The sequence below is a fragment of the Polypterus senegalus genome, chromosome 6 (assembly GCF_016835505.1).
Source record: "Polypterus senegalus isolate Bchr_013 chromosome 6, ASM1683550v1, whole genome shotgun sequence".
Lineage (NCBI taxonomy): Eukaryota > Metazoa > Chordata > Cladistia > Polypteriformes > Polypteridae > Polypterus > Polypterus senegalus.
The window spans coordinates 113,396,116-113,468,204 of record NC_053159.1 but is presented as its reverse complement, the minus strand read 5'-3'; the positions used below and the strand labels follow the sequence as shown (position 1 = coordinate 113,468,204).

At 37.8% G+C, this 72,089-nt stretch overlaps 2 protein-coding genes across 2 annotated transcripts in view; one reads left to right on the top strand and one right to left on the bottom strand.

Annotated features, from left to right (window-relative positions):
• Window positions 1-23,283: 23,283 nt before the first annotated feature.
• hsf5 (heat shock transcription factor family member 5) lies at window positions 23,284-49,724 on the bottom strand. The gene is made up of 8 exons (XM_039755077.1): window positions 49,649-49,724; window positions 40,041-40,346; window positions 39,714-39,935; window positions 36,306-36,635; window positions 32,402-32,496; window positions 27,442-27,912; window positions 26,801-26,924; window positions 23,284-23,384 (listed from the first exon to the last, which is right to left on the bottom strand). The coding sequence occupies exons 1-8, from the start codon at window positions 49,722-49,724 to the stop codon at window positions 23,284-23,286; spliced, it is 1,725 nt and encodes a 574-aa protein (XP_039611011.1).
• Window positions 49,725-66,426: 16,702 nt separating this feature from the next.
• supt4h1 (SPT4 homolog, DSIF elongation factor subunit) overlaps window positions 66,427-72,089 on the top strand; it is a 7,518-nt gene continuing 1,855 nt past the window's right edge. The window contains exons 1-4 of the mRNA XM_039756812.1: window positions 66,427-66,622; window positions 67,024-67,130; window positions 67,502-67,557; window positions 69,239-69,292. Of these exons, the coding sequence (XP_039612746.1) occupies window positions 66,554-66,622; window positions 67,024-67,130; window positions 67,502-67,557; window positions 69,239-69,292 (286 nt within the window). The 5' untranslated portion in view covers window positions 66,427-66,553. The remainder of the gene's footprint in view (window positions 66,623-67,023; window positions 67,131-67,501; window positions 67,558-69,238; window positions 69,293-72,089) is intronic.

The following is a 72,089-nucleotide window of genomic DNA, read 5'->3' as shown; positions in this document are numbered from 1 at the left end:
CTGTCTTTCTCACTTCCCTACAGACCTTTCCCGGGAAATCCTGCAAGGTTCTGGCACCTCAGAAGACATCACTTCCGGCACCAACCTCTTTGCTGACGTCACTTTCGGACCAGAACACATCACTTCTGAATCAGGGCCTTTTGATGACGTCACTTCCTTTACGGCACTTTAAAGCTTCCATCTTTGTCTGTAATGATCAGTTCTGTTTTGGACTCTGTTCTATGCACATTGTGCTTCTAAAATTCTACTTTTGCAGCCGGAAAACAATATACGGGTGGCTGCCCCAAATCTTTATGATGTCTGTGTTGCTTTATTGTCATAATATATATATATATATATATATATATATATATATATATATATATATATATTGTGGGAAGCAGCCCGGACACAGATAGGTAGACATTGTTTAAGCACTCAACACATGTTTATTTACAATATTCACACAGATGACGCACACACAACCCAGTGCCGGAGCACCAATCACCCCAAAGTCCAGGCCTCTTCAAAATGCCTTTGCCTCTTCTGGTCCACCTCCTCTCCTCTCCTCCAAGACTCTGTCCACTTCCACCCGACTCCAGCTATCGAATGGAGGGAGGCGGCCCTTTTTATGTGCACCCAGACGAGCTCCAGGTGCCTCCCGATAACCTTCTGCTGGCCCTCCCAGGTGTGGCGGAAGTGCTGGGTGTGCACCCGGAAGCAGTCCGGGTGTCCCTGCTCTTCTTCCCCCCAGTACTTCTGGGTGTGGCAGACGTGCTGAGGGCCAGGGCTTTTCAGACATCCTATAGGATTGAGCTTCCAAGCTCTGTTCCCATGGTCCCCATACAATCCAGGGCGGCTGCCCTCTCGTGGTCCGGAGGAGGCGCAGTCCCTCTTCTGGTCCTTCTGGGCGTCCCAGGTGGGTACCGCCCCCAGCTGCTTGCCACTATATATATATATATATATATATATATATATATATATATATATATATATATATATACCACTTTGTATTTTGAAAAACAGAATATTGCAATGGCATACCACTCAATCAAACAAATATTAATAATATAGCAGATTTGTTTCAAAATCAACACAAGTAAACAAAACAAAAAAAGAAATACCAAGGAAAAAATAAAATAAGATTCAGCTGCCAACTAAGTGAAAGAAAAAAAATAGAGACATGAGCAAAAAAAAAAACATTTTGAATATAATGGTACAATTAATTATTTTTTATTAAAATAATTATAATGAATTCTTGCCATGTTTTATTAAAGTCTTACCCATATCCTCAAAGAGAGAATTCAGTTTTTTCTAACCTGAGATAATATAGATCACTACTTACCCACTGAGTTCTAGAAGGTGGGTTGCAATTCTTCCAGCTGAGTGAGATAGGCCTACGTGCCAGTAGTGACAATCGATATCTCCCAATGCACTTTGATGCCATCCAGGAGTCCACCAGATATCACCTTTAATGGATTAGGAGTGACTATGACACCAAGGCTGTCATAGTAGTATGTAAAGATTTTGTACAGTACATTCCCAGAACATATTGCCTAGTGATGCTGGAGCTTGCCAGTTGGATTGTGTCCTGGGTACATTTCAGGCAATTTTAAATTAGGTAAATGTAATCGATTGAAAATCTATAAATGAATTATGGAATGCTTGCTGCATTTAGGACTAGAGTGTAAAGTGTATGGCTGAGTTCCTCTCCTGCTGACTACCCTATATAGCCTCTGGGATACATGTAGGTGTGAGATACAGGAAGTTGGGTAGGTCTTGTTTAACAAAGTTTGTAATTTGTATATAGGAAAAAAAATGGTTTAGCTGGAAAATTAAATTTGGAGAGTAATTGTTCATAAGATACACAAGTACGTTGTCTATATAAAGATCTCTAAGTGTTTTAATCCCTGGCATTTTCCATTACTTAAACACTGACAAGGTCTGAAAAGGTTGAAACGGTGATTATCACGTATAGGAGCAACAGTTATGAGCTTCACTGTCTTGAAATGTGTCCAGTATTGGTTCCATATTTTGAGTAATTAGTGGATGACTGGATTGCTGGTAAAGCGACAATAATTATTATTGATTGTAGCACAGAGCAGCATCAAAAGCAGATTTAGAGCAAGATTTTTTTCCATTGTAAGCCAGATACAGTATATAAACTCATGATTTTCGGCATATTTCGGCACTAGTAAAGCTGAAAGTTAGGAAGTGTGCCACCTTCTGCTTTACATGTTCGTGGAATTGCCTTTTGAATGCACAACCATTTTGATTTCAAGATGAGTGATGTTATAATTGAGTCTAATGTTTAAATGAAAGGTAGTGGTATTAGTATTTTATCAGAAAACTATACACATGGTATCTGCTTTACAGTGAGAAGAATATAAGGACTTATTGTACTCATTAAATGTGTCAGTTATCTCTTTAAGCTCCCTAATTTTATTTCTAATTGCATTGGTAATTTTTTATTATTGCATTGTGAATTTCCGGTTTATGAATTTGGTGAGGAAAATTTTGACTAGACCGCTCTCTGTGTCTCTCTAGTTTGGTTTTATGAGATAGCTATGAAATAATTTCTCCCTTTAAAACTGCCTTTTTGGTTTTCCTGAGTGTTTCTGCTGACACCTCTATGTGTCTGTTGGTTTCTAAAAATAACCAATTTGTTTGGAGATGATTTCTGCGAAGTTTTTGTCTGCTAATGACAGGGGGTTAAGATGCCAGTTGTAAGTAAGCAGGGCATCGGGTTGCAAGCACCAAAATAAGAGTAGCAAGGTTGGAAATGACAGTATTGTCATACTTACAAAATTTGATATTGAACAAGAAATTATCAGTGAGGATGTACGGGTGAGAAGAAGGGATATTCTCTCAAATTTGGGTATACAAGTTTCCATGAGTCTGAGTCAGATTTAGGTCCCTACTGTCCATGGCTATTAGGGATCCTCAGCGGAGCCTTGGCAACTCCTTGGCAAAGCTGGCAATGTCACATATTTGTTTCACCTGCTCTTGAACAGGCTTTTTATACTGAGTGAGACAGTTAAGGAATTAGGATCATTCATTGTTTATAGTGGTTTTGTAAGTATCGCTTTTTTTGTTTGGATTTACTGCTTTTTTTGTTATTGTTGGAGGGATCATTTTGGTCTGAAATGGAACAAAATAGGTAAGGCCTGTAAAAGAAGGGTGCAGGCCAGAATCCTACCTTGTCTACCCAGTAAGGGCTTACCAGATTTCAGCCAGGCTTCCAAAGCAACTGATGGCTTCAGCTGGAGCAAAACCCAAAAACGTGAAGATGGCAAAACAACTAGTAATGCCCAAAAATATAACACAAGCTCCCCAAGGAGAAGGACAGCCATTAACCTTCAGCTTGTAAAAACAAGGCCAACAAAGAATCCATATAAATATATGATTCATTTAACTAAAAACAAAAAAGCTCCACAGAGAAAAAAAAAAAGGCACAAAAAGAAATGTCTAAAAGGTAATCTACAGCAAACAGATCTCAATACACCATCCAGAGGCAGAATCCAAGGAAACAAAACGAAAAAAGTATATCCAAACATCAAAAGCAATACTTACAAGACTCTTGAGTGAAAACTCTAAGTGACGAATGATCCCCACTGCCGAGCTGTCTAACTCAGTATAAATAACCTGAGGGAGGGATCAGGAGAGGTGATGTCATGGTGGCCACAGCTCCTGGGGCTCCAGCCATAAAGAATGAGGAGCACAACCACATTTAAAGCGTAAACATCACATATGAAATCAACAGAAAAAACATAAAGATGTGAAAAATAGTAATTCAAAATTAACAAAAATAGCAAATGTACTAGGTTGTTGTACCGTGTTAGCCGTTATGAATGTTGTGAGAAGTCAAGCAAAATGACCCCTTTTATTGGCTAGATGAAGAAGGGGCCTGAGTTTCCTCGAAAGCTTGCATTTTGTACTCTTTTAGTTAGCCAATAAAAGGGGTCATTTTGCTTGACTTCTCACTACAAAAAGAGCAATAAAACATTATGAGCATACTTACTTTTGGTAATTTTTCAGACATTTTATGTCAATATTTGGAATCATTTATTATTTTGGGGCTGTTTTGACCATTACTTAGGGACAAATATTTTTGTCAACATTCTGAGTGACTGTCATTAAGGCACGTGTAATTGTTATGGGCGTGTCCTTGAAGGTCATGACCCTGATTTTGCTCTGATGGCATAAAAGTTTTTCCGGGGCAAACCTTCTCTAGCTGAGCTATGGATAAAACCCTTTTTGAATCAGGCTGCAGAAAACAGTTTGTGTATAGGAAGTCTTTTGAGTTAGACTTTCATTATGGCTTGTTGCACAGCTTTTTCTGATCTTGCCAGTTTTTGTACATTTCTCTCCTGGTCACTCTCAAAATACTTTGCAGTCATAACAAATAAAATACGTAGAAATTTAACCCAGTACACAGCAGACATCTTGGATTTTCACAGGCACTACCATCTGTTGTATGGTTACTATCAACATTTCCTCTAATTTTTTTTTCCAGTGTGCGCGGAACACCTACATGCCTGAGCAGTAACACAAGGGAGATGTGTGAGTTAAGAAACTCATTTTTATTTATACACTAGCTGGAGTACTCGGCATTGCCCTGGAATCTATAACTGGTGAATTTACCAAATGAAAGAAACAGAACATAGAAATAGAACAAACCGTTTTGTGATTGAAATTTTATTGTGATAGTTAATATTAGGGGCAGCACGGTGGCGCAGTGGTAGCGCTGCTGCCTCGCAGTTAGGAGACCCGGGTTCGCTTCCCGGGTCCTCCCTGCGTGGAGTTTGCATGTTCTCCCGTGTCTGCGTGGGTTTCCTCCGGGCGCTCCGGTTTCCTCCCACAGTCCAAAGACATGCAGGTTAGGTGGATTGGCGATTCTAAATTGGCCGTAGTGTGTGCTTGGTGTGTGGGTGTGTTTGTGTGTGTCCTGCGGTGGGTTGGCACCCTGCCCGGGATTGGTTCCTGCCTTGTGCCCTGTGTTGGCTGGGATTGGCTCCAGCAGACCCCCGTGACCCTGTATTCGGATTCAGCGGGTTAGAAAATGGTTGGTTGGTTGGTTGGTAGTTAATATTAGTAGTTATTCCAGAGCCTTTGGATACAGTATATTTTTTGTTTTGCCTTGTAGTCTGAGGATTGCCCACTCTAGAACATAATACAGTACATAGAGTTGTGCGTGTGAAAAGCATGGATTTTAACTTGCAGTGAATGGCCTTGAGCACTATTAATTGACACAGCAAAAGCCAAATGAACAGGAAATTGTATTAGTTTGAAATCAAAGGGTAAATATTTCGGAATTAGCGTAATTGTTGGTATGAAAACATCGTCACATCATGCGCAACGCTTCAGACTCCCTTGAAATAGACTTTTTTCTGGCAGCGGAAGTTTACTTTCTAATTCTACGTCATTTTTTCGGTAGCATGGGTATAAATAGCGAAAAGCAGGACAATTATAATGTGTTACATGGTATTACGTACGAAATAAGCACCACAGTGAGATGAATGCACGTTATTCACAATATGTCGCAAAGCGAACAAATAGGACTAGTCAGTCAGAAAGACCAAGACTGAAATCGTACTGTGAGTCAGAAAGGAGCAAATAGCACCACAAATACGGAAAGCCAGTCACGCGCAGTGGGTCGGTCATGTTTTACATCCATAGTTCTCCTTCACCCGATGAAAGCAGTCGGCCTTCTCATACTTGGACGCTTCCGCCATCTGTTGGCAATTTAAAGAAACATGGGTAAAGAGCGACGCACAGGGACCAAACCTGCCGCTAGATGGCGCCGCCGTTAACCTGTGCCAAACGTTGTGGCGCTGAAAAGTTGCCCTGCGCTTCACCACGAACATTTGTCCGAACTAAACATACCCCATGACCTCCTCCTGGTCACAAAGGAGCCCCATCCCCAGTTTGGTGGCGATCTGACGCCCGGTGCAGATTTGTATAAAGGACAAACAAACATACACACATACATTAAATCTGCTTTATATATTAGATGGCGCTGTGCTTTCCATTCATGTCATTTTTAACATTGAGAAAAACACTGAAAATGTAACGTTTTTCACACACACATAGCTCTATATTAGGCTAGATTAATTGACATTCAAATTTCAGATATGGACAGTTAACAAGTTACAACTTATTCCGTTACAGTTTTTGATGCCTGTCCTTATGCGCACACCAACACTGATAAACTTGATCTAAATTGACTGTTCGTCCAGAGTTGTGATACAACTTTATGTGCATCAGCATGTCCAAATGTTCTGCTTCGAGGCTGTTACGAGATTTTGTCTTGATGACGTTCATGAGACTGAAACTGCATTCACAACCAGCACACAATCAGATGCTCGAAACGGTGCAGATATCCGCGAGGCAAGCCACTACATATTGAACTGTATTGGCAAATATCTGAAGCAATGTCACATGTTTGTTTCACCTTGGCCGTCCACCACACCATTGTAAAAGAAACAAAAATCCATAAAAAGGCATGTAAACAATTGAAGGGTATGTGGGACAACAGTGTCATCCAAACATACAACCCATGCATAACACCGAACTTTCACAAGGCATACTAGAATGACAAATCTGCCTGGCACTGTGAGGTGGGTCACAAGAATACTGGCAAATGTGTGGGTGGCAGATAAATATTTGCTTCATCTTCATGGACACTGGAATGATGCCATAGTTTATATTGATTTGGTCAGGCAGGCTAACATGTATGAATCATGATTTCTGTGTGTGGACCAGTGTTTGTTCATTTTTTGCTTTCATAAAAATTCTAAATTGCATTGAAAAGTTCGACAGTGGCGTTTGCTTTTTTGCACAGCGCACTGAACTGGGTAAGCCAGCAGCCATACCACAAGCACTTCAAAAGAGGTCATCTACCTGCAGCTAAGCCAAACTTAAAAGAAATGATGAGGTGGCCTTTTGTTTTTATGCACCTAATATTTGGAATATCTTACAGATATAAATTCGTCAGGCTGATACTGTGGAACTGCTAAAAACCCATTATTTTAATTTGGATTTCACGTAACTACTTTTTAGTTGTATTCCTAACAGACTATAAGGGCATAGAATGATCATATTTTTCAGGGATCCGCAACTTTTTTTAATCTCTACTATCCTCTGCTGTGCTTTCTGGTTCTTCTGAGGTGGCGATCTGCGCCACCACCACCTGATCACGGCACCGTGCAGCCATCTGTGATGATGGAATGAAGGCGGATGTCTCTGCCTCCTCAAATCCTGTCATGTGAAGCCTGAAAACAAAGAGGACTGATTTAAGAACTACTAGGGTAGGTAAAATGTCCAGTCGGGCTGGGTGGTTTTTTGCCCTTAGAACCCCTGCAGATTTTGTTTTCTCTCCATCCTAACTGGAGTTTTTTTTTTTCTGTCCTCCCGACCATCTGAAATGACCTTCTTTTGTTGTTACTTGATCTTTAACATTCTTTCCTAAGTTTAATTGTTTTTCTATTTTTGTAACGTTCTCTTTGTTATCTTGTATAGCACTTTGAGCTACATTGTTTTATGAAACTGGGCTATCTAAATAAATATTGTTGTTGTTGTAAGCATAGTAAGTTCGGGCCTGGCCACTACTTGGATGGGAGACCATCTAGGAAAAGCCTTGGTTGCTGCTGGAAGAGGTGCTGGTAAGGCCAGAAGGGAGCACTTCCCCCCTGATCTGAATGTGGATCCCAGTGCCCCGTGCTGTGAAAATGGCGCCATCCTTCAGATGAGATGTAAAACCAAGGTTCTGACTCTCTGTGGTCACAAAAGTTCCCTGGGCATCCTTTGTAAAGAGCAGGGTGTATCCCGATGTCCTGGCTAAATTGCCCACCATGGCCTAGTCATTCTGGCCCCCTAATCATCCCCAGTTTCTAATTGGCTAACCATCTCTCACCACTTCACCACCAACAGCTAATGTGTGGTGAGTGTACTGGTGCAAAAACGGCTGCCTTATGAATCATCCAGGTGGATGCTGCACCTTAGTGGTGGTTGAAGTGGCTCCCTGGTACCCTGAAAAGCGCTATATAAATGTAATGATTTAATACTTTAGTGCTTCCCCGGATGGATACACATCACAGATCTTCAAACAAGACCTAGTGCTATAGCCTCACTGGTCAAGTGTTTTGAAAATCCCATCGAAATCCTGCACTCAGTCATCGTCCACCTGCAGTTTGTACATTCTCCCCATATTTGTGTTCATCTTCCTCCAGGTGCTCCTGTTTTCCTCCCTCGTCCCCCAAAATGTGAGAGTTAAGTTGAACTTCAACTCTGTATTGGCCATGGGTTCACGAGTGGTCCTTATGGTGTTCCATCAAGGGCTATTTCTTGCCTTGCTGCCTCATGGAGTGCTGCTGGGAAAATCTTTGGTCCTTTGGATCAGATGAGCTTAACACTGTTATGTTTTAAGTGGCCAAGCCTTCATTTTTGAAACAGCTCTGTGGAACGGTAGCTAAGTGGTTAGTGTGTCTGCTTTACAACTCCAAGTAGCTGGGTTAATTTGTAACATCTTAAACTCGCATGTTCTCCCCATGCTTCATGAGGTGCTCAAGTTCTCCTCCCAACTTGTTGTTGTTCTGCATTGGCATTGTGTGTGTGAAGATGTAAATGTTCCTTGCTGGTGCTTCCAGGGTCGGTATCCAAGGTGCTCCCAAAAACTTTAGAATTAGGGTATGAATGAATTAAATATGAAAAGAATTATAATGATGGAGTGACTATCACACAGTTCTAGGGTTCTGGGTTTAAAATTCAGATTGTTCGTGTGCAGTCTGCATGTTTTCCCCATCTTTGAATGGAATTTTCTGCAACTACTCTGGTTTCTTCTTACATCCTAAAGACATACAGCTTAGGCGGTCAAATGTAAACTGGCAAATTGGTGAGGGTGTCCTGTCATTGAGCGGCATCTTTATCAGGGCTGCTTTCTGTCATCTCCCACTCCCTCTGCCGCATGAAGTAAGTTAAGACATTGCAAAGATTGGAATTTGTTAACTCATTTTTCAGTAAACTTTATTAATCCCAGAAGGGAAATTGTCAGCCATTGTACAGCACCTTTCGAACAACTTTCAGGAGAAGGGCCCTTCTGGCAATAACAGGATTTGAACCAGCAGGCTTCACAGTCTCATTCCTATCAGACAATCTACATGACATTTACTTGAACTTTTCAGTTTGAAGCAATTGTTGTTCACAAGACATTAAGCCCACTTTTACACAAGTCGTCCCAGCGCCTGCTCCACACTACAATGGAGGAGGACACAGTTTCTTTATACATCAAGTGGTACAACTTGGACACATCATCAGTGATGAACCGAGGTTCAGAAGGTGTTTTGGGTTTTTGATCATCGGACGTCCTCATCCGGGCGCCCCAGCTGGGGATGATCAGTTACCAGCTTGTGTCCAAGTAGCGTGCCACACCACGGATCGCTCCTCTTGATCCACAACCACCTTGATGCTTTTCCTCCAGTGTTGCTGATGTTCTTGGTGGTTTTTCTTTCCTGCAACACTCTAATGCCAAGGAGACGGAGTGCCCGATGTAGAGACCACCCTGCAGCCCTCCTCACTGGGCTTGCATTGGGCCTTCAACCCATGCCTTCTACATTCCTCTAATTTTGCCTTCTTGCACTCATGGGCCTCCTCTATTCGGTCTTCCCAGCGAACAGTTAGTTCCATCATGATCACTTGCTTAGAATGGTCTGATGTTAACAACAACAACAACATTTATTTATATAGCACATTTTCATACAAAAAGTAGCTCAAAGTGCTTTACATACTGAAGAAAAGAAAAATGAAAGACAAAATAAGAAATTAAAATAAGACATTAGTTAACATAGAAAAGGAGTAAGGTCCGATGGCCAGGGTGGACAGAAAAAACAAAAAAATCTCCATACGGCTGGAGAAAAAAAATAAAATCTGCAGGGGTTCCAGGCCACGGGACCACCCAGTCCCCTCTGGGCATTCTACCTAACATAAATGAAACCGTCCTCTTTGTAGTTAAGGTTCTTACGGAGTCACTTGATGTTGATGGTCACACAGACTTCTGGCTTTTAATCTATCCATCATTGTTGGAACATCACGGTGCTTTAAGTAGATGGGATACCGGAAAAGGAAACAGAAGAGAGAGTAAGGCCTTAATGTCATCCTTGTTATGTGTTCTGGAAACGTCAGCTGCCAGTCCCAGGTGGAGGCTAACAGCCCACTTGGGGCCATGCACTCCATCTGTGGTTTTTCCCTCTGCCTTAACAAAGGCAATGTTTTATGCTCTATTGGGAGCTGGTGTTTGCTCTGTTGAATTCCCGTTCAGATAGTATCAGGTACTGCCTTCAGCACTTGGGTCATGGCACCACCTATAACTCCCCTCTCTCAAGGCTTTTGGGCAACAGCTCAAGATGTGCTCCAAAGAACCTCTTGCCCTGGACAGCCGGCACATTGGGGTATTAGCTAGACCCCAGCAATGCAGGTTGGACGGGCTTGGAAGGACATCAGACACTGACAGAATCAGAAACTTCACTCTCGCTGGTTCTGATTTCCAAACTTCTGCCCCAGTGATCTTTCGGACGGTTAAATGTTTCCAGTTAATCCGAGCTCCTTGCTGGGCCATAACGACTGCCCTGTTACGCCTTTCCTCTTTCACCTCTGCATGGATCTCCTCCTGGATCAGTTGACGTCACTCGCTCCCGTGGGCTTTTTATCATATCGGGGTGTTGCAATGCTACCAAACCCAGCGCGTCCAAGTACCACCGAGCATCCCAGCATGCCGTGTCTCAGCCTTGCTTCTGCCTGCTCCACATATCTTGGGTTAGTGAGGAGGTCCTGAGGACCACACAGGAGATTGGGGACCCTGAATGAGGAGGGCTTTAACTGCATGGGGCTCTGTAGTTTTCTTGGGGTGGATATTAGGTTACTGGGATTTTGCATTTTTATTCGAAGCACAAATACTAAAAATTGTAAACTTTTATTTATTTTAGATTTTATGGATGAACTTTTAGATTACTACACTTACATTGCTTTAACCAAAAAAAAGAGAAAACAACTTTGTTTTGTGTTCATGATATTGCTCATTATATTTTTAAAGGATTATTTCCTAATGCTGTCATTACAGATGACTCACCATATGCCTTTTTCGGGACATTAATCCCTTTCCAATTTTTTTTTCCGCTTTGTGTGTTTCCAGCTCTGTCTCTGCCTTCACCCTCTAAGGCCCATCTTTCCCACTTCAAGGGCATGAAGGCTGCGTTTGATAACATGCATGTTTTTCTGCCTGGCTCTTAAACATCTCAGTAGTTTTTTGCAAATTTACATACATGCGAGATTCACGATGGCTGAAAAATGATTTTCTACAGAAATTATAAAAGCAAGAAATATATTTTTTAAAAGGCTAATCGAGAAGTACTGTAACAGGTTCTAGGCAAGAACAAGCTGCCAGCACAAGTCAGTCATAAATGTTACACAAACCCAGAATCCAATGCTGCAGCAGGTTTGCTTCGAGTTGCCAGTTAGTCTAACAGTAATGTGGCTAAACTGGGGCACAGCCCATTCAACACAAACTGTAATAATGGAAAAACGTTTCAAGACCACCCACCTCCTTTTAAGATTGTTAGGGTCAGCTACATAGGCACACTAGTCTGTCAAATACAGTGGAACCTCGGTCTGCGAGCATAATTCGTTCCAGAAACGTGCTTGCAGTCCAAAGCACTCGTATATCAAAGTGAATTTCCCCATAAGAAAAAATGAAAGCTCAGATGATTTGTTCCACAACCCAAAACTATCAATATAAAAATGACTAGCAGAATACCCGCGCTTCGCAGAGGAGAAGTAGTGTGTTAAAGAAGGTACAAAAAAGAAAAGGAAAAATTTTAAAAATAACGTAACATGGTTGTTAATGTAATTGTTTTGTCATTGATATAAGTGTTGTTCTCATATCTATCTATCTATCTATCTATCTATCTATCTATCTATATATATATATATATATATATATATACAGTATATATATACACTGCTCACAAAAATTAAAGGAACACTTTAAAGAAACACATTAGATACATCAGATCTCAATATGAAGTTGGATATCTATACAAATAACGACAGGGCAATGTCTTAGGATCAAAAGGATGCCAAGTCTTTTAATGGAAATAAAAGTTTTCTGCCTACAGAGGGCTCAATTGTGTAGACACCCTAAAATCAGAGTGAAATGAAGATGTGGCAGGCTAGTCCATTTTTCAAAAACTTAATTTCTGCTACTCAAAATGCTTTTCAGTATCTTGTGTGGCCCCCACCAGCTTGTATGCATGCTTGAGAACGTCGGGGCATGCTCCTAATGAGACGACGGATGGTGTCTTGTGGCATTTCCTCCCAGATCTGTATGAGGGCATCCCTGAGCTGTTGTACAGTCTGAGGAGCAACCTGGCGCTACTAATGGACCGAAACATAATGTCCCACAGATGTTCTATTGGGTTTAAGTCAGGGGATTGTGAAGGCCATTCAATTGTTTCAATTCCTTCATCCTTCAGGTACTGCCTGCATACTCTTGCCACATGAGGCCGGGCATTGTCGTGCATTAGGAGGAAACCAGGACCTACTGCACCAGCGTAGGGTCTAACAATGGGTCCAAGGATTTCATCCTAATATCTAATGGCAGTCAAGATGCCGTTGTCTAGCCTGTAGAGGTCTGTGAGTCGCTCCATGGATATGCCTCCAAGATCATCACTGACCCACCACCAAACCAGTCATGCTAAACGATGTTACAGGCAGCATAATATTCTCCAAGGCTTCTCCTGACCCTTTCACGTGTTTCACATATACTCAGGGTGAACCTGCTCTCATCTGTGAAAAGCACAGGACGCCAGTGGTGGACCTGCCAATTCTGGTGTTCTTGAGCAAATGCCAATTGAGCTCCCCGGTGCTGTGGAGTGAGCACAGGGCGCAGTAGACTTTTGGGCCCTCAGGCAACCCTCATGAAGTCTGTTTCTGATTGTTTGGTCAGAGACATTCACACCAGTGGCCTGCTGGAGGTCATTTTGTAGGGCTCTGGCAGTGCTCATCCTGTTCCTCCTTGCCCAAAGGAGCAGATACTGGTCCTGCTGATGGGTTATGGACCTTCTATGGCCCTCTCCAGCTCTCCTAGAGTAACTGCTTGTCTCCTAGAATCTCCTCCATGCCCTTGAGACTGTGCAGGGAGACACAGCAAACCTTCTGGCAATGACACGTATTGATGTGCCATCCTGGAGAAGTTGGACTACCTGTGCAACCTCTGTAGGGTCCAGGTATCGCCTCATGCTACCAGTAGTGACACTGACTGTAGCCAAATGCAAAACTAGTGAAGAAACAGTCAGAAAAGATGAGGAGGGAAAATGGCAGTGGCCTCCACCTGTTAAACCATTCCTGTTTTGGGGGTCATCTCATTGTTGCCCCTCTAGTGCATCTGTTGTTAATTTCATTAACAACACAGCAGCTGAAACTGATTAACAACCCCCTCTGCTACTTAACTGACCATATTAATATCCCATAAGTTTCATTGACTTTATACTATACTCTGATTAAAAAGTGTTCCTTTAATTCTTTTGACAGTATATATATATATATATATATATATATATATATATATATATATATATATATATATATATATATATATATATATATATATACCTGCACTTGGCAGCGAGAAGTAGTGTGTTAAAGAAGGAAAGAGAAAGAAAAGGAAACATTTTGAAAATAACGTAACATGATTGTCAATGTAATTGTTTTGTCACTGTTATGAGTGTCGCTGTGATATATATATATATATATATATATATATATATATATATATAGTAAAATACCAGCTTCAGCGATGTCATGTGTTAAAGAAGTTATGAAAAAGAAAAGGAAACATTTTAAAAATAATGTAACATGATTGTCAAAGTAATTGTTTTGTGTATTTGGTGGCAGCATCACGAAGTTGTTTTCGGTAGCTGCATCAGAAAATGTACTACGACGTCTGACACGCCTCCTTTTAACTGTTTTCTCACAGCTTGGATTGCTGCTGTCATATATACACACACACACACACACACACACACACATACATATATATATATATACACACATACATATCTTCATATCTACATATCTATATACATATCTACATATACACACATATATATATATATATATACATACATACCTATCTACATCATATATACAACACATACATACATACACACACAAGTTATATATATGTGTGTATGTATGTATGTATGTATGTGTGTGTATATATATACACATACATATACTTGTGTGTATGTTTGTATGTGTCTATATGTGTGTGTATAGGTTTGGTCACTGAGTGCAAGGGAAAAATAATAAATTATAGTCTATAAGTTATTAAACAGTAAAACATTAACGTTTTAAGAAGTACAGGTACATTGAAATTACATTTTCTATGTGAACATTCAAATTTGTGCCTCTGGTAATGTGCCTTACCGGCATTTAAAGAAAATTAGTTTTGTGTCCTCTGCAGTGTTAAGAGAGAAAGGCTTTGGTTTGGGATAAAAGGAAAAAAGGTGTAAAGAAAGGAAAGTTGCCTTTTTCTTTTATATAGTATAGAGAGATGTGTTCGCTGACGTTATGATCGCCTTTTGGGACAGTCGCGTGGGTCTTGTGTAGACTGGTGAGGCGTCCCGCCATTAATCGGCTGTGATGGCACTGTCAGTCCTCCACTCGTGTGCGTGTCTTCATAATCCGAGCTGAGGACCTCATAATCGTATACGTGCAAGAGAAAGTGTGAATCGCCTTAATATTATTTTGCCGTGGTGTAGAAAAGGGGTCCCGTGTTTGCACTTGTCTGGGCTATAGCGCAGGGGAGGATGAAAAAATTAAAAGTGCTCACTTTGACTTAAGGCAGAAGCGCAGTCAGCGTCTCAAAGGCCGGCACAGCTATGCGCGCGCGCTGGCTGCTCGACTTTTGCAGGGCAGGAGACCACAGTTTTTGTACACACATTCATGATATCAAAAGTCTCAGCGCTCTTTGGAGGTCATTCATATATATATATATATATATATCAAAATACCCCCTCGCAGTGGAGAAGTAGTGTGTTAAAGAAGTAATGAAAAGAAAAGGAAACATTTTAATAATAACGTAACATGATTGACATTGTCATGAGTGTTGCTGTCATATATATGCCTGCCTAAATAAGTCACCCTCGCTTTGCTCTTACTTTTTACCGTTCATTTAATCATGGCTAGTGGCGGAAAAATTATAAAATGGAAGGAGGATGGCTTTACCAAAACAATTATTGATGGCGAATCGATTATTCATAAAGCTTGAATTGGTGATCTGTTTTTCTGTGTTAACCTCATATTTTTTTATACTTCTTCTCAAACTAAGGTGGTGCGAGGGTAAAATGAATCTGGATGCGCTGATCAATGTAATCGGTGTACAGTACCAGGAAATCATGCATTGACAAAAGCTCCCTTTGCTTGTAATGCAAAGTGTGATTAAATGCATTATTTTTAACGCGTTATGGAGCACATGCATCGAAGCTTCTCAGCTGTGCTTGTGCTAAGAAAAGGAAAGTTTTTAAAAATAACGTAACACGATTGTCAATGTGACCTTTTGTAAGTAGTGCGTGGAGGATTCAGTGTGTAGAAACTCTAGAGACAGCGTGTGTTTGAGTATTTGGTGGCAGTCTGACGAAGTTGCTTCGGAAGACGGCGTTAGCCACGGAGCTCAGTTCAGAGCCAAATGAGATGAATGGGAGGGGAGATGATGACGTGACTCCCCACCCGCCTTAACTGTCAATCCCCACAAACACAGTCTCGGAATTTGCATAAGCACACCCCTTCACCTACAATTTTAACTTAGTTACAAAGTGATCAAAACTCTCGTTTATATCCTGCGTCCTCTCATTAAACTTGTATCCCGCATTACCTGTGGGCATGTGAAACGCCAGCGGTAGCCTGTCTATGAACTTAATTTAAAGTTTAGGTTTACACCTTGCTTTCTTTCTGAGCTGGCAACACTCATGAATATGGTAGTATATGTCACTCGCTCGCTTCTTATTGTTTCACTGCCTTCTCAATTATATAATGCATGTTTTCTTAAGCGCTTTTTGGAGGTTTTCCTGGTTTTCTACGCACTGCGTTGACAGTCAGTTCACGTGATTACGTGGGAGGCATGATGATGTCACACGAAACTCCGCCCCCCACGTCATTCCAGCTCAACTCCATTACAGTTAATGGAGAAAAATACCTTCCAGTTATGACCATTAGGCGTAGAATTTAGAAATGAAACCTGCCCAACTTTTGTAAGTAAGCTGTAAGGAATGAGCCTGCCAAATTTCAGCCTTCTACCTACACGGAAGTTGGAGAATTAGTGATGAGTGAGTGAGTGAGTGAGTGAGTGAGTGAGTGAGTGAGTGAGTGAGGGCTTTGCCTTTTATTAGTATAGATTAATACAAAATATAAAGTAAAAATACATAAAACAAATTAACCTGCACTTTACCTTTGAAAAGAATCATGGCTGGTGTGAGTTTCTAAACTCTTGTAGGATTCCAACCAACAGGACGACACGTGGAAGAGTGTCCCAAAGCAATCGCAGTCTCCCAGCGCTGTAGCAGTTCGCCATAAAAGCAAATCTGAAAAGATCGCGGACATGCTATAAGCACCTGCCGTTGATGGGTGATACAAGGAACAAAGAACATTATAAATGCACAGGGCACAGTACTGCTTGGCCACGACCCTGCCTGACTGCTGTGTCTGTGAATAAGAGAGTGGCAGATCCACATACAATAAATAACCACGCTTTTGCTGTTTCAAGCTGAATAAGGCTGGTGGTGCAAGACGTGGACTCGCACGTCACAGCACACACACAGTCACAATGCTGTAGTGAACAGTATACGCTCGTACGGATATTTGACTATATGAGTGAGGCACGCCGACTCAGACAGACGATTGCCCACAATCCCACAGCGAGAGAGAGAGAAGAACCATCAGCTCAGTTGTGATTACATGACACTCAGCAGACAAAGTGTATCCATACTACTCGTATAGCAAGACATCGCTCGGTTATCAAGTCAAAATTTATTAAAAATTTTAGCTCGTCTTGCAAAACACTCGTAAACCAAGTTACTTGCAAACCGAGGTTCCACTGTAATTAAAAAAGATACGATTATACAGCACCCTCCATACCATTTGGGACAAAGACACATTTTCTTTGATTTACCCCTCTGCTCCACAGTTTAAAATTTCAAATCAAACAATTTAAATGTAATTAAAGTACACATTGATGACTTGGGAGTATTTGCATTTCAGTCACAACACTGTTTCCACATGGACCCTCCCCATTTTAGGGCACCATAATGTTTGGGACAGTTGGCATCACAGGTGTGTTTCATTGCTTCATTAGTGCAGCCATAGGATACCTCGCCTTGCTTCTGCCCTTTAGAGTCTGTCGTTGCCACTGATCAACATGAAAACAAGAACTTTTCCAGTGAAAGTCAAAAATATGCCATTAAGAGGCTGAAAAACAAGAATAAAACCATCAGAGAAAAGGGTAAAACCTTAGGATTACTTAAATCAATCATCTGTAATATCATTAAGAAGAAAGAAGGTGCCAGTGAGATTAGTAATCACAAATGAGCTGTTAGGCCAAGGATGACCTCCACTGCCGACAACAGAAGTCTCACTATAGTAAAGAAAAAGCCCCGAACGTCTGTCTAACAGATCAGAAGCAGGTGTATGTATGTCAGATATGACTATCCGAAGAAAACTTCATGAACAAAAATAGAGGCCACACTGCAAAATGGAAACTACTAGTTAGCCACATAAACAAGATGACCTGATTGTGGTTTGTACAAGTGTCTGCAGAATTCTGTAAAAACGTCTTGTAGACAAACGAGACAAAGTTGAACCTGTATCAGAGTTATGACAAGAGATGAAAAGCATACCACCTATCATTTATTAAACATGGTGGTGGGGGTGTTATGGCTTGGGCATGTATGGCCACCACGGGTACTGGCACACTTCTCTTCATTGCCAAGATGAATTCTGAGGTGTACATGAACATCTCATCAGCTCAAGTTCCACTAAATGCCTCCAAACTTATAGTACGGCGATTCACCATACAGTAAGACTAGCATCCCAAACAGGCAACACAGGAGTCTTTCAAAGCTAAAACATGGAAAATTCTTAAATGGCCCAGCCAGCCACCTGATCTGAATCCACATGAATCCATATATTGAAGAAAAAACGTAAAGGGGACAAGCCCCTTAAACAAGCATGAGCTGAAGATGGCTGCATTAGAGGCTTGGCAGAGCAACAACCGGAGGAGACACTCAGCAGCTGGAGAGGTTTATGAATCGCAGACCTCAAACAGTCAATGCATGCAAGGGGTATTCGAAAAAGTCCTAAATATGAATGCTTTCATAGGCCGACATAGCGCCCTGAAATGAGGGGAGCGCATAGAAAAAATGTCATTTCTACATGGGGTAACCAAAGTGTATGCAAATACCCTTAAAGTCTGCAATGTGTACTTTAATCACATGAATTATTTGATTTGTAATTTTATAAACTGTGGAGCAGAGGGGTAAATCAAGGAAAGATGTGTCTTTATCCCAAACATTACTGAGGACACTGCAAAATGGCAACACAGTGGTGGCATCACAAGAAACTGAACTTGATTCGTGACCTGGTTACTGTCAAGAGTGGAGTTAGCATCTTTTCCCTGTGGCTTTGCTCCCACATCCTGATGGTAATCATGATAAGGTGAGTGTCCTGCTGTGAGCGAATTTGCTCTGTGATGGAATGGTGACCCTTTCAGGGTTCATACCTATCTTGCATTCAGAATTTATTTCCATAAAGGCCTGTGACTCCATTATGACCCTAAAGTTGGAATGAGCAGACTCAGTGGACGTCAGGATACTTTCTCATGCACAACGTGCTTTGTTCACCTGTTCTTTCTATCATAGCCATGGTAAGTTTAGGCAAATAGGGCTGAAGATAGAGGGATGGTTTCTATGGGTCTCATAGCATGTTATGAAATTTGACACATTTTACAGTTAGTGAACTGATAGGTGCGACACCAGACTATTTAATTCAAGACTATATTATCTTTGTGAAGTTTAAAACCAGATCGTTGATGTTAGATTTGCAGGAATAAGGTGTTGTAGGACTACAATGTAATACCCATTGCACATATTTATTACATTTGTCAAACTGTAAAGACATCTCGCTTCTCAGCGTTTTACAGTAGGGAGACCATGCAAATGGTGAAGAACTGTGCAAAGTATAAAGGAAGAAATTATGTTGTTACTCTTGTAGAGAAGGTGCATTATGTAATCCTATCCTCTCTGGTCTTCCTCACAAACTCCTTTACAAACACCAATTGGTTCAGAATGGTGCAGCTCGTATCATTACCAGAACCCCTTCCATAGAACACATTACTCCTGTCCTTCAATAGCTTCACTGGCTCCCTATTGAATATCGCATTGATTTTAACCTTCTGCTTATTACCTACAAGACCCTTAATAAGCTGGCACCTCCTTATCTTTCTGATCTTCTTTACATCTCCATTCCTACTTGTATCCTTAGATCGTCTTCCTCTATCAATCTTATTATACCTCCTGCTTCCTTGACTACCATGGGGTTTAGAGCTTTCAGTCGAGTGGCCCCTTGCCTCTTGAACTCTCTCCCACAAGACATCCGTAATATCGATTCTCTTCCTACCTTTTAAATCTCATCTGAAAACACATCTTTTTAAGCTGGCTTATTCTGATAATTTTAGCTGTTAAATTTAAATGTAATTTTATTATCATATTGATTCTGGTTTTATTGCACTGTAATATTTTGTTAATTGTATGTAGTGACTGTTGTTAACAATGTGCTCTGTAAGGTGTCCTTGTGGGCCTTGAAAGGCGCCTATAAATAAAATATTATTATTATCATTACAGAAGGTGTGTAAAGCTTACTTTGCTCCTACCCTGACATTTGATCATACAACTGACTTTCCAGAATGGTGAGGGATGACTAAATATACTTCTTTCCTTCCCTGGAGAAGAACTCTGCAGGCAAAAGCTCTCATTTTGTTACACGTCATCAGACTTGGATAAGAAGAGATAAGCAAGTCAATAAAAGATAGATAAAATCATAGCCGTCACATTAGCATTCTCACCTGAACTCCTCTGGCTGCTGAGAGCGCCATTTTTTTATAACTCTTTCTAGGTGACTGTTAAATTTTTCTTTGATTGTTGAGGATCAAAGCAATAAAAACAGGTTTTCAGTGGGTTCTATTTAAATTTTACCTTATGCTATCTGTGCTGCTTTATTTACAATCTTATCTGATCTGAGACACCTGCCTTGAGGCCAAAATACAAGGTACTACAATTTATTGTAATAAATGATTTAAGGTATGTATTACATTTGCCTTCACCAGGACTGATAAACCAGTTATTATCTACACTCATACATATAAACAACCTACAAAAAAAAGAAAATGTCACGCCAGTGACATAAAGATCCAATAGTCTCTGTTGGCAAACTGCATGATAAAAACGTCTACAAAGGAGAGGTGCTTTCAGCATGTGCACAGGTGTGTGCTCTCTAAGCAATCTGGGTATTTGAGCATTTTGAAACCTATTCTTGCTAGCAAAGGCTTCCAATGAAGAGGACTATGGCATGGGCGGTAGCATGAACAAATGTTGAGGTGCACCTGTGCCATAGAGCCACATATAGGTATGAATTATTTATTAATGTCCAAATATCCATAAACATGGTAAAAAAGGTGAGCAGAGGTCAATGTGTAAAGTGAAGCAAGTCACTGGCAGACCTATCCAAAAACACAGGCAAAACCTGAACCACCACCAAACTCAGGAGAAACGTCACAAAGGCAAAAAACCTGCCATAGCAAAAGGCTCTGGCCAGGCTGGTCATATAGTTACCTCATCCCCCCACATATTACAGAAGCATATTTTATTAGTCAGATAGGCATGAATCCTGAGCAGAGATTTCTTTGTTCACTATCCTGGCCATTAAAAACATTTTTCTGTCGCACTGCGCAAAAACAAAATTGAATCTGTGATTTTATAGTATAGTCACTTGCACTGGCAAAGTGTGCTCACAAAAAAAATATTGTCACTAGGATACAGACTTTTATTTTGGCAAAATTCTGCAAATGGAACCAAGTTTTACTGCTTCCTCCTAAGAAACTCAGTCGGCTGTTGCCAGTTTCCACAATGACAAACTCATTAGTCACATCTTACATGGTAAAGTATAAAATAGAGTAGCAACAGAAAGAAGCAACATTCTTGCAAAAGAACTTGCAATTTATAACATTTTATAAACCCAGTTTATGTCTATTTGTATCAGGAAAATTACTTGTTCATTTTACCATTTGATGTGCCTCACAGCAAAAGAAGGTTCTAACTGTTCAGTTTCCTAATAAGCCTGGGAAATAATGCCATCTACTGGAACACTTTGACACCTCTAGATTTGAAGCCACCATTTTACTTCTTACATAGATAAGGAGCAAGTCTATAATGTGGCATCCATAGCCATCAGTTTAACATGATCTGCTTTTCACAAAGACTTAATTAGGCATTTTAGGTGGCACCAATTGATTGTGAACATTTACTGGGAGGGTATTACAAAATCAGGGGAAAACAAAGAGGGCAGAATGGTAAAAAACAAGAACTTGTCCTGAAAAAGAGAATTCAAATCTACTCACACACTGGACTTTGAATGGTGACAGAATGTGTTACGTACCAGAAAGGATATGATTGATTTTGTCAGTCCTTTGCTTTCACCTCCTGGTGATTGTATTTTGTTGTTTCATCCTGTTAAAGCAGCAAGTCTAAATAAACATTTGTAAGAATTAAGTTTTAATTAGAACACATCTGGATTGTTCTTTTTTTTAACTTTATCAAGATGAACACCTTCAGTCATGGCCAGATCATTTTGCTTACCAAGACTGTCATGTGCTCCACTACCACTACTGCAGCATACAGTATATGTGTGTGTGTGTGTGTTAAAACTAAAGGTGACAAGGGAGGAAAATAGGGGTCTACTAAAGATTATGTAAGTATTTTATACCTGTATTTTCTATATGTATCTAGCATTCGAAGAACATAATAAAAAGTCACTCCTTGGACCTCAACACTTTTCCTATAGAACTAAGCATTTCTTCAAGATTTCCAATAAGTTGAATTTTATGAATTAAAATGATCAAGGATATTCCAGATACCTGGATACTGCTAGAGGCCAAATTTCTCATTTGTTAAAATTAGGTACCTTTCAGCCTGCAGCAAAAAGAATAATCAAGCGGATCAAAATATAAAAGGTTGTTCTTATTGATACATACTGGGGCTACTATGAGGCCAAAATAACAAATAACCTTAACTTTCTTTTTGAAGGATGGTTCAGGGGCCATTAGCCCCAAAAAGATGTAGAGTCAGTAAGAGTATTTATCTGGTTGTAAAATAGAAAATGGAAACAGCAATGCCCTTATTCTGTCAGGATGCATATAGGCTTCAGGCTAAAGCCATTGGAAGAGTAAAGATTCTATCAAAAGCAAACTGTTTTTTCTCTAATTCATTTTCACAAATTGCCCAGTAAAGGGTACAGAGCACTCATCCACTTAACAACACTGCACAGGTCCCTTCTTTATAAGCTAAAACTTTACCTACAATTTTAAAAGGACATGTTCCCCTGTAAGAAATTGGATTAGCATCTTGTACAATGATGGCCCAAAGCATAGGAATTTAAAGAAAGGGGATCAAAGGGAAATACTGTTCCAGCACATTCATAACATAGCACGCACAAACATGCTTATTTCAATTCTGGGTCTATCTATCTATCTATCTATCTATCTATCTATCTATCTATCTATCTATCTATCTATCTATCTATCTATCTATCAACAGTTACTCAAACTCATAGGGACAATTATAGTCACTACTTAATGAATTTAACTAAGCAATGTGAAATATTTGTGTGTGGAGAACATGAAGCAAATTATGGAGAAAGACACAAGAATAACTCAACTCCATACAGGCCTGATTTGAATCTGGGATTTGTGAAGACCTGCAGCACCACATCACTCTTAATTATGCAGTTGTGTCATAATTGTATAACTCCATGTTCAGTCTAAAAATATTTAAATGAATGCAAAGCTCATTACAAATGTGTTGCTAAATGAACTACTCTAACTTTCATGTTTCTATTTTTCAGAAATTTATTTTTATTAAAATCCATTAGAACAGGACAACAAATGCTAGAACACAAAATCAAGATGTAAGCGTTAAAGGTCCGTGTCACTTATTTTTTATTCATAGCTGGTGACTGGATGACAGGAACCTGACAATCTTTGTTCCCACTGGGCTCCTGCTTGCAGGCAACATCCACTAAAAGGACAAGATCTGGAGAGAGAAAAACAATCGATAATTGAATTAGTGCAGCAGTGATCTTTAGGGAAATGTAATACTCATGATCTACAGTGTCAAACCATAATAATTTATATAAACTGGTAGCAAGGTATTAACTGCTATGTGATGTTTTCAGTTGTATAAAGCCTTTCTTGATATAAAGCCTGAAGTTACCTGAACAACTATTCTTACTCTTAGCATGCTAGTTTTCATATATGAAGCAAACAAACGGAACGTTTTCTAATAAATGACAAGATAAACAGCACGCTTTAAAGATATACTAGCAAAAACACTGGAAAAGTTTATGAGACATTGTATTCATTTATTAATTAATTTTTAAGTACAGTTAATCAAACTCGGGGTTGCAAGGGGTTGGAGCCTAAGAGTGCACCAAGTTCATTGTGATGCTCACATAAATGTATATACAACTCTACTTACTTACACTGGCCCAACTAAAATAGACAAATAAAATAAGATGGGTCTCAAATATTGGTCACTGAGGTAGCAACTCTAACCACTGTATCACCATCACACCCATGACATACTCCATAATCCTTAATTGAGGAATACAGTAACACTTGCTTCCTGGTTCAATAATTGCACATCAAGAGTCACAAATAACTAAAATGACTAAACACCTCCACATATGCAAGTATCACAGAAATACACATGAATGGGTCAGGCAGCAATCAGAAATGAAAGCACAGTAAAAGTTTAAATGATTGGTGTCAGGATAAATTAATTTTTTAAGATTAAAAATGTATTCTGAAAAGTTGTAGCTATAGTACGGCATTAATGTTTATAATCAGAAACAGCCCAATCACAATTGACTTTTACACATTTACACTTTTCATAATGCTATTATTTCACAATACAAAACAGACAGACCTTCTTATGATGATCTGGCAAGAAATAAAGTCCCATAAGTACTAGATTATTCTTGATTATTTAGGATAATGCAGCACTGTGCTGCCCAAAGGAGCACATAAATGAAAATCCAATTTAATTTACACTCACCTAAAGGATTATTAGGAACACCTGTTCAATTTCTCATTAATGCAATTATCTAATCAACCAATCACATGGCAGTTGCTTCAATGCATTTAGGGGTGTGGTCCTGGTCAAGACAATCTCCTGAACTCCAAACTGAATGTCAGAATGGGAAAGAAAGGTGATTTAAGCAATTTTGAGGGTGGCATGGTTGTTGGTGCCAGACGGGCCGGTCTGAGTATTTCACAATCTGCTCAGTTACTGGGATTTTCACACACAACCATTTCTAGGGTTTACAAAGAATGCTGTGAAAAGGCAAAAACATCCAGTATGCGGCAGTCCTGTGGGTGAAAATGTCTTGTTGATGCTAGAGGTCAGAGGAGAATGGGCCGACTGATTCAAGCTGATAGAAGAGCAACTTTGACTGAAATAACCACTCGTTACAACCGAGGTATGCAGCAAAGCATTTGTGAAGCCACAACACGCACAACCTTGAGGCGGATGGGCTACAACAGCAGAAGACCCCACCGGGTACCACTCATCTCCACTACAAATAGGAAAAAGAGGCTACAATTTGCACGAGCTCACCAAAATTGGACAGTTGAAGACTGGAAAAATGTTGCCTGGTCTGATGAGTCTCGATTTCTGTTGAGACATTCAAATGGTAGAGTCAGAATTTGGCGTAAACAGAATGAGAACATGGATCCATCATGCCTTGTTACCACTGTGCAGGCTAGTGGTGGTGGTGTAATGGTGTGGGGGATGTTTTCCTGGCACACTTTAGGCCCCTTAGTGCCAATTGGGCATCGTTTAAATGCCACGGGCTACCTGAGCATTGTTTCTGACCATGTCCATCCCTTCATGACCACCATGTACCCATCCTCTGATGGCTACTTCCAGCAGGATAATGCACCATGTCACAAAGCTTGAATCATTTCAAATTGGTTTCTTGAACATGACAATGAGTTCACTGTACTAAAATGGCCCCCACAGTCACCAGATCTCAACCCAATAGAGCATCTTTGGGATGTGGTGGAATGGGAGCTTTGTGCCCTGGATGTGCATCCCACAAATCTCCATCAACTGCAAGATGCTATCCTATCAATATGGGCCAACATTTCTAAAGAATGCTTTCAGCACCTTGTTGAATCAATGCCACGTAGAATTAAGGCAGTTCTGAAGGCGAAAGGGGGTCAAACACCGTATTAGTATGGTGTTCCTAATAATCCTTTAGGTGAGTGTATGTAATTGTAATGTCATTCTTCCTGACTCATAAGCAGGTTTAAGTTGTTGTACCATTATTAATCACAACAGATACAAATCACTTTTATTTATTTATTTACAGACGGACCTCAATATGTGCGTCTTGGGAACTGCAGGTCTGACATTGTTGTCAGCAACACAGGAGTGCCGCAGAGGACTATACTTTCTCCGGTCCTGTTCAGCCTATATACATCGGACTTCCAATATAACTCGGACTCCTGCCGTGTGCAAAAGTTCGCTGACAACACTGCTATCACGGGCTGCATCAGGAGTGGGCAGGAGGAGGAGTATAGGAACCTATTCAAGGACTTTGTTAAATGGTGCGACTCAAACCACTTACACCTGAACACCAGCAAAACCAAAGAGCTGGATTTTAGGAGGCCCAGGACCCTCTCGGACCATACGATTATCAGAGGTGACTGTGTGTAGAGGGTACAGACCTATAAATACCTGGGAGTGCAGCTAGATGATAAATTAGACTGGACTGCCAATACTGATGCTCTGTGCAAGAGAGGACAGAGCCGACTATACTTCCTTAGAAGACTGGCGTCCTTCAACATCTGCAATAAGATGCTGCAGATGTTCTATCAGACGGTTGTGGCGAGTTCCCTCTTCTATGCGGTGGTGTGCTGGGGAGGCAGCATAAAGAAGACGGACGCCTCACGCCTGGACAAACTGGTGAGGAAGGCAGGCTCTATTGTAGGCATGGAGCTGGACAGTTTGACATCCGTGGCAGAGCGACAGGCTCTGAGCAGGCTTCTGTCAATCATGGAGAATCCACTGCATCCACTAAACAGTATCATCTCCAGACAGAGGAGGAGCTTCAGCGATAGACTGCTGTCACTGCCCTGCTCCACTGACAGACTGAGGAGACCCCCACACTATGTGACTCTTCAATTCCACCCCTGGGGGGTTAAATGTTAACATTATACAAAGTTATTGTCTGTTTTTACCTGCATTTTTATCACTCTTTAATTTAATACTGTTTTTTTATCAGTATGCTGCTGCTGGATTATGTGAATTTCCCCTTGGGATTAATAAATTATCAATCAATTGAAAAAAGTATGACTATGAACATTACTTAAGAGAATTTGTCAAAGAAAAATCTATGTATGACAGAATGAAAATATACATTCATTTTTCAACAGTGTACTTACTCAGAGATTGACTCTGTAGTATGTGTTGCTTATGTTGAGTATTGGTGCCATAAGCTGAAGTTTTGTTTTCCATGGCTGTTACGGATATTTCTTCTGGCAAAGAGTGGGTAATGTGCTTGGGAATCTGTAATAAAAAAGTGACAGTTAAGTTCAACTCAGTAATGCTAAATTAATATCTAGGTTTCTGTTAGGTTTATGGCAAGGAGATGATTCTGTAAATGTTACTGCTGTGTTCTGTACTCTCTCACAGTGCTTGTTTTGCACTACTGATTTATTTAATAATAGTGGAGACTCATTAAAATTGACAAAAAAGAATGGTTTAATGAAAAAAGTGTTAGCCTATGCATCTTGAATTATTCTAATGAAGATTTTGAGAGTAACTAAATAATACCATGAAGGAACTATTATACAAAGGATACATTTCACCAGAAACTATACTAATTTTAGTTCTTACATTGACTATTTATTGCATCCATTATTATTGTCAACAAAAAGTTTTTGTTTAAAAAAAATCTTTTATTCTTTACTTTTAGCAGGTCTGTCGTTGCCTATTTTTGCAAAATCAAGTACTGCCTTTGAATAATAGTTGGTATTCCATAACCTTGTAGCATAAACTCTTTACCTAAAATACGATTTCTTACCTCATGAGATTGAGAAGGTTTTAAGCTTCCCCATGAATCTAGATGAATGGTACTTGGTTCTGTTTTCAGTTGCTGAACTGAAGCTTCGGGTGCATCAACAGTAGAAACTGGAGTGATTAGTCCCTCTGTTTGAAAATCAGGAGTAGCAGATAACGGGACGGTTTCCAGACTTAATGGAGTAAAGTTGTGAAGCTCTATTGGAGCCAACTGGGACAATGAACTTTCAGCAACATGACTGCTAACATCTGATACTAAGTGCTCTTTTGCAGCAGTGCCTTCTTGAGTAGGGGTTTGAAGTGGATCCATTTCTACTTTTACCATGCTTGCTTTTGGAGATACCTGCAACTCATCTGCTATTTGAAATACTGTTTCCAAACTAACATCCATCTTTCTGCTCTCTTCAGGGGAACATGGGCTGGTGTGTTGCCAGTTTGGACTGAAGGAATTCCGACCACCTACTGGACATGGCAACTACATATGAAAAATAAACAGATTAATTGGGTTATAAATACATGCAACATGACCCTCATATTGTGCTTAGTACTAGCAGCCGGACAAAACAATGTAAAAATAAACCTGTCTCGTTGCTTTCACTTGCATATTTTCAGAAAAGAAATGTTCATAGTAATATTTTGAAGATACTGTAATATTTAAAATTGCACTTTCTCACAGTAATAGGCACTGATTGGTCACTCTTTCGATAACTTTAAATGTACAAATGAACTATATAGTTGCAATTACTAAAATTAGCAAAGAAAAAGTCCTTAAAAGATTAACAATGCACTTCAACAAGTATGCCAGGGAGTTCAGAGATCAGTCATGATAAAGGAAAAGGTGCCATGGACCTGTAAATATATGGAAGAATAGACTGGATTGACTGAACCACACAGACTTGCTATATATTTTTGTTTTTATAGAATTGTATAGAATTTTGTTTGGGGAACGCATCAGTTAGAGCCAGCTTAGAGAATAGCTAATGACTGAATAGACAGATCTGGAAAGCCAGCTGTACTTCAAGACTGATTATAGACTCACTTAAGACATTGGCAGAAGCAAAGGATGATGGAAAAGCAGCCATCATGACTAATGCTGTCCAACATCTTACCTCTTATTGATGGAATAAGTACCACAGTCACTATTTTTTAACATTAGCTATCAAACCTTATAGTGCCTCCTCCCATCATACCCGTCTTCATCCAAGTCAGTTATAACAAGATATTTTGGTAGAAGGACAATATTTTTTAGAAACGAGATAAACAATAGAAACAGTAAGTGCATGGTGGTGATAGCCAAGTCAGAACTTTTCTTTCTTTTTAGTTTTATTGCTTTATATTTATTCTGGGGTGTGTTCAGACCATCATATGTGTGTATACTTATTTACCTAATTATATATGTATTTATTTAAAAAACTTCTGTAAAAAGACAATTTTCTCCCTAGAAACATATAAAGTCTTTCTTTCTGTCTGTATGTCTGTCTGTCTAATCTTGAGTCTTGATCTTAATAAAACAGTTTACACTGTCATTTTGCACTTTATATTCTATATTGCTGCTGGAACAAATCAGTCTAGACTCTGGGATCAACAGGGTAATATTTAGATACTTAATATACCTTATAGAGATGATCATCTGAAATAAGTTTGACAAGAAGGCCTCAAGTTTCTCAGCGTGCACCAGATTAGTTCACTGATTACTTTTAATTAAAGCAATGCAATATGAGTTGCAGTCAAGCAGATGAAAAGTGCAGTGCATTGTCCGCATCCTCCGAAGGAAATTTCCCTCAGCTAAAATGCAGTCCTACGTCTCTCATATGACTGCTGGAAGCAGACAGAGAAAGCATTTTGTGGAAAGAACTGTCAAAGCCACAATGATCTCTTCAGCAGCAATGTCAAAATGACCACACATGCCAATTTTAATGTGAGGAAACAAAAAAGTCACAGCAGAATTTCTGTCGAGTATGATTGATGAATATAGCAGTATATCCCTGACGTTGTCTTCAGGTCATGTTGCTACCAGAAGGCTGCATTTGTTGCCATTTTAAAGGGATTTTCTACCTTCTCTGAACTACAGTTGGCAGGTAAAACAGAACACTGCAGCTAATTGCTTGATAACCATGTGTGTGTTCTGTAATATCCACTCATTGCTATTTTACTGTACTCTGAACAAATGACAATACTATTACTACTACATATTTACTTCTATGGCTGGAGGTGAAGTAGCCAATTATACAAATTACTGATGATACCTGGCTTTATCTGGCTAGTGCTCCCCACATTCTCCATCTACCAGTAACACTTTAATAATAAGTAGGCAGCCATGATGCACATACTGAATCAACCAATCTTACGAATGCAATGCAAATCTCTAGAGAAATGCCACAGTGTATACTGCTGACCAAGGGTATTATAGTTGTGTCTTATATTAGTTTTTATTTCTAGATTTTTTATGACCTTGCTTGGAAAATCTGTATAGTTTTGGTTTTCCTTTATCTTTTAGTTTTAGTTGAATTTAGTGTTTATTTCACAAAAACATTTCTATTTTATTTTTATATCTATTAGTTTCAGTTTTAGCTTTAGTAATTATGATATGGTTAAAGAGCTACTATGGAGTTTAGTTTTATGTCACAATCAGACAGAACTGTAAACTTAACTGGTCTGGATATGAGTTTAATGTTATTGGAAATTTACTACACTACATGGTTTATTATCTGGGTTTGTTTTTGTCTGATAAAAAAGCATAATCAAAACCAGATACTGTATATGAACAATTTTATACAATTTTTTAATTTTTAAAATATAATTCTATGTCATTTGTGCTGAACAAATAAATGTACACTGACTGTTGGCACTTCATCTTTTCCTTTTCTTGCTGAGAATGGGACAATTTGGGATGAAAATTAGGTGGATTTTAAGGTTTGAGGGTTTTTCATCTAAATGTGTACAGCACACTACATATCCTGTTCCAAGACAATGTGCTTACAATTAATGCCTTCAATATATCATTCAAATATCTCCTATACTGCTTTGTTATTTTCTACCAGCCATTTTGATTTATGATTCCATCTCAGGCACATACAATTTATAGACAGAATTTTGCCACCTACAGGCCTGAAAAAATATCAAAAATCAAAAATAGATTGTACTGTGTTCTGACACAGTATCACGGGGGTTTAAGAAGTACGGGGCGCTTAGGCTTGAATCAGTGTTCAGACGCCACCTAACTGTAATGAGGGAAACAAATAAAAACAAGCATATATTGTCAAGGTTAGGGTTAGTGAGACTTGAATAGCCCATGCACAGCAAACTCTTAATGAGAAGAGAAAGAGCAGGAAATAGAAGTGTGGACAGCCATAAAATGACAGAAACAGCATCTGAGATTAGGATCAATATATACAGTATATTTTCTGAACTTGCTTATACAGATCCAGATTCCAGGAATTCTGGAGCCTATCCCAGCAGGTTTGGATGCAATATTTATGATATGGCTGATGTTAAGAACAAAAAGAGTATGATATTTCAACTATTTATTTTGAGAGAGAGAGAGAAAGATTGAAAACAGGGGAACAAATATTTTAAAACATAATTCTGTTACCGGATTATTTTCACAATTTCTGGTATTTTGAACCGTGAATGTAAAACTAAAAATGATAAATTAATAAAGAATAAATACAAAAACAAATAAGTAGGTTTAGTTTTTCACCAGTTGGGAGACTCTCTTCACCTACCTGCCTGTAGTTCAGTGGAACAAGGTTTGTACTGCTTCATTGTTACATGGCCTTTTTAAAGCAAAAGTGATTGGTCAGCAACATTATGCTGATCTTGTATGTTGACCTTGTCAGTCTCTCGATCAATGTCGTTTTACTTTCAAAAAGAATTTTTCCTGTGCAAACTGGACGCAGAAAATTGAGAAATAAACTGAAACAGTACTCTCTCGTTATTTTTCTGTCCATAGGATGAAGATTCTGTTGTCCAACACGTTACAACTTCAAGCCGTTTGAATTTACATATTGATATACAAGAAGCTCAAAGAAATGTGTCAGCTCATCATAACAGACATTAGGCTCATATGCTATTCTTCACTAACACTTGAACCAGAATCTATCATGCTGCCACTATCAACTCCTGAGGAACTGTTACTATTCTCACATAGTAAATTGCTTTCTATTTCGCACGCTTTACGTGCCCATATTCAGCAAATGTTGTGTAAACACCCACACTCCATCACCTACTGCCGATCACTGAATAAATTCATGTGAGTGGCTCTTGATGGATGACTGTCTGTTTTAGAGGTTAAAGTCACAAGGGTTGAAGACTAATGTCAAGAATATTTATTCAAAAAACAAATATAAAATTTGTATTAATATGTTTTGATTAATTTCGTGACTCCAGCATCCCAGGTTAGTCCTTGTGTAAGTCTGGGTTGTGATGAAAACTAAAAATACTTTTAGTAAATTAGTACTTATTTCTGTTAGTCTTTCCAGCTGTTTTAATCATTTTGTTTAGCTCAGCTTTTCATTTTGGTTTTGTTAATTATTTCATTTCAGTTTAAGAAAATGTTTTCTATTAATTGTTTCAGTTTTGATTTTAGTTTTTATTAACTGTAATAATCTTGGTGCTGACTTCTAGTAAGATTTATTCCATCATTAATACAGCATTTCTAACAGCAAAAAAGGAAACGACTCAATCAATATATGAAGAATAGCATGGATAATTTTATCTACATTTTACCTATTGGCTACATGTATATGGTTAGATTCTTAGCTTCCAAAAACATCCAGTTAGATGTCAGCTTTTCAATGATTTAAGTGTTATTTAAAAATTTACTAACAAAGTCAATGAACTATCCTCAGCATCCAAGATAAATTTGGAGTGTCAGAACCAACTTTTATAAAAAATACATATCAATGGTAGTACCAATGTTTCACATTTCACGCTACCAATTCACTTTGACTGTTAGTACTAACCTGGTAATAGTTGTAGTGAGGAAAAATAGAAGAATGCTGTTCTGCACATCCTGGTATTGAGCCAACAGATGAAGAAGAGCAGCAGTGGCATGTTCCTAAAACAAGTTAAAAGCAAAACTCAAGAATAAATTCTTTCACTGAAGATTTTGGTTGTATTCTTAACTTAAATGTTTAATCAAGTTTAAAAAGTAATCAATGAATTTCCAATATTGTTCAGTTACAATAATAACTACAAGTTCTCTTTAAAATACTAGGTGTATCAAAAGGGATTTTGCAGACTAGAAAATTGTCTCACTGATTGTCTCCTTTTTTTCCTTTTATATTTTTTATATTAAACTTTAATTTTCACAGACAGTGAAAGCAACACCATGACTGGGGATGTCTTATGCTGTGTTGGTTACCTATGCAATTAATTCCAAAATTAAATACATAAAGCAAATGGCTTTTTTACTGTAGATAACCAAGTAGTCATTTCTTAATTCTAGGGAAGGATAATACAACTTTGTTAATAATACATCATCACTCTTTACTTCTGATTCATGACTCTTGGAAAACAGTACAGGAATATATGTTAAGCAAATAATTACCAACCCCAGTGCCAAGACAACAAATAGATTTTCTTACTATGCAATACCATAAATTTATAATACTAGCTGTTAAATTAAAAAATAAATAATTCTTTAGCATTCTGCATTTAAAAATGGCACACTGAGTAGAAATATTTCTGAGGAAGGGTGATCAATTCTTTAGTAACATATTGTACCAGACAATCTAAAATTACTTCATTGATAAAAGTTTGTTGTGTTTTTCAGTTTCTGTCAATTAACTTCTCATGATTGTATATATTAAAAAAGTATTGCTTCATTAAGATTTCCTGAACTGTTGCATGACTTTGATCAGACCTTCATTCATAAATCTACATTAACTTAAAAACACTAATTTCACTTTCCCACTCACAGGAGAGCAGTAGTTTTCTATGACAAGCATGAATTACTAAAAGTATCATTAATTGTAAAATTGATCGGCTAAAGCACACAAATTCTCAATACATACTGATATGAAATATATAAAAAAGGCAGCCATTTGTTTCTTTTTTTAACTCAGTTCTCTCTTTTATGCATTGTTTCCAACTTTTATTGTCATATGTCTAAACAACGCATTTAGATTTGTATGACACTGTCATTAGCCTAAACCAGTTTCAGTGAGTCTGCAATCAAATCAAAAAGTGGTCCATTTAAAAAAAAAATCCTGGATAGTCCTCCATAATTTTGGATTAATGTCTGTTACATCAGTTGAATTTTTAAGGCTACAATGGGCTAAATAATGCTTATGTAAACTAAACTATGGACCCTAAAGTTTCATGACATTCTGTACCAAAAAGGCTTCATAACACTTGGAAGCCAGTCAATTTGGTAAAGTCTTCACCTGGGAACGCTAACTAGTGATGGAATTTATGTGATGTATTAAGTTCTTTACATAAGCTTTAAAATAACTGGAAGAACCCCCAAAGTTTGGTTGTGTTCCTTAATACAGTATCCTCCTGTTAATCCTGTTTAGTATTTTGATAAAGATCTGATCACAACCCATCCAATAGCTGAACCATTTTTTTCCTGCACATAATGCAAGGATTATGCTGTATCTATACTGGAAATGGCATTCACAAAGCAATGTGGCACCAAATCCACCATGTAGCACACCTCTGTATAGAACCGTGGTCCTTGAGCTACGCAACAATGAAACATGCACCCTTGACCATAGCTATTGATGCCAAAATATGATCATTGCTTCATTTATTATTTATTTTGAGTCAGGGAAAAATCTTAATTAAACAAACTCAAAATACACACTGTTCTGTCACTCTGAAAAATAAGGGTAGGAAAATAAAAGGTATATTCACTGTTTTTAATCACCCAAGTAACAGTCCAGCTTTAATCAACGTTCCAAGCAAAAGAATCCCCCTAAGTACTCTCAGGCTTTACACTTCTGTAACCTCAATCAACCAATGAGGAATGTCCATAATATACAATTTCATCATAGCTTGGGAGCATGCGCGAGAGCGCGTTGCCGCACCTACCACACGAAGAACCACCTAGACTGGGACCCGAATGCAGTGGGTGACACCTCAGCACCACACTGGATTAGTGTGAGGATTTTTACTGTGGCTGAAGTGCTACCATCCCCCAAGTTTTCCCTGTAAATTGGAGGACCTGCTTGCAGGGCTGGATGCAGATTAACATCATACCCAGTATGGAACAACTGCAGGTTAAAGACCTTGCTCGAGGGCCCAATAGAGTAGAGATACTTCTAGTGTTTATGGGATTCGAACCAACAACCTTCCAATTGCCGGCGCAGATCCCTAACCAGCACTCTGTCCAATCTACAAATATACAGTAACTACTGAAGACACACCATAAGTAACATATCATATCTTTGGTTACTTAATATAAACTATGTAAATTGCTTTTTGTATCTGGTCCACCCTGATACCACTCAACGTTTAAAATTTCTATTCAACCTCCAAAGCATCCATTGCTCAGGTTTGGCTCCTAGACCAAACAACCCCTACTGCCAGGATGGTGGCTTCTATATCAGCTAGGCCTCAGTGACAGCCTCTCAGCTAAAGTGTCAAGTTTTCCATTTACACAATATTTACACATCAAATTTTTATTAACCCAAATAGGCTTTTTGTTTTTAAATCAAAGTAAAATAAGTGCAACCAACAGCATGCAAAAGTGAAACTACAGTATGAACATTTCTAAATAAATTCCCATGATAACTGTAGAGGATGACATTCCCTATCACATTAATACCCAGTGTTTCCCCTATACAGAAAATTTAGCAACAAGCTACTGCTGCTACAAAATTATATAAATAATGAAAATCCATTATTCATTCTCAGGCAGCCCATAATGTTTTTCTGAATTCATGTTGGGAAAAACGTGCATATCCGCAAAACTGTTTGGTTGCTAAGCAGTAATAATAAATTGGCCTTTGCTGTAACCAATAAACAGTTAAGTGAAACTTGTGCTGGTGTTCCACACCCATGTTTTGATCTCTTCAGCTACATATGGATAAAAATCAAAATGAGTCTCTAAAAATAAGTATGTTTTAGTGGTCCAAGTAAAAGAAATTTAATACTATATGCAGTTAAGCTGTAAATATATATTGCCTTGAGCACTGTATGATTAAATAGCCTTAGACTTAGCAACCAGATATCATTGTGATTCCCCTACATTGATAAGCTATTTACTCATTATTGTCAAGAGTTATTGACATAATTCCTCTGCAATTTTATTTCACTGTGTTATCTTCATCTTAACTTTACTCCGGTGACTAGTGGGGATGTATTTATTATATGTGACTTTTGTTCATAACAAAGAAAAAGACACTGTGACTTACTGTATTACTACAACATTTTTTTAAACTAGCTTACTTTGCGTGCATTTCTTTGTTTTGGTTTCATTAAAACAACAGTTTTAAAAAGTAAAACTTGAGTTTGCAGATCTGTTCACCTGCAAAGAATGAGTGGTCTTTTGAATATGCAGCTGCATATATAGCTCTGTTATTCAGTTTCCAAGCACCATCATAGCTACATTTTTAAAACTGTTATTTCTTCAGAGAAACACATTTTTTAAATTGAGACTTCATTATCACATTTATTGTCTGTTAATTCTTAATTAAAAAATGATAGTGTCATTTTTAGTGAAAATGATCACGTGACCAAAACAGTTACATTTTCTAATTTTTGAGGGAAACGCTGTTAATACCTGAAGACAAATGTGAAAAGCACCTAAAGAAATCAGTGAATCCAAAAAACACTAACAGTTGTATATCACATGGTACTATACTTTATCTAGCACGTACTCACTTCAATGGTTATCCAAGAACATTATTTAGACTTTACCTTGGAGGCTGTATGATGGATACTGTTTTACATGAGTCAGGTGCCAGTTGAAATTGTGTTCCAGATCGCCTGTTCTTTGAGGACTCTGCTGATCATGAAGTTGGCTTGAATTGGATTGCACAGCACAGCTGGCTTGCAGTGGCAAACCCTGAAAAACTGATACAGGCATGCTCCAGTCTAGGTGTTGGGAATAGCCGTCTATTTTCCTCATGTACATCCTACTATGGTTTGGCCACATATGCTGTGAAATTGGAGAAGGATCAGGACCTTTCATGAAATGCAAGTTCTCCATGTAGAAAGCATGATGGGTCTGGTCATGATTTGCAGAATCTGAGGGAAAAATACAGCATTAGAACAAAATATGCAATTTATTAATAAACAATTAAGCCATATAAAAATTTAGATGAATTTAAAATTATCAGTATATTAAAAGATGATGCGGAAGAAGCAATAGCAGTGTTAAATTAAACATTAGTAACATGGTAAGAAAACATAATATTGCACTAGAACTCCTAAAAGAAACCTGAATAGGAAGGTTGAAAGGAATTTATTAAGACTATGTACTGAAATGTACAAAATACAGTAAATGGTTAAATATGCATAAAAAGGAAAACAAATAAGATGGGCTTTTTCGTTTTGATTAGTGATGCTGCCTCACAGCTAAAGGAACCAGTGCTCATTACATGCCTGATCCTTGCTTATGAGGAGTTTGCACGTTCTTCCACAGTCCAAGAGGTTTTCTCCAGGCACTCTAGTTTCCTTCCACACTCAGAAGAAAGCACATATTTGAATAAGTGGCAATTACAATTTATTCCAAAATGAGCATAAGTCTTCCCAGACGCGAAGTGGCATCCCAGTCAGACACAGATTCTGGCTTCCTAAGATGCAATATTGGAAAAGCGTGTTAAGATATGAATAGATGGATGAATGTGGTCAGAACAGGAGATGACCCACTTTAGTCATAAAACTAGTACTTTATAACGTTGTGAAAATGACATATAAATAAAAAAAACTACGTTTACGGCAGCAAATATCAAGCAATTAAGTAAATGTATGAATATTTGGAAAACAAACAAGTCATTAAAACTTAGATTTTCTAACTTGTGTATTGAAAACTGCCATAATCACAGCAATAAGCCCATGATCCTTGGGTTGTTTAAAAATAAAAGCCAGGAAAGTGAGAAGAAAGGAAGAGTAGAAAGGTGAAGAAACAACACATACAGTTTGGAGAAGGAGAAGCGTTGGAACACGTATAGGCCTTATCTTGAAATACCACTACAGGATCTGATACATATGAGCAATTTGAAAGTTTAACATTGGAAAAACATTTAAAATTGGTGATCTTCAACATACATCACAAATATTTATAAATTAATATAGCCCAAATTAAATGTATAGTCAAAGTAAATTTCTGATAGCCACCTGCGTCAACTAACCTACATTTATAAGAAGGATGAGAAAAAAATGTTTCTTTATTCTACAAGGGACTGCACTAGACTCAAAAAAGTATCAGTTATTAATTCATTTGTATTTTTTGCTGACATTTTTAGCTCATTTTAATTTTATAAAGTTTTCATTGAATTTTTGTTGGTCTTTTTTCTTTATTGTTGACATTAATGCAGAGTTACTGTAAACATTGCATTAATTCACTTTGTATTTTTTTTTCTTAACAAAAGACCTTGGATTAGAATTCACACATGTACAGTATAGAAAGCTGAAGGGAATTTAAGACTTTTTCATGATTTTGCTTGCTTGTGACAAAGAAATCTCTTTTTTGTGAACTCTGCCTCAATGTGCTTTGTAGAGAGGGTTACAATGGAATATGACAGGTAAAGTAAATCGTTTTTCTCATAAACCCAAAAAGTCAGGGAAAGCTATTTAAAACAGTGACATTTTATACTCGTTTCAGTGGTATACACAAGGTATAAAATACTAAGATGAAAACATTTAGAGTAAATGTAAAAAAAAAAACAAAAAACAAATCTAAACTCACAAGTTCAATATGAGAGATAAATAAAACCAAAACTTTCAGTACTGTAATGGCAAAATGACAAAGTGGTTAGCTGCATCGTTGCAAGTCAAGTTAGTGGTGGTATACTAAGTTAAGTTATAACATGTGTTTAGGACACAGACAATGTAATTAGGGCCAAGTGAAATAGGATGAATAACAAGAAAAGTACAGTATTTTTCATCGTTGATGTTCTTGATAAAATGAAATTAAATTTGAAAATGATGCAAGAGCTGAGGAGAAAATTAGGCAAGCCATCCCATTGAAAATACAAACTATCATGAGTAATCACTACAAAAATTAACATAAAAGAAGCATTACTGAAATTGCTGTATGGCATAAATAATTAAAGAGGAAAATAGTTAGGCATCAAAGAATGCAAAGCACTCAAATGTAGGAAGTGCTGCATCACTATTTAAGTTCCCTCATTTTTAAAAAATGCAAGGCAACCAAGAAAAATACACTTTAAGCTGTATGAAAAGAAGGAACACAAATATATAAAAAATGGCTGCAAATGTAGTTGCTTTGAATCTGGGTTGGACCGAATGTGAAGTGCAATGACAGCTGAGGGTGAAGTGCAATGACAGCTGAGGCATAAGGAAAACTAAACATCACTAAATACAAATATTTGGAGAAAGTGGATGGAAGCTTCCCAATTGTGTAGAATTTGTACCGGTTTTGCAGGCTCCTTGGCATATTTTACTTTAAATGAATCAGTATTATTATTTTGAACTAATTTCAATGTCATTTTTTGTTTAGACGAGTGTCAGAGCAACCAGGCCACCATATTTTATGATTTTATTACAATTTAAATATTATTGAGTGCACTGAGCATGAATCAGCCAACTGCATAGACACAAAAAAATCTAAATTCTAAACAACATGTCACCTTTGTAGTTTCATGCCAAACTCCTTTAAAAGTTGAGTAACTGGTTGCTAAAGTGTAGAGACTATATATTGCTACACTCTTGTTTACATGCACTATGAATGCATATGATAGAAATTATATATTAAAACATTTCTTACACATGTTTGATTGATCTGATAATATAGTAATTAAGTAACCAGGAACTCAGATGGAATGGAAATCAGTTACACCTGTCGTCCTCATGGATGACAGATGGGGAAGTTCTGCTTTCAGGGAATACCTAAGGTAACTGAAAAGAGAAAAAGAAGGTAGTTGTATGTGGATTATGGGAATAGGAAATACTCTACTATGTCAGTTTATTAATAACACCCTCCTACCTACAAACTTTTTTTTATCCCAGAGCAATAATGACTTAATAATTTTTATACATACACCTAAATACTGCCATACTGTAAATTCAGAATCAATAACTACTTTTGACTATGCTGAAAATAAGTAAAAATTAAAGCAAGCAAACGAAAAAATACTGTACCTTGGTCTTCTAGCCTTCCTTTTTCTGAGGATCCAGTAGAATATGAAAGAAACTTCCGCTTCTGGCTAGGTTTCCTGCATGTTACCTCAATTCCTGCTTCTAGTTTGGCTTTGTTGACACCGGTCAGTCTCTTCACATTAACTAATAGCTCTGGGTGTCCTTTCTTGAAGTTAGGATGGAGGAAATGATGCAATGTCCCATCTGCAATTCTCTGGTCCCCCACTGTATTAAGGTATTTGCCTGTATCTATATTAGAAAGCAGGTCCTTACAAACAGAACCATTAACTGCTTTGATGTCTACTCCAAATTTTCCACTTTGAGAAAAACTTCCAGAGCTCATAGGAAGTTTTCGAAACCCATACAGATTCATCTGTCGAATGAAACTGGTGAAGTTAGTGGTCTTGAAGACATCTGATGATTCCACTGAAAGCCTAACTGGTGACAAAAGTTCACTTTCAAATAGCTTCTGATGAATAATTATTACTCCTTCAGCACTGGGATTCCAGTTTATAGACTGAATTTCTGGATTATTCACCAATCGCCATAGTTTTGCTGGGAAGTTATTAGGATTGATGGGTATGGAAAGTAAGTCTTCTTCTATTACTGGGTGGTCGATGGCTGCTGGCAGCACCACTGCAGAGAAATAAATTCAATATTGTTTATATGAATTTGAGGGATAAGTTTGGTATTTTTCAACTCAAGGTTATTTCTTCCCAAACACAGTATACATTATTTCTCAACATAAAATAGTGTTCTAAAGTGAAGCAAATTTTATATATTTAAAAATTAACTATTTTGCCCTTCTGTTTTATAATGGAGCTATTGGGTACTTGGGTCCCATTGTGAAAACAGCTTTAAATTTACCAAATAAATCCACTTTGTGGCAGTGAAAGTTTTAATTGAAAAAAACCTACCTTCTGTGTTTCTGAGGCATTCTTGTGACAGCAAAAGAAAACTGGAAATACATTTTAACACAGATTCTGTTTTCTTTTCAGTACTGCTTTCGTGAGGTAATGATATGTTTCTTGATATGCATTCATTTTATACTTTTGTAAAGGAAGCCATGACTGTATTTATACCAACCTCTCCCAACCTTGCAAGGCCATATTCTGCGTATTATACTAATTTTGCAATATTCATCCCAAGTGGCAGCATAGTTAAAAGAGCCAGTTTCATTGTACTTTGCATAAATAACAATAAACTGAACTACAGTATTACATTGTACTGTATTTTAATAAAAAGCAATAATTTTTTCAGAGTTAAGCCACCTGCATGTCACACTTTCTGTGGTGTATCATGCACTTACATTATAAGAAAAAATACTTAAAAATTGAAAAAGGCAGGTTGTTTAATTGAGCAGTTTGAAGTGCCACAGACCAAATCTCAATTTTTTTAACACATGACAAAAATCTCTTGCTGAGGATTAGATATTAACAGAACTGTGCACATCATTTTTAAGTGCATAAACTCACTGACACTCGCTGATACTAATCAATCTTTAAATGCACTGGGAGAGCATGTTAGCACCACGCAGAACCTGGAGCTGTGAGGCAGGAACGACAGCTCTGCTCTACCACACTGCCTATTCTAGAACATCTTTACTAAACTTAAATAGCTTCATCCTGATTATATTTGGGAGAACTGGCGTTGCTAAATTGGCTTGTGAGTATGTATATTTGTTCATCTTCCAATGGACTAATGCTATCCTTGGATTGTTTTTGCCTTGCACCTAATGATTGCTGGAACAGGTTTTAGCTGACCCACGATCCTGCCATAGAAAAGAGTGTTAGAAACATGGATGCACGTCTATAATGTGTGTTCAGTTGTTACTTGATTGCTTGCTACATGCATACTCAATATTGTCTCTCAATGAAGCACAAGAGTGCCATATTACTCCAGAGGCACCATTTGTGCAAAATAAAAAGTAAAAACAATTGTAAGAGTGATTTTTTTCTATTATTATTTACTTGCAGAACAAAACACAACAATTCACATCTGAACATCAACATTCAATGTTGACAATGGCACTTGATGATGACTTTCTGGGGTGAATTCATGCCCCTAGCCTGGACTTGTCGGGGAAGACGATGAAACCTTTTGAAATAGCTGAATTTTAACCTTCTTAAAAATGACATGGACATGCTATTTTGCAATATGTATGTAATCTCAAGATGTGGATATTCAATATTCAATAACATTGAACATAATATATACCATGATCAAGAACACATTAGTTTAACACAATAAAGTATTCTGATTGAACATAACACTCTTAGTAAATAGAATACATCAGTTACTGAATTTTGATTGTAAATAACACTCTTGGTAAAGAGAACACATCAATTACTGAATTTCAATTACATGGTTGCAAGTGACAAAAGATGTCCAAAATAATGATGCGAAAGCAAAATTCAACCTTTCAAAGAATTCCATCATTCAGTAAACTCATACAACCATCCACACACATTTCAGGCCAATTTAGAGCCGCAAAGTATTCTAAAACACGCTCACACTGGACTCATGATTGGGTTCCGTCAACCTCATATGCGTCATATTCTCATTATTTAATATTTCACTCTTAGAAAATATTCCATACAAATGATTTTTATTCTCATTCATCTTACTTCACTTTAAAATGCAGTACAATTTTAGGTTATTTTGCTAGAAAATTCAAAACCTTCATTCCTCAACTGTAGAAAAACTGAAAGGAACAGATAGCAGACCTTTTGTTCCAGTACAACAAACGTTTAGCAAAAGACTTTGCACAGACTGTGTTCATACCTCATTCCAGATAGTACAACTCAAGTTAGTTTTCCTAATATAAACTGTATTAATTTGACAGATTAATTTAATATATTTCTCAAAGAGTTGATTTGGCTCAAGTCCAAAGACATAACAGTGTGACCATAAACTGATGTGGGTGAGTGTATTTGATTTGGAGTGGATTGACCACTGCAACTGAGCGATGCATTGGCTGCCAATACCCATAATCATGGAGAGACCAAAATATAAATATGTGCTGTGTCCAGCACAAGATTTTCTCAACTCATAACTATTGAAACACTTAACACTAAAAAACTCATTTACAGTTTCTGTGAGATGAAATGAAAGGATAACAGAACAAAAAATTTCTGCAGGATTTTTATATGCAGTTATCTATATATAGCAAAATGGATTTAATTTGAAATACATAAGTATTTGGCATTTTACAATGGTTATAACTATCCTATACTATAGACGTCATTTATGTTAAGACTGTGAAATTAGTAGCTCAGTCAAAATTGCCAATTTGTTTGTTAAGAAATCTATTTTTAAACTCAAAAGGGCAAATCATAATTGATCTACAAAATTAAAGGGAATACGCAATGCAAAAATAATATTTTTAACTTTTACTTACCCTATGTTCTATGTAGTGATGACCAAGAAAACATTTTACTTGCATCACATAATCCACATGTCATTTACCTAGTCTTGTGCTCAAAACATCCAAAGCAGATGAATATTTTGCTAAACATTTTTTGCTTTAACTATTGTTAAATAAATACTTCTGCAGAATGAAAGTATTGTAACTGAAATGTAAAACTGCTCTTATGGGATTAAGCTTTTGAATTGACGATACAAACCCACCCACCTTTCAATTTTAAAGCTCAGATCGTTTTAAACATGCCTTATATTGTTAAGTAAAACATTAAATGATCAAATCAAGGGCACAATAAATTGGGGAAGCAGGTAATTCATTCACCTCCTGCATAACTTCTAGTTTAGTTACTGGCTGGGAACCCATCTTTTATCTTGTCAAATGTTGGATTTGAACTTTGCACATTCCTACAAAGGAATTGTAAAAAACACTTTAGGTTCACAATTAAACATACAATAATTTTATGTACATAGTTGCTGATGCTATTACTACTACTACAGTCAAGTAGCCTTATCTAAATATTGTACAATACTATCAATTAGGGTTACAAAATGAAAGAAAGTGAAGAGAAAGCTGTTCTAAAATATTTTTGTTAGTTAACCAGTATTATTTATGAAGCCTTGTAACAAACACTTTCAGTATCATTTTATAGGGATAGTGAAGCTAAAATTGTATTGCATACACAAGCAATTCACATTTAAGATGAAAAGATTGGTATAAGGTAGAAAATCTTTTATTTTAGCTATATTTACTCATATATACTGTATCACTACAGAACAAGAATACTGTAATGATTGCATCCATGTATTGTAAAAACCAAAGTGGATTATATGCATAGGTTTAAGTAATGTTTTCCAAAGTAAAAACCATCCATCAATATTGAGAAGTTGGCAAATATGACACAAGGCTATTGATGAAAAACACTGAAAAAGAAATTCAATTTACAAAACCCCCTCAAATTGAAAGTAAATGGAAACAATAAAGCAAACGTGCAAACATCTCAAACGAATAAATGATGTCATAGTGAGCCTTAAGCCTTGATGGAGTAATTATTAAGTGTCTTGGTAATTAGATTTAATGCTAAATGTTGAAATGTTTCTGTTAATTATTGAGATATGTAACTTTAATGTATTGCATATATAAATTGTTGCATCATTTAACAACTATCTCTCACTCTATTATAGCTGAAACATTTATTAAGGACTCAAGGTTCTGCAAAGCACTCAGTAAACAAATAGCACTATGGAATAATATTGAATTTGTGACATTTCATAAATTTCCCTGTGTTTATGCATGTGCAAAAACGTGGGATGGATTTTAAAAAGTATCCTAACATTCTCAAACTCATTTAGTCTTATTTAGTGTCATGCACAGTGGCCTGAGTCCAAAGATTCTGGGTCAAAGCATGAACGTAGATAACACAACATTCACAAAAGGTCAAATTAGAAACTCTAGTCAACCTAACACACACTTCTTTCAGATGTGGATAAAAAAAATGGAGAGAAGAGTTTAGGTTAACAAATCCACAAACAGCAAGTCTGCAATGCAACTGCAATGCAATAACAGAAATTTCCAATGCAGATCCAGTGCAGTTAGAGATAAAACCATTGACCATAAAAATAACATAAAAATAAGCCACACATTTATAGAGTACTAGAAGTGCTACTCAGTTTAAAGAAGATAAGACACAATCTGAGGAGTTTTTTGACACAAAATAAATACCACGGCTAGATATTCTTAGTACAGGGGAACTGGACAAACCTCAGACACTCTCACGACTACTGGATGTTATAAATTCACTCCAGATTCGGAATGCACCACGCCCTGAAGGCTACCCAGTGGAATTTTTCAAACAATTTTCAACTAAATTAGCTCTGCTAGTATTAGCAATGTTTATAGAAGCTAGAGACAACAAAATTCTATTTCAAACTTTTTGCTAATGTGGCAAGTGGCTGGGGGTGGTACCCAGCCGGAACACCCAGAAAGACCGGAGGAGGGCTTAAGCTTCCTCCAGACCACGAGGGGGCGACCGCCTTGGTGGCTATGAGGACCACGGGAAAGGAGCATGGAAGCTCAACCCTATAGGGGCCTGTGATCACAGCCAGGGGGCGGTGCCTGAGGAGCCCTGGCCCTCATCACTTCCACCACACCCAAAAGTGCTGGAGGGAAGAAGATCAGGGACACCCAGAGTGCTTCCAGGTGCACAGTCGGCACTTCCGCCACACCTGGGAGGGCCAGTGGAAGGTTATCGGGAAGCACCTGGAGCTCGTCTGGGTGAACATAAAAGGGGGCGCCTCCCTCCATTCGATGGCTGGAGTCGGGTGGAAGAGGACGGAGCTCGAAGAAGAGGAGTCGAGGCGGACCTGAAAAGATAAGGCATTGAGGAAGAAAGCCTGGACTTTGTGGGTGAAAATGGGTTGTGTGTGCACTGTTCTTAGTAGTATAATGAATAAACGTGTGTTGGGCGTTCAACCATCGGTGTCCACCTGTCTGTGTCCGAGCTGTGCCCCACACTAAGCATTATCATCATCTTTCCAAAGAAAAATAAGGACTTATTACATTGTGCATCATACAAACCAGTTTCACTTCTGAATAATGATAAGATACTCACCAAAGTTCTAGCTTGAAGGATGGAGAAAGTTCCTCCTACTCTAATATTACAAGACCAAAATCAATTTATTAAAGGTTGCCACTTCAAACCTTCACTGTCTCATTTATGTAATAAACTCACCAATAAAGTCTAATACACCACAGCTCTTGTTATCTTTGAATGCGGAAAAAGCCTTTGACATAGTAGAATGGCTATTCACCATATTGCACAAATTTGTGTTTGGCCCACATACTGTATATGTGCATGGATAAAACTACTTTATACCAGACATCCCCCAGAGCTGTAACAGCCAACATTAGATGGGACCAACCCCCGTTTATATAATGCTGATAATCTGCCTTACAGAATGGTTATGAAGGTTGTGCATCTCTCAATACTTCTTTCTTCTTTGATCTTATGAAGGCACAGATGTGCAGTGGTTGGCACAATGAAGAGCAAACAATCTCGATCACAGTATCGCTAGTCTACTGGCTGACACACTGCAGATTTGAACACTGGGAGAAACTCAGGGTTAGCAGAGAAAACGCATGCAGTCTTCATGGAAACCAAAGGAGCTAAGGTAGCTGGTGAACTACTATAATATCAGTATTCACCGCAGTCTTTTACATTTTCCATAAAAACAAATGCTACAAAATGTAAAGCCATAAAAGCACATTAATATTGTGTGTGCAGTAGGTGAACTCAATTTAAGAAGCTTATCAGATAAGTAAATAATGCAGGTTCTCAAATTTTATTTTTATTAAATATATACAGTATAAACAATCAGTTATCTGTGCTTGTTGCCAAATGTGCAGGTTAAAATTCGAGTTTCATGTCAGTATAAGAGAAGGAGGCATGTACCTTATGTGTGCGTAATTAGCTACATGGAGAATGAAAACAAAGCTTTAAAGAGCCTGATGCCCCCCCCCCAACCCCCGAACACAGGAGGCTATCTATAAATATAATTCACTAAGGGCACGCACGACAGTGAGGGCCAAGTAAGACAGAGCCCCGCCCGCCAACTCTAAGACCATGAGATATGCTCAACAGAGCCCCGCCCACCAGCTCTAACCCTCCTACCGCGTCATGGGATACACACAACAGAGCCCCGCCTACCAACTCTAACTCTCCTCCCACGTCCACCCTCAAAACCGGTCCCGCCCACACGCTGCCGACACGCCATTTCTTGCCAAGCATCTGTAGTACGCTTAAATCACTCAGTCCAATCCAACAGCAGCTTTACGAAAGCTTTTCGAGGAAAACCCGAGGCAGAATTTACAACGCTACAATGCCCGGACATGTCACACCAATGTTGCAGCGATTTTCGTCAGAGAAGATGGCAAATCACCTGCCGAAAGGGACATTTGCATCTGTCCCTTAGGCAACTCCTGTAGACAGATTTCCATGCTTAATATGAATTGCAATCCTATGGTTTAGCCACTTTTATTCCCTTATGGAGACACTGGCTGGCACAAAGATTTACAACATGTTTCAGATAAAAGAACTGGTAACTCGGGCATTAACCAATACATTAGTACTGTGTTGCGTAAGAACAGGACGACGTCTAGAAATGTTTCAGACATGGAAGAAAGCAATCCGAGAAATGTTACTTATACGGGAGGAATTATTTAATAATAATTATTATTATTATTATTTAATAATTGCCATTATTAGTGTATAAATGGATATAAATAATTGGATGTAAACAATTCGCCAAAATCTGTTGTATGTAAACAATACTGTTTTAAACGTTATTGTTTTTACATCAGAAAACTCGGTTTCCATGTCTACCCGTGTTAGTTTAAATGGCACTTTTACCACTTGCAATAGGCTGGACGCACTGACTGATCGTGTCGACTGGGCACACAGTGAATGCAGCGTCTATCTATATATGTCTATGTTTTCTGTAGCCTGCTACAGGATGGTACTCTCTCGACCATTGGCATTGGTTTCGCTCCTTGCCATTTTCGTTATACTGCGACAGTGGTTTCCTAAGCCTTTGTTATACTGAATTCCTTTTTTCACTGTTTTCCATTCCCATTCTTAAACCGCCGTATGCTACGGCAGGCTTCGGCTAGTGAAATAATAATGAAAGACATTTTTATCTTTTTGAGAGAAGAAAAAGTCCAAAGCATCAACATGATAGTTTGGAGAGCTTTAATTGAATAAGCCAGTGGCTTTAATCATGACACGCCACTTTGAATTTTCTGCCTTTAACTCTTTTTAGGATTGATTTTTTTTTTTTTGCTTTTCTCCCAGGGCTGAATATTTTTTACAAAAAAACTCATTTTTCTGAAAAGCACACAAAGCAATAGTTGCTCGCATAAATCAACATAAAGTATTATTTCTGACTGTTGACTAAAATTTCTGTATTTCTGCTTTGTGTTGATGAAATATGCGACTGTGTGTCTCTGACTGTGTTCTTTCTTCTTTAATCTCATGGAGGCACAGTGGTGCAGGGGTTGGCACAGCTGCCGCATACCTCAGACTTCCCTTTTTTGGCCACAATAACCGGTCCAGTATAATTGCCAGACGTTTCCTTAGCACTCAGGGACACTTTAAAGATAATTTTGCCAAGTTTGATGATATTCCAAAACAATTCTGTAATTTCTCTGAACTTGAGGAGAATTTAACACCATAAAGTTCGCTCATCTCTAATCCAGAATGAAATAACAATCTGAATAAAAGTGTGCTTTTTTCAGTGAACTCAAGCACAGAATGCTGAACTGGACATTTGTTTAGTTTATCAGAACAGTTTAACTATCTATGGCTAAACTTCACAGGTAAAAATATAAAGATATTTTCAACAAAATTTTGCTATCAGCTTGGAAAAAAATAAAATCAAAAAAGATGTGAACAGATGGTCTACCTTACATCTCACATTAACAGGAAGAATAGATACTTTCAAGATAACCAATCGTCCCAAGCTTCTTTTTCCATTTCACAGCATCACTATATACATTAACAAATCATTCTTTAAGAAACTGGACTCAATTATAACCTCATTTATCTGGAACTTGAGACATCCACACATTTAAAAGTCAACTCTACAAAGACCTAAAGCAGAACTTTCATCTGCTCTGTGAACCTAACTTTCAGTTTTATATCATCTCCCACTTTCGGCTGCTCCCGTTAGGGGTCGCCACAGCGGATCATCTTCTTCCGTATCTTTCTGTCCTCTGTATCTTGTTCTGTTATACCCATCACCTACATGTCCTCTCTCATCACATCCATAAACCTTCGCTTAGGCCTTCCTCTTTTTCTCTTCCCTGGCAGCTCTATCGTTAGCATCCTTCTCCCAATATACCCAGCATCTCTCCTCTGCACATAACCAAACCAACGCAATCTCGCCTCTCTGACGTTGTCTCCCAGCCGTCCAACTTGAGCTGACCCTTTGTGGTTTCTTTCTTTCTATTTATTTTTTATTTTTCCCCATGCTGTTATATCTCTTTTTCTTGGGTGAGAGTTGAATTCTGTAGTTCGACTTGATTGTGTGGAAAATTATTTTCCTCGAATAAAAATAAAATCGGAAAAAACAGACACAGCCAAGACTATGATTACTATAAATGAACACAACAACTGGGCATGCGATTCGAGCAGAGAATCCAAGAGGTTGCAACGCCACTGTACCAAACTCAAATGTATTATTCTATAATATTAACGCCCATGCCGTATGTACAAGTGTACCCAAAATCCATAGGTGATGTTTTGGAATTTTGCTTCATATTCATCTCATCATGTGAAACGCAAAACGATCAAGTGTACAGCAAATTTATTTTTTATTTCACTTCCCCAATGCATATTTATAGAATGTCACAATTTATATTTGGATGTTACCAACTGTAAAAAAAACCTGACATATCTTGCTATATTCTCGGAAAGGCTACAAGAAACACGGAATGTCGAGTTAAAAAAAACGGGTCACACGTTGCGGCGTCTTCTGATAGTGCGCGTGCGCAATTGCTTCAGTATATGGCGCGCGCATAGGAATAGAAGCCGCCATATTTCGCATCGAAAGCGAACTAAGGTGTGGTTTAATTTTCCAAGATGAATATACAGTTTTATTTCTTTCTTAACAGAAAATTGTTCTCCTTTTTATGCTGTACGGATTACAATATTTCCGTTGACTCCGAGATTTGCACTTTGTCTGGTTTCATATGTTTCCCTGTCAATATTTATCAATGGTCCTTACTTAATTTGCCTGCCGTATCGTGGTCTTAAAACTCGTGTCTTCTTTGATAGGGGTCGGTTAGTAACGTGCGCAAGTTCACGGCCAGTTAAAATGTACACTTCTTCCACTAAAACTTACTAAAATGGCCCAAAAGCAGTTTCTGCATGACAGCGTTTAATGTTTACGATTTTTACATTCATCGACAGCTAGAAAATATAGCCCGAGATCAGCACTCCTATTCGTACCTGAACCACAAACGACACACAACTGCTGAAAATGAATTACCTAGATCAAAGAACTATTATTTCAATGTCAAATCAGTCCATCTGAGGTAGATAAGTTTCGCGACTGCACCTAAAACCTACCTCCAGATGGGCGAGGGCAAAAAACAGACTTGTAACTGTGCAGACTCTTCATTGTTTTGGTGCTGTACGCCCAACGTGAACGGAACGTAACTAGTGCGCAGTCCAGCCTATGAATGCAGGAGTCCAGCTATATCGCACAATTAAAAACGTGGACCCACCGAGGAACTGACGTAATCGGTTGCCAAGATACCAAAAGGCTTCTAAAGTTGCCCTGTGTTAAGGTCAGTGCGACACAGTTAAACTGTGCCAAGGTGTGTGGTTTGCATAACAAGCGGAAATCATCAGTTCACGTACACCTCTACAAGGTGGTCCGTCACAGTCAAAGACTGTTGTTACGGATGAGTGCTTTCATTTTGATCAGCACACAGTTAACGGAGACCCGAGTTCACGTCTTTAAAGGAGCTTTGTATTTCATTTCTTCTCATATAATAAAAATCATGTTAACACGAAGCCTATAATTCCTAACAAAAGACCACAATGCAACTAGCACAGGAATACAGACCATTTCCCTTATGAGAGTTTAGCGAATAAATATGTCTAGAACGTTGCCGGAATTAATGCGATTGTGGAGATGACAATGGTTCTCTTAAAAAACGCTTACGGTGCGGCATGGACCTAAAGTAAAAACTAGTCCAGCTTTTCTCTTCCATAATAGACATAATTATACTCTGCTTGGCAATAGCGAATTAAGTTAAACTTAAGCATTGCAGGCCGTTCCTTACAAGACAGTCCCTACACCTCTCTTATAGAAAAATGCTTTAACATTTAAACGGTCGGTACGAGGTAAATACAAACTGTGACGACAAGGTCGAGCCTGTCTTGAACTTTATACTGAAGTCACAAATAAGCCTAAACCAATGAGTGAAAACTTATGTAATCTTTGTTTGTTATTCGTCTTGAAAAGGGGGGAGTAAGTAAGGTGACCATCCGTCCCCATTTTCCCGGGACAGTCCCCGTTTTCGGACAACTGTTCCCACTCAGAAACATGTCCCCGTTTTGTCCCCGGTTTAAGATTTCGTCCCCGGTTTCAGCTGGTTCACTTTTTTTAATGGATCTCATCACCACGATAATTTGAACTCGGGGCGCATGCGCGGTGTTTTGACGGAGGTTATGCTTTACCGCATCCTGCAACTTTGGCGAAAAATCACGTGATAAGCTTTCACTTTGTATGTAGTCTACGCTCCTCTAGCACAACACCCACTCCCCCATACCCCCCATGTCCCCGGATTGGCCCAAAAAATTCTGGTCACCTTAGAGTAAGTGTATAGGTGAATGCTGTTACAAAGGATATCCTGTAAAAAAAAATGATATCTAAAAACCAAAATAAGCTACGAATGTTTTTTTTTCATTATTATGCATATTATTTTTGCTATTATTGTTTAATTAACTAAAATATTTTCCCCTTGTTTTTGAACTGCAGTAGTTTAACAGTTAAGGGGTGGTTGAATGATGTTGGTGTGATATTTAGTGAGTTTTAAAGACTTCATATTATGTTCAAAGTTAAAGAGATTCAAGAAGTATTATTAGATTTGGCATCCATTATTAAGTGCTGTCAACACTTTTCTTTATGTCAATGATGGACGTTGGTACATCCTTCCAAACATCCTTTTTAAACTTCATGAATTCCACCTGGGATTGGTGGGAGCATCGGGCACAAAGAAGGCACAAATCCTGGACAGGGCACAGTCCACACTCATATACACACTAACACCCATATTCACACATAGAAGGCAATTTTAGAGTCACAGGTTATTTAGCTTAATGTCAATAGACTTTTTATAGGATGAGAAAACATATTTTTAAAAAGAAAAGCACTGGCTTCCTTATATTTATTAACTGCAAAGGCTGGGATGAACTTGAAATTTGATAGATAGATAGATAGATAGATAGATAGATAGATAGATAGATACTTTATTAATCCCAAGGGGAAATTCACATTTGTATATTTTTAAATTAACATCTCTGGTTGTTAAATTTACAAATGAATCAATGGTTTGTTAATATACAGTGTACTTTATACACAATATATGAATCTTTATTTTAGTTACATATCAATTATGACAGATTTACATGTCCATGAAGAAAGGGAGGCTTAAAAGAAAAATAATGTATACAAAGATAAATCATGAAAAGCTTATGTCAAAGGCATCTTAACATGAACAAGAAACTGCAATCCGGTTTCTTTGAACAAACACCGTCTCTGTCTACCTTCTGTCTTTTCACTTTGAATCTGTGAGCCTATCCTTTCAGCAGTGGATACAAGGTATGTAGAAAGCAACACCAGACAAGATGCCTTTCCATCTTAAGACACGCTCACACACACAACACACTAAGCCAATTTAATGTAGCTAAAGTTGTGTGCTTCTGTACCAGTCCTTCAGTATAATTTTTAGCTAAAATAATATAAATATTATTTTCAAAATAAATAGAGAAGTATTGACAGGACTGAAAAGATTTAACTCTTTTGACATGAAAACATAGGAGTTATTAGGCTGTAGGTATTCCATAATGTTTTTTAATAAGAAATGTAAAACAGCATAAATATTTCAGCCTTGATGAATGCAGGTTTGTTTTAAATCTCAAAAATTAATTATAAAATACACATTTCCATAAATTAATTACACATTAGAATGACAATAGTGAATGATATACAATTAGTTAATTGTCATAAAATAATTAAATACCATATAAGTATAATGTTGTAAACATAACAAAACCAAAAACATTCTTAAAGGAAGTACACTTGAACAAAGTCAAATTTGAATCACTAGAACATTACTGATACAAGTAAAGTCTTCCTTCAGTGAACTGCCAGTTTTTTAAATGCATGTCACAGGTTTTCCCCCCATTATATTTATTTCATATTGAAATTTACATCTGAGTTGACACCACTTTTAAACAGTACCAATAATTTACATAAAATGCTAACTTCATTAATGAAGCAAAAAAATAGAGAAGGCAGATTTGCTTACAGGTTATTAGGTTTGATTGTGAAGATGTAAACTATTACTAGTCCCTTAAAGGATTAACACATTAACTCTTAAATAAATATTTATCTTTCTTAAAAGTGCAGCGGTGGTACCCTGTCTTTAAATAGACAGCTATGCCTTGCTACCAATAATTATAAATTGCTCGCTGTAAGTTAACTATTTTCTGATGTATTTACTTTTTCATTATTCACTATGGATGAATGGCATTAAATGGCATTGTATTATGGAAATACTGTATCAAGCAGATTGTATTAGTGTGCCTTTGAAAGTCTTATTCTTTGATATTGATTAGACATTGCAAATGAATTGGGGTACTAGTTACACAAACCTAAATCAGTCTTTCTTTAAAGATACTTCTTCCTGAAGATGCCTCCTGTTTATTTTGTTCATTAATGACATTCATTTTTTGGACTCATCCCTCCTCAATCCTGTCTTCACACTTCCCACACAAGCACTATAAATTTCATGTACTGTGTTGGATTTCCTTTTCTCTTTCGTCAAATTGTTTAATTTCTAAATAATCTTGGAATTGCAGGATGTCTCCCACAGAGCAGTTTTATGCCTGTTATCTTCTTCTAGATTTCTTCTCTCCGATGGTCACTGAATCACGTCATCAGTACCCCTCCCCCCAACCCATACAGATTTTCCCAGCTTCTAGGAGTCACTATTGCTCATAAAGTTCAGTGTTTTCCCACAGTTGACATTAATCCTGTTCCTGTATTCTTTTAGAGGTCAGACATTCTCCTGTAACTTATGAGAACCACCTAGATGAACTTTGTTTCTGCCTCTCTCCAGTCATATTTTCAGATCTAGGTATTCTTTTAGGGTCCTTCAGCATATACACTCACCTAAATGATTATTAGGAACACCTGTTCAATTTCTCATTAATGCAATTATCTAATCAACCAATCACATGGCAGTTGCTTCAATGCATTTAGGGGTGTGGTCCTGGTCAAGACAATCTCCTGAACTCCAAACTGAACGTCAGAATAGGAAAGAAAGGTGATTTAAGCAATTTTGAGCGTGGCATGGTTGTTGGTGCCAGACGGGCCAGTCTGAATATTTCACAATCTGCTCAGTTATTGGGATTTTCACGCACAACCATTTCTAGGGTTTACAAAGAATGGTGTGAAAAGGGAAAAACATCCAGTATGCAGCAGTCCTGTGAGCTAAAATGCCTTGTTGATGCTAGAGGTCAGAGGAGAATGAGCCGACTGATTCAAGCTGATAAAAGAGCAACTTTGACTGAAATAACCACTCGTTACAACCGAGGTATGCAGCAAAGCATTTGTGAAGCCACAACACGCACAACCTTGAAGTGGATGGGCTACAACAGCAGAAGACCCCACCGGGTACCACTCATCTCCACTACAAATAGGAAAAAGAGGCTACAATTTGCACGAGCTCACCAAAATTGGACAGTTGAAGACTGGAAAAATGTTGCCAGGTCTGATGAGTCTCGATTTCTGTTGAGACATTCAAATGGTAGTCAAACTTTGGCGTAAACAGGATGAGAACATGGATCCATCATGCCTTGTTACCACTGTGCAGGCTGGTGGTGGTGGTGTAATGGTGTGGGGGATGTTTTCTTGGCACACCTTAGGCCCCTTAGTGCCAATTGGGCATCGTTTAAATGCCACGGGCTACCTGAGCATTGTTTCTGACCATGTGCATCCCTTCATGACCACCATGTACCCATCCTCTGATGGCTACTTCCAGCAGGATAATGCACCATGTCACAAAGCTCGAATCATTTCAAATTGGTTTCTTGAACATGACAATGAGTTCACTGTACTAAAATGGCCCCCACAGTCACCAGATCTCAACCCAATAGAGCATCTTTGGGATGTGGTGGAACGGGAGCTTCGTGCCCTGGATGTGCATCCCAAAAATTTCCATCAACTGCAAAATGCTATCCTATCAATATGGGCCAACATTTCTAAAGAATGCTTTCAGCACCTTGTTGAATCAATGCCACGTAGAATTAAGGCAGTTCTGAAGGCAAAATGGGGTCAAACACAGTATTAGTATGGTGTTCCTAATAATCCTTTAGGTGAGTGTATGTTAACTCTCCTTGCTAATCTAACTTCCTTACTTTCTTTTCTCATTCTTTCTAAACTGTTGCTTCTTCTTTTTCCTTGCAAACTCCTAGATATCGACTAGAACTAATTTTTACGCATAATCAACCCTTCCTTTCATGTCGATCTATCATGCCACTAAATGTCTTTGATAACTTTTCCGCACATATCCTATTTGCATTTTATTGCTTTTACTTCTTCTGTTCTTTGTCTTCTCTCCATCTCCTCAAGCACTACCTCATCATAACTCACATCATTTAATTTTATAATCATATCAGATTTATTAATGTACAGTTTTTATGCCTAATGTATTTATAAAAATCATACTTATTGTTTCATTTGTATAAAGATTGGTAATTCAAATTATTATTATTATTATTTTATTAATTTTATTGCAATCATTTCATACAAATCAATCAATTTTTACAAAAAGTAGAACTGAGAACAAGTCGATGGTAATTCAAATTATTATAGCACATTATTAAAAGGTTACTTAAACTTTAAATTAGTATCCATTAATATGTTGTACTTACTGGGAGGATGATTGTCAAGTATGTTGTTCATATTTTCAATATAATTGTAAGAAGTTACACTTTCATCGTTCATAGTTTTTATGAAGAAAAGTTCACAGCCTCAATGGGGGTTATGCAATCAGTTTAGTAAAATCTAAAATTTTAAACCCTTTAACAAGAAATCGCTGATATCAGCCTCTGTACAGTATATATCCATGTATTTTCAATTGATATTTTAAAGTTATTTCTGTCTTGTGAACAAAAATAATCCAGTTTTTAAATAGTTGCATATAAATGTATGCATGCTTACCGCAGATTGTGAACAGTGATTGCTTTACTTTTGTAGTGGAGAAACCAGAAACTCAAATGCTTTAGGAATGGAAACTGAACAGGCTGTTCCATTAGTCTTACATTTGGCTGTTTTTCAGAGTTAATGGTGTAATTGATGGTACTGGAATCATTTGTGAGAGTGTGTCATCTGTAATATTATTTCCAGCATTTGAAAGTGGTCGCTTCTTTGAAGCAGATTCAGATTGCATCTTGCTGTGAAGCAGAATCATGTCCACATTTACCAAGCATGAGCTGGTGTACTGATAACTGGGATTGGCTGATTTTTGATTCCCCACTGAAAATTGCATCTATATTTATGGATAAAACAGTGCAGATTTGATGTTGAAAAATGATCTACAGTATATTATTATAATACGGTAGTAAATTACTTAAGCACTAAGCACCTACCAAGATCTTCATTGAAATTCCAATACCATATTGCACATCATTCCCACTATACTTAAATTACAGATACAGTAAAATTCCTCAGATATGCCTAAGCAATTAACCTTGAAGAATAAATGTAGAAAAAACAATGTAAAGTGGTTAAACAGGTATGTCCACTTATTAAACTAGAACTCAAACATAACATAGCTACATCAATGACAAAATATTTGTCATTTTGCTACATTTATAGAGTGTAAAAAATTGATTGTGATTTGTTTATTTAATTGCAAAAAGTGGTTTGTTGGATTAACCTAAACCGGGTAATTGTTGTAACGGGTAATTGTGAAAAAATGTTGACTGAAACATCTGGGAAAGGGAGAACAGATACTCCCACATCTATGCATATATTAATATATACTAGCTTTAATAAAAAGAAAATCATTCATAATTTTTCACAATAATACTGCACATAAATTATATGCAGCCATTCATTATTTAAGCCCATTTTTGCCATTACAGTGTTGTAGGAAGTTCACAACAGCATCACTTGAAAGTCAGTAACCTACCTTGGACAGAACGTTACTCCATTAGTCCATTTCAAGACAGAGTCAATGACTTGGGATTGGATTATGTGGGTTAAAAAAGTTAGGTTATGTTGTTTTTTGTCTTACTCCAAGTCTTCCCATTTTTCCTTTGTACTATCTCCAGGTTACTCCTTTCTTTGATTCTCTCACAAAAATCCCAAACAATTATTGAATTGCAAGGATACTGGAATAAAATAAAATATTAACATAATAACTCAATAAAGTAATATCATTGCACCTGTCTTAAATTATTTAATATAGTTTGACAACTACCTGGTCATTTTTATAAATACACAGTTTGTCATTAAAATATTAGAACACATTTTTGTGCTGAAATGGAATTAGATAAAAACAATACTAAAGTTTCAAATAAATAAAGAAGTCTTTAAATAAGGGTTTATATAAAACGACAAAACATTTGCCATGACAAGCTGTAATTTTAAATATGTCACACACCACTATTAGGTAACTTTCCTTTTTAACCGAATAGTTCTGTGATTTGCTGTTTTTGTATTCTGAACTTTTATCATGTGGTGAGACACATACTCTACACTGTCTTAGATTTTAGGAAATACTTTTTAAGAAAGATACTGGAACGCTACTGGGCTGATGGAATTATACACCAGTTGAAATTTTGGTCCACATTCCTTGTAGAATCCAGTTGTGCATGCTGTGGCATGGAAATGAATTGTAGGTTGTGAAACATGGGTATCATGCCTTGAGAAATATCTGTCAGTTTGTTTGATGTAAACCTCTGGACTGCTTTTAGCCACATTGGTTGTAAAACTAGATCCTCATCAAGATTTTTCTTGCTCAGTGAATTGTCTTGGTTTGCTAGAGATGCAGATGGATAATATTACTCTGCATCCATGCAAAGTAACATTCAAGAAAAAGTATAAAAGATATCACTGTTTGTGTGTACCATAACCTCTGTACTTCTATAATATGCATTACTCATCTGCAAGCAATCCATGCCCTCTCCTCTAGCACTTAAATATTTGGACTTGAAAAGATCATGTCTGAAGGGTGAACAATTTGATTTACTATCTAATGCTGTGGCGGACAGCCGGTTCCCATGCCCGGCAGGGACGCCCCTGCTGCATCTGTTCCTGGGGAGCAACCATGGGCAGCTCAGTACCTCCCCCGGGACGCTTGGTGGCAGCCTCCCTGGCGAATGGTGATCCCCGAGCCTGTCGCATGGCTCCATGGAAGATGGAGTCCTCCACAGCCTGGTTGGGGGCTTGGATGGCCACTAGGGGGAGCTGCATGGAGTCAGCAGCCTGGCTGGACGATTCTTTAGCCCCAGCCGGAGGTGCAATCAGGACCAGGTGGTCAAGCACCTGGAACACTTCTGGGTGGGTTATAAAAAGGGCCAGCCGCCACCTCTCAAGGAGCCAGAGTCGGGAGGAGGAGGACTACGCTTGTGGAGGAGTGGTGGTAAAGGAGAAGAGAGTGTTTTGTGGTGTAATTGTGCTTTTGGGACTGTGTTGGACTGTGTGGCACGGGAAAGACGTGTCCCACAGTTGAAGAATTAATAAAGCCTTTGTGTTCATTTTGTATGTGCCTCTGCGTCAGTCTGTGCTGGGTCAGGTGCTTATATAGCGCCTTATTACAATGCATACATGAGCCCTGCATAACAGACTCAATGTTTGTATTGTTCATTAGTTATCATAGTTTAATAGGAAATCTAAAGTTTTTTGTAGAAACAGATAGAAGCACATCATTCAGCTATTTGATGGGTATACCAGTATTTTTAAGCTCTTGTTATTCTTAATATTTATATATTTTATATTGTATTACACAGAAATAAGCACAATTTTGTTCTTTTGAATCAGTAGCATATCCAGAATTGGGCATATTTGAAACTAGGTGGGTGAATAAAATTTGACCCAGATACGATGGTTTATAGAACTTGACCATCAGTGGCTGAACAAGGGCAAATTGGAAATTGATTGGGAGGGTGATTGCCCTTCCATGCCCACTTTTGGCTACACTACTGAGTCGAATAATGGAGGTACTTTTAATAAAGAACAATTGAATGGGATTTCTGTTTTTGCAGTGGTCTTGAGTGGGTATTGAGTATTGTAAAATTTAACTGGTATTGGTATTGAATGTTAAAATTCTGATATTGTGACATCCCTAAGTGGAGCAGAAAAATAAAGGGATGTCACTACACTTAATTCTGCTGTCTCATGGCTCCAGACAAATAGGTTTGACTAATGGTCATTATTGGTGCAGAGTTTGCACATTCTCCCTATGTCTCAATTTTCTCAAGATACTTCGGTTTCCTCCCAAATTCCAAAAAACATGGAGGCTAGAATATTTTGTGAGACTAAATTAGCCCTGTATGAGTGAGATTGGGTGTGTGTCCAGTGATGGGCTAACCCAGTCAGCGGTCTGTTCCTATCCTACACTTAACGCTGCTGTGATAGGCTCCAGACCCTGTAATGGAGGAACCACATTTGAAAAGTGAATGGATGACTGGTCTGCGGTGGGTTGGCACCCTGCCTGGGATTGATTCCTGCCTTGTGCCCTGTGTTGGCTGGGATTGGCTCCAGCAGACCCCCGTGACCCTGTATTCGGATTCAGCGGGTTAGAAAGTGGTGGTGGTGGATGTGAAGAGATCCACAGTGTCTGGGCATTCAGGAGCCAGCATTGTTTGTTTAGTTGTGTCCATGCCGCAGCAAATTCTTTCAGTCTAACCAGCGTAGCATCCTCATTTGTGAACAATTTGTATCTTTTGTCCATCATAGCTGACACATTGCTCTCATTACCAGCTTTTCAGACTTCCAAGATGATGGTCTGAGATCTATATTTGGATTTGTACTATATTCATTACTGCTTCTTTGAAGCTTTTCTGTTATAATCTTTTATTTTCATTCTTCAACAACACCTTCTGTCTGAAATAAGAAATACATGTAATACAGTGGGTTGATTTTTGGATTATGATGTTTTAATTCTTTAAATGTACAGCAAATGTTTCTGGATAGGTAATATCAAACCACACAGTAGAAAGTAGTTGTTTAGAAATATTAAACATGGTAGGTGCTCCTCTTTGGTGTTTCAATCGACAACATCATGAGTTTGCATTCTGGTTTGGAGGGTAAGGCAACTTTTTTACCAGCAACCCCTTAGATCCAGCCTTGCTTACCATGACAGATTCAACTTTGCACTGGCTGTTTTTATACCTCGCATTTGACCATACTAGCCTCAGCATGAACATATTCAGCTAAAACTGAGCATCATGTCAGTTTCGGAAAAACTTTTATAAGATTCTAGATACTGAGTGTCGATATTACCCAGCCTCGCAATGATATTGTAACTTAAAGTGCATGTGATTTTGGAGAAGCTAAAGTTTGCCACTTTGCCACACTAGTAGGATATCCAGTATACCTAAGTACCTGGTTTAAGGGTGGAGCCCTTTTTATCTGACAGATCTGCAAATTGAATTCAGCCGCTATTTTGGTACTCCCCTGATCTATGACATACTGAAATTTCACTTGATTTCTGTACTGAATTTTGTCACCTGATCCACCACAGCATATATTTTGTATAAATCAGAATTTTTTAACATTTCAAAAATACTTATGATAATGATAAGCCTATATATATATATATATATATATATATATATAATATATATGTACAGTATAAATATAATTTTATATAGTGACCACCAGGGGGTGCCCAGCTTCCCAAACACCAGACACACCAGACACACCAGACACTTGACTAGGGCCTAGGCACAAGTGCAGCAATACACACTTTTTTTTAGGTGTGGGAAGTGCCTGGCTAAAATATTAGAAAGAATTATTTATAATCAATTGGTTGATCACCTAAACTCCAATAATTTATTTGAGATCTACCAATCTGGCTTTAGGCGTTATCATGGTGTTGAGACGGCCCTCCTTAAAGTATTCAATGACATCTCTATTATTACTGACTCAGGTGACGCTGCAGTCCTTGTCCTCCTTGACCTGTCCGCTGCCTTTGACACTGTTCACCATGAGATATTGCTGTTGCGGCTTGAACATCTTGTTGGGCGTAAAGGGGCTGCTCTTAACTGGTTGAGGTCATATCTAACTGGTAGACACTTTTCAGTGACTTTAAATTCCTGTTTTTCGTCTACTGCTCCTCTTAAATATGGTGTTCCTCAGGGATCCATTTTGGATCCTATTTTGTTCTCTATATACCGTCATCCTATTGAAGCTATTTTTAGGAAATTTAACATTTCTTTTCACTGCTATGCTGACGATACACAGGTTTATATTCCTGTCTGCAACTCTACAATGAATCAACTGCACAACTGTCTTTCTGAATTAAGATCCTGGATGGCTAATAATTTTCTTGATCTGAATCAAAATAAAACCGAGGTGCTTATAGTGGGTCCATCAGCTAAAGCCCAAATTGGTCTTGGACTTCTCGGCCCTTTCTCTGTCTTTTGCAAACCTCAAGTCCGCAATCTTGGTGTTATCTTTGACAGTAACCTCTCTTTTAAGAAACAGATTAATTCTGTAGTTAAGAGTTGCTTTGTCCAGCTTCGTCTATTAGGTAAGATCAAGCCTTTTTTTATCTTCTAGGGATCTTGAGAAAGCTACTCATGCTTTTATCTTCTCTCACCTTGATTACTACAACTCGCTGTATTCTGGGATTAGCAAATCCCTGATACGCAGGTTACAGTTGGTCCAGAATCCTGCCACTCGCTGTCTGGTTGGGGCAAGAAAGTCTGATTCTGTTTCTCCAATATTAGCTACTTTACATTGGCTGGCTGTCAGTTTTCAAGTTGATTTTAAAATCTTGTTGCTAGTTTTTAAATCTTTACATGGGCTTGCTCCTGCCTATTTGTCTGAATTGTGTGTTTTACGCCAGCCATCTAGAGTGCTTAGATCTTCTGGTCAGTTGTCTCTTGTTGTCCCTCATACCAAGTGTAAAACTAAAGGGGACAGGGCTTTTGCAGCTGCTGCTCCTTGCCTGTGGAACTCTCTACCTCATCACATAAGGGAGTCGTCTACAATTGAACTGTTCAAAACAAGATTAAAGACTCATTTCTATTCACTTGCATTCGGTGACCTTCAGTAATACTGATGGTTTCCTCATTGTGATTATGTAATCTTACTTCTATTTATTATTTTATTTATTTTCATTTATTTTATTTCTATTTATGTTATTCGTGTTAATTGTATGTTTTTCTTTTATTCTATTATTGTAAAGCACTTTGGTCTCAGCATTCCTATGTTGTTTTAAATGTGCTATATAAATAAATTTGACATTGACATTGCCTTCCTTTCATTCCCACCACCTCAGCACAGTTACAATGAGCACAGCACAATATATAACATTTCTCTCTGTCAGTCCACCTCTCTGTCTGTCTGTCCTTCCGCCTCCACTCCTCCTCTTCACACAAGTGTCATCTTCTCCCTCCTGACTCTGCCTCTGGGAATGAAGGCAGGCAGCTCCTTTTATGCTGTGCCTGGAAGTACTCCTGGTGGCTCATTAGCAGGTTCCTGAAATCCTCCCAGGTGTGGGCAGTAGCTTGACAAAATAGGGCTCTGGAGCTCCTGGCGGCACCCCTGGAACCCAATAGGGCTGAGCTGACACTATGGGAATCCGAGGTGCCGTTGCACCCCGGGGGGAGTTGCCCAATAGCAGCTTGGGGAAGATGGTGCCCTTCATAAGCCATCTCCCCTTGTTCTACCATTATGGACGTTTACTGTATATATAGAGTATATAACGTTATGGCTTCTGTCTTATCAATCAATCAATCAATCAATCAATCAATCAATCAATCAATCAATCAATCAATCAACATTTATTTATATAGCACATATTCATACAAAAAAATGTAGCTCAAAGTGTCTTACAAAATGAATAGAAAAATAGAAGACACAATAAAAAATAAACTTAAGTCAACATTAATCAACATAGAATAAGTAATATATATATTATATTATCAGTGCTGTGGGGAAAATTTATATTGCCAAGTAACTCTAAAAGTAAAAAGTTATTTCAGAAAGAATTGAGTAAATAAATGATAATAAACACTACAGTGTGCTTAAACACTGAAACTGCCTTCCTTAACCAATGATATTAAATATTTTTTTCTGTATTATACTCTGAATTTTTTACGTAATGGGCTGTGAATTTTACTATCTTGTTTTACTGTTTTATTTTACACATTTTGAGTCTGGCAATGCTGTCAGCTCCAAAGTCATAGATGCTATTGCAACTCAAGTACACCCCTCTACAGTATAAATAAGTCTTGTCAAAAGTAGGCATGCAAATTTTTTGACCAACCAGAAATATTTCCCTATAGATGGTAAAATATAGCATATTCAGTATTCTGCTAAATGTGTAAAAACTACTATTTATTTGTCTGAATATGTGATGCTGTATCTGTTGCTCTCTTTAGGTTTAGGCTCTCTCACAGGTGTGGCAGTAATCAGGCCTGGTGGTGGCTACGGAAATTGAACTCAGGTGTGATACACCACAGTTAGGTTATTTTTTAACAAGGGGGCAATTACTTTTTCACACAGGGCCATGTAGGTTTGGATTTTTTTTCTCCCTAAATAATAAAAACCATCATTTAAAACTGCATTTTGTGTTTACTTGTGTTATATTTGACTAATGGTTAAATGTGTTTGATGATCAGAAACATTTTGTGTGACAAACATGCAAAAGAATAAGAAATCAGGAAGGGGGCAAATAGTTTTTCACACCACTGTATACAACAAACGTGGAAAATGCCTTTGGACTGTTTTTATATTACAACACACTGAGGTCTGTTGAAACTGAATGGTGCCAAATATAAAAAAACTGTTTAGCTGAAACTGTTAGCATACAGACATAAGAAAGCTAACAAACTTATCCTAGTAATTATAAAGAAATATCTCCTTAGAAAATGTATAGCTTTTATTTTACTTTGATTCTTTCTTTGTGAAGTTATTTTTCAATACTTCTTGCACCTTTAAAATGTATTTTTGAAAGTAAAAAGAGAGAGGTCAAATAAACACGATCCATTGCAGCTTAATAAAAAGTAGCACCCAATAATGCATGCCTTACAAACTTTGTAAAAGGGCCTATGAGTGATGTATTACACTGCATTGCATTGTGGGGTGTTGATACCATCTTTGGAGGGTTGTACTGGTTTATTTACAACAATAAATGAGTAGTGTCATGGCCCAAGGACCATAAGGCTTTTACAATAGCAAATGGACAAAGGAAGGAGGAACGAGAAGGGCTTGTATTGGGACAAAATGAATCAGGATGCAAAGCAACACAGTTTAAACAGGATGAGTTAATAAACAATGTGGATACCTACAACTTGCAAGGCCAGGAATGAACAAGGCACCCTGACAAGCTAACTCTGCTCACATGTTGCACATGTTTTATTAATTACTTATTTATTGATTGATTGATTTTCAGTTTTTAAATATGTCCTCTTTATAAATTTTACTGTAAGCATACATCAAAAAGGATTTATTTGAGGCCTTGTGCAATGGCACATAAACCAATATTCAAAAAATAAATGAAAAAAGGTAGTTGGTGTTCAACCCAGTGGTTTATAAGACTCAGTAGTTAGAAAAGGTCTTCATGAAAGAGCCATTCCACCTCCATACATGTAAAACCACAACGATGGAGTGCTAAACAATGACAGCAAGTGCTTAGAACTGATGAGTACAGTACAGTACACTACTGATAAGAACGCTAAAACCAACCCTTCCAAAAACAAATCCAACCCCTCTATAAAATCAGGACATTAAAACAATCAATAAATAAACAGTCCAATAAAAAGCTCAAAGTTCTTTCAGCTTGGGTCTGTGGGTTCTTCTAAAGTCAGACATATATCCTGTTTGCTGCTTCCCTTCCAGTCTTCAGTCCTCACCGCCTCGGCTCATCCCACAGCTGCCACCAAATGTGACAGTGCGGGTTAGCTCCACACCCCTCTTGAACCCATTGTCACGTGCTTCCTTTCAACATGCACCAGCTCTCACTCTCCTTCTCTTTCACTTGTTTACTCCTGTCTGCTTGCTTGCTTGTTTGCCTCCATTACTCTCTTCATTTTTCTTTCTTTTCTTCCTCTTCCTCTGTGTCTTACCACTGTCCTTTTATACACTGGGGAGGGTTGCAGGTGTGATCGCCTGATTGTTGGAAAGGAAAGAAACACGACTACAGCGAATAGATCAAGACTGGAAGTATGCCTGGATGCAAATAATGTTAGTTCTGAAAAAGGGGGAAAAAAAAAACAACACAAAGATTACAGTCATAGTACTAACAGCCAATGTCCTTAGCTAATATCCTCTGTAGAAGCCAAGGACAGTCTGAGCACCTGCAAAGATGCAATTTGGGAAACAGCAACACACAACCGCATCTCAAGATTCATGACGTTATTTAAAGTAAGCTCTATCTTGTTATCCAACCATTTCCTAATTTGCTTTTTCAGCTAAGGTGTATAGGAACTGAAGCAACAACAGGCAAAAACCAGGAACCAATTGTGCAAAAGGTAGAGTCTGACTTACTTATAAAAGGCCGATTTACAGTTAAGTATAATTTTTTAGTTAACCCCGAGGAAGGGATCAAAAAATATGTTCCTCAGTGTTTTTGGGAGATGTTTTTAATTTTTACTTTCTGAAAAAAAACACACTGATATGTTTCCATGGGTAAACCTGATCAATGTGAATCGGTGTGAGAGTGGCCAAGATGGACCACTTTTGGATTTGCACTTGATGCTGCCAAGATTAAAACTGTTCAGAAAACAGAAGGGTGCTTAATGTTTCAATAACTTGTCTTGTTCTTGGCATACATTGACAACTTAAAATATCGCATCTTGGAAGCCCACCTATCCTGAGCTGAGTCACAGGGAAGCAGCAGCCTAGCCCAGTAAGCATCAGGCAGAAGGCACAAATAGGTCACTAGCCCATCTCAGGATAAACACAAATACAACCGAGGTCACACGGGGTGTGGAAGGAAACTGGAGCACTCCGAGGGAAACCATGCAAACTCTACACAGGGAGCACCCATAAACTCGGCCACCAAATTGTATTTTATATGAGGAGATTAGGAAAGAAAATTTAAAAAGTGGGTCTCCGGTCATTAATGTATAAGTAAAATTTAACTTTTAAAATCAACAAATTAATTTAGTTAAACAGTATATTCAATTATATGGAAATGTAACTTTAAATAAAATACAATCTTAAATTTGAATAAATTCAATTGTCTCTGCTGCTCAGCTGCGACGTCTGAAGTCGGACTTCGACTATGACGTCACTCGGGACGCTCGTCCAATCACGAATCGTTTCCGGCGCAATTGGATGACAGCGAGCATCGCGGCCTGATTAGAGTGTTTGGTCCTAATCTGTTTTTCTTTTTGTTACTGACAAGAAACAGTTGCATTGTTGGCTGTTTCTTTGTTTTTATAATGGCGTTAGAGACTGTACCTAAAGATCTTCGGCACTTGCGAGCTTGTCTGTTGTGTTCCTTGGTAAAGGTAAGAAATGTTCATAGGTAACTCGGGGACTGTTCGTTTTCTTTTAACAGCAGTTTTTGGGATCTGCTTTTTCCTCTCTTCTTGTGAGTCAGTTAGTTGTATGTAGGGTGGTTAATACGAATGGCAAACATGCTGAAGCTTGTAACAGTAAAGAGATGGTCAATTTGTTTTTGAGAACCTGTATAGCGCACTATGAATACACTTGCTTGTCGGGTTGTATCATTGAATTCTCGAAAGTAACAACGCAAATGCAGATTGTTGCTGTGATTCACCAAGTAGAAGGAGGTCTTTTCAAGTGTTCTCATGTTAAAGTTACGTTTTTCACATCTTTTAGAAAAGTGTACATATTTCATTGTTTATACCCTCGTGATTACCATCATTTCTCTTTTATCTCACTGTAGACAATCGATCAGTTCGAATATGACGGCTGTGATAACTGTGATGCCTATCTTCAGATGAAAGGAAACCGGGAAATGGTTTATGACTGTACGAGCTCCTCATTTGACGGGTACGTAAAAGTAGTGCTTAATCGATATGCAAATAAATCATATATAATACTAATGCATTTTTTACACTATTAGATGTTAAATTGAGCTGTTTCTACACAGTTGACTGTGCAAAGAACGAAAGCTGCACGTTTGTATTTAAAAAAACAAATGTAATTTGCTGTTCCTTAGCCGAATTGAATTGAATTAGACGCAATACCGTGTCTAGCCATCCTGTTAATTACTTTATGAAGTTACAATTTTAAAACTGCCATGGTGTTGATATTAGTGATTATAAATAACTTTTCAAAGATTTATTATTTAATTGAAGAAACACATTTTTCCATTGCTTATGTTTAATTTAAAAAATATATATATATATTTTTTGTTGTAGAGTCATTGCAATGATGAGTCCTGAAGATAGCTGGGTTTCTAAATGGCAGAGAATCAGTAAGTTTCAAAAGAGCAATTGATTGATGACTTGAGTAGGAAACATTCAAGGTTTTGCCATATTGGCACACCAGTAGTGTTTCTTTACACATTTAAGCTAAAAATAAATTGATTATGAGTACTGTACTTAATGATTGTGTGTCATTGAGAGGACATCCAGCAGTTGTCAGTTTTGTCTTCGTTTTCTCCTTTGCACTTTGAACCTCCAGTTCGAGTGTCTCAACTGAGCCTGCTTTTTTTAATTAGCTTGTTTATTCACTGAGCCTCTCTTGAACAAATGTTATTGGTCCAAGACCACAAAATAGAGAATCATGCACTGACTAGAACATAATTGTACAGCATGTGAAGATGCTAGTTCCCACATAAAATGAACAGTCTTCGAAGAAAAGAAGCAGCTCTGTTCTTTCTTTTGTAGTTCCTCTGTGTTACTAGATTAACCTAGCTAGTCATTTATGTTGGCTTCCAAGTCTGTACAGTCTAACAGAGTATACTGAGTCTTGTTTGTAATCGTCTGTCCTTATGCAAGTCTAATACAGTTTATACAATACTGTGTCTTAGGCACTTTATAGTAGTCCACAAAACATTTGTCTTGGGTGGTTATTTTATAATTCTTTACATTTTAATAATAATAATTCTTTGCATTTATATAGCGCTTTTCTCACTACTCAAAGCGCTCAGCAATTGCAGGTTAAGGGCTTGCTCAAGGACCCAACAGAGCAGAGTCCCTTTTGACATTTACGGGATTCGAACCGGCTACCTTTCAATTGCCAGTGCAGATCCCTAGCATTTTATCAAAGTACATTATGAAATGATTCATAAAGTAAGCCAAAAGTTTGTGATATTATCCCACATTCAGTCTGTAAGTATGCAGTTTGTCCATTCTTTATATGACAAGTGTTTTTTTTTTTTTTACCCGCTCATAAATGGGCACTCATATGTAGGATAATTTATGTAAATAAAAAAAATCTAAATAATCAACCCAAAAATTACAAAAATAAATAAATAAAAGCATGAAAGATTTAAATGCAAAACTCTTTAAAGAAAATGCTCATTTAGTTATCTTGTTCATGTAGTATTTACAATAAGTTTATATCTTTGTCCAGGTCAAAAAAAACTTGTCAGTTGTGATTTTAATTAACAAAAGTAATGCTGCATATATCACACATCAACATTTAGTTGAAATTCTGTTATTAAATTATCAACTACAGTTTAAGAAGGATCCATTAAAAGTTCCTTCCAAGTTTTTACCTATTTGTCTCAATAATTGCAATATTAATGCATTTTCGATATGAAAGAAATGAAGTTACTAGTTCCTGTAATCATTAGCACATTGAAGGAAGCAATTTTAAAATGTAAGTCTGATTTACAGCTGCATTTACTTTTCTTTATTCAAACCTGGACAAGAACAGAGTTAACAATTTTGGTTATAGAAGCAACATTTATTGATTACAATGATTTTTGGCAAGAAGTTTTTTTTTATGGTTGCTGAATAAAACTTTCTGTTGTTGGAAAATTGTTTATTTTTATAATTTCTTTCATAGAATGTCTTAGAAGTGTAATAAAACTAATAATTTAATTAATTAAATATAGTTTGATTGCGGTGTTCATTCTTTTTGCATTTCTGTGTTTGTGCAAACGATGTTCAATTATCCAGTTACCTATAATTGCATTTCTTCTATAGGTAATTTTAAGCCAGGTGTTTATGCAGTATCAGTAAATGGACGATTACCCCCAGGTATGTGTACTTACAATTATTAATTAAAATGTGTTCATGTTAATCAGGCCAGCAATTATTTTTCTGTGCAAATATATAAGGGAAAGTATAACACAGTACTTAGAAGTATCATTCTGAACACTAATAGTAGAATTGAAGATAAGGTAGGGGTAACTGTTAATGGGCCCATTTGAGAAATTATGATGTATTTGTTTTCTTTATTAATATGCACATTTGTTCAACCCTGTAACGACAGTTTCAGAATAAAATCACATTGTTTGACTTGTACAGTCGTGGCCAAATGTTTTGAGAAAATGATAACCAATAATTGTGTTAAATTTTGCTCGATCTTTTTCGATCTTTTTGTCAGATATTTCTATAGTATATTGAAGTATAATTACATCCATTTCATAAGTTTCAAAAGCTTTTATTGACAATTACATTAAATTTATGCAGTCAATAACTGCAGTGTTGGCCCTTCTTTTTCAAGACCTCTGCAATTCACCCTGGCATGCTGTCAATCAACTTCTGGCCCAAATCCTCACTGATGGCAGCCCATTCTTGCATAATCAGTGCTTTGGAGTTTGTCAGAATTTGTAGATTTTTGCTTGTCCACCGACCTCTTGAGGATTGACCACAAGTTCTCAATGGGATTAAGGTCTGAGGAGTTTCCTGGCCATGGACCCAAACATTACCAGTAATTGCTTGTTTCGACATAAAGCTCTGCAAGTAATCAAATGATGAGAACTGAACAATTATTATAAGGATTCATTCCGTTTATACAGTACATCTAGAACCTATCCCAGCAATCATCAGACAGTCCCAAAGGAGGAACAATCCCCAAAACAGCAATGATTTGTCGTATAGTGAATGCATTCACCCACACACACAAATTATAGGACCATTTTAGCAACTGGTCCACCTAACCTGCATGTGTTTAGATTGTCGGCTGCAGGAAGAAACCAAAGTGCCTAGGGAGAATATGCAAACTCCATGCAGGGAATACTCGGGACACAATAACCATTATTGTTCACTGTGAGACAGTAGTGCTACCCCGGTTATTATTATTATTATTATTACTAGGGGGGCTCTGCCTCCTGCTCGCTTCGCTTGCCCAGCCCCGGGTTTGGCTTACTGGATATGCAGTTTAAAGAGATTATTTTCATGGGAATTGTTACATATGCATTGTTTTCACTTTTACTTTAAAACTTTTGTAAAAACAATACGTGTTTTGGAGGGAGGAGGATTATGGATGGCGGCAGTTTGAAAGTCACAGGGTTGACTGGCTGGGGTTTCCACTGTCAGTGTGTGGTAGCACACTTTTTGCAACTTTGATATAATATTGTTTTTTAAACCAATTAGTGATTAACAGGGAGCTTTGCCTTTTTGCCTCCCTCCTGCTACATGCTTGAAAATTACGAGGAACAAAAGTTCCTATCCGCATTTCTTCTGGCAGAACTCAAAACATTTTATTACAGTGTAATAATAAAAGAATGAAAGCAAGAATATATAATAAAAAAGGGAAATCAAGCAATTTAGCCTAACACTAACCAGCAGAAATGCCACAAGAAATAGCAAGTAAAAAGGATGCTAGCTTATTGAATATGTATATCACAGTGACACAATTGTTAATAAAATTGAACTTCATGGCTACCTGCATGATTGAAAAAATGTACAAGCATTAAAGCAATTAATACAATATTTAAGGAGTGGGAAGGAAAAGGTTTTTTAATCTATGACAATTTTCTTTTTGCTTATTACAAAATTACCAAAGGCTCTAATTTTTTTTGGGTTAAAAACTGTCTGGAAGGCAAATTGAAAGACAAATTTCAAGCAGTAAATCTAATCGCCATAGGAGGACTATATATGTTGTTTTCTTGCTACTCGAAGCTACTATTCTCACACAAAAAGAAGTACCTGTTGTGATGATTGTGCCTCATTGTGATACCGTCCACAGTGTGAAATTTAAGTTCGTTTCAACTGTGCATTCTTTTGTTTATATCAACATGAAATTCATTGATTTTCATGCCATAAAGTTATTATTTTCTTTTGAAAATGTTTTGGCTTTGTGTGGCACTCCTCAATGACTGCATTCTAGAAAGAGGTTAGGAGCACATGGTGATACAGCGCTTTGCCACACCGACCACATGACGAACCAACTCAGGATCCAGATTAGGACCCGAGTGCAGCCATGCAACGGGTGACACCTCAGCACCACACAAGTTCAGATGGAATGGAACCAGTGTGAGGGTTTTTTTTTAAATGGTGGCCGGAGTGCCAATTCTGCCACCAACCCCCAGGTTTTTCCCTGCAGATTGCAGGGCTGGATGGAGATTAACGTCATACCCAGGACAGAGCAATTGCAGTTTAAGGGCCTTGCTCAGGGGACCAATGAAGTAGGCCTTTATGGGATTTGAACCAGCAACCTACCGATTTACCACTGCAGATCCCTAGCCTCAGAGCCACCACTCTGCCCCATTCTAGGAAAGATAAAAAAAAAAAAAAAGGTTTAGAGCGAGCAGTTTCTGAAATATCAATTTTGATATCCACTCGGAATGCTGGGAAGTATGTACAGAGATAAATTCCGAAAAAGATGGAACTATCTCTTTTTGTAAACGAGTTGCATCATGTTTGCCTTGTTACAGGCTTCAGACCTATTGTTTTTGGTTCAGTAATTACAGTATATGCCCCAGTTCTACAAAAATGGTCTGACATATGTCCAACAATAACTGCCGTAAAAATTGTTTTTTTGAAGTCTGTTCTATTTAGTCATGTGGCTAGGCTTATTGATTTGGAGATATTTTGCACAAGTAGTTCT

What these genes read in the sequence shown, in the direction of transcription:
- hsf5 (XM_039755077.1), bottom strand. Translation starts at nt 49,724, where the DNA reads ATGGCGGCTTCTATTCCTATGCGCGCGCCATATACTGAAGCAATTGCG. An exon ending in AACCTTCTCAATCTCATGAG is followed by an intron (nt 26,925 to 27,441) that starts GTAAGAAATCGT and finishes TTTTTATTACAG; the next exon opens with ATTCCCAAGCACATTACCCA. An exon ending in ACTACAGAGTCAATCTCTGA is followed by an intron (nt 23,385 to 26,800) that starts GTAAGTACACTG and finishes TTCTCTCTCCAG; the next exon opens with ATCTTGTCCTTTTAGTGGAT.